This window comes from Miscanthus floridulus, chromosome 4 (genome assembly GCF_019320115.1).
Source record: "Miscanthus floridulus cultivar M001 chromosome 4, ASM1932011v1, whole genome shotgun sequence".
Taxonomy (NCBI): domain Eukaryota; kingdom Viridiplantae; phylum Streptophyta; class Magnoliopsida; order Poales; family Poaceae; genus Miscanthus; species Miscanthus floridulus.
In genome coordinates, this window is record NC_089583.1 from 10,661,886 (window position 1) to 10,733,974 (window position 72,089).

Consider the following 72,089-nt stretch of genomic DNA (forward strand, 5'->3'; position numbering starts at 1 on the left):
ATGGTGCTGTGCCATTTTTTGGGATTGGCGTATCCCAATCTATCTCTAGACTTTTTCTACATTTTTTTCAAAGCCTATGGACATTTTTTGTGGTTTCAAAACCTTACCAAATATTTACCAATTTTTTAACTAAAAAAAGGACAAGCCCACCTTTACAATCACTCCAAATGAGAGTAAGAAAGTAATTTGAATGATTTCGAGAGTTCAGGGGGCAAGATGTTTGATTTAGAAGTTTGAGGAGAAAAAACAAACTACGGCGATAATTTAGCGATAATTTAGGAAGGTATAATAGACTTTTTCCTCACAAATTCGCAGTTTTCCTCACAAATTCGCAGTTGTCTGACGTTGTAATTCAATCTAGACACACTTAAGGAGTTTTTCAAATGGGTTTACGAATATTCCGTGAAAGCAAATGAATTCCTGGTAGCACATTCTCATTGTTGGACTATGTGTGCAATGATCAAATCAAATGTAAAAACGAATGGAGTGCCGCTTCATAGTTGCAAACAAGTCCAGAGCCCTTGCTGTCGCGTCACGTCCCATTGTCCTGCTTTCGCTTTTCTCGGGCCCAATTCAAAATGGACCGTACCCACCACGTTCGTACCAGCATGGACCCACGTAACACGGAGGCCCCGTTCGGCTTGGTGAAATTTGGCTGAAACTGACTGAAAAACACCGTTCTAATTGAATTGTTGTGAAAGAAAAATACTGTTCTGGCTAAAAAAATAAGTTGAATAGTATGGATTATAAGATAAGCCGAACAGGGCCATAGTATACACTCCCACCGTCAAAAAAATATATATGTGCGCATCTCGCTTTTTATAAAGTTAAACTCTTTTGACTTTATCAAGTATATACAAAATTAATATTAATATTTTATCTCCAAATAAATTTATGAAAGTATGTTCCATTATCAATGTAATGAAGCTTGTTACACGTTATAAACATGATTACTTTTTTATATATATACTTAGTCAAATTTTGAAACTTTTATTGACTTCTCCAGAAGTGAGATGTGCATTTATTTTGTGGTAATGCTCTGATCAGGACGTCCAATCGTCCGAACGTTGCGTTTGCGGGCCACGACGCCAGCCCAACAGCCCAACTGGTATATCCCCTTGTGTAGAGTCGAGATAGCGGACTAGAGTGGGGTGAATAGTCCTTTCTAAAATCTAACTGCGCTGGCTAACCGAAACAAACACGGAATTAAAATTATCGGTCTAGCCAAGACTAGACCCCTCTACCAAAGTTCACAAGCACCTTATCAAGATTCTTATTAGACAACAAAGGTGTCGGGCTAGCTGGAGCTCACCTAAATAATTCTAGAGCAATGTCGCACAAACCTATGCACTAGTACTTCAAGAAATGGGGCAGCTCCTACACAATTCTAGTAAGCAAAAACATAAAGCTCCTAAGCTCACTAGCAATGCTCAATAACAAGGCTACACAAGCCAAATTATAGAGCGCAAATTACTTAGCTACACAAACTAAGCAATGTGACTAACAAGGTTACTAAAACCAAATTAGCCACGCAAGAGAGCTACTTCTATGCTACACAAGCAAGAAGGTAACTAGCCAACTACACAAGTCAACTACTTACAAGAGCAACTACACAAGCACAATATATATGAATTTAAATACAAGCTTGTGTAACGAGGATGCAAACCAACGGGAAGACAAGGATGACACGATGATTTTATCACGTGGTTCACGTGCTTGCCAACACGCTAGTTCCAGTTGTGTTGACCGCTCACTTGGTGGTTCGGCGGCTAATTGACATCACCCGCTAAGCCCGCACTCGGGCACCGCAAGAAGCTACTCCAAAAGTGAGGGTAGCTCAATAAAACGCTTTACTAGACTTGCTCTTCGCGATCCCCGTGGGGTGAGCACAATCTCCCCCACAAATCCTCCTCCAGAGCACCGCACAATCTTCTCGCATACTTCAACGGAGTCACAAGCCACCAAGCCGTCTAGGAGGTGGCAACCTCCAAGAGTAACAGACACCACCGGCTTGCAACTCGATCACCTAGTGCCACTCGATGCAACCTCACGATGCCAATCGCACTAGAATCGCTCACTCACTCGATCGGATGATCACTATCAAGCACAAGTGAGTTGGAGGGCTCCCAAGCACTCCCCAATCATAGACACTTAGTCCCAAGGGTGCTCAACCAGCCAAATGCCTGAGCTCCACCTCTATTTATAGCACCCAAGCCAAATAGAGCCGTTGGAGCAAAGCTACACTTTCTGTGAGGGCACTGGACACGACGGTGCGGTCACCAGACATGCGGTGGCGGTGCCCCCCAATGGTCGAATCCAATGGCTGGTTTGACTTGCCGTGGTCGTCGGACAAGTGGCGGTGGCACCGAACAGGGGGTGGCAGTTCCATCCCAGCCAACACCCCAAAAATCCTTCTCTCTAGAAAAATAGGGTGGTGCACCGCCGTAACCATGGCGGTGACCGTGGCGGTGATCAGCCCACTTCCCTCGTTCTTGCCAAAAAGTGGCTGTGCACCGCCCTCACGATGGCGGTGTACACCGTCACTTCCTATGGCCACCTCGACTCCTGTTGTGCTCGGCCAAGTCCAGGTGGGCACCGCCTTTGGGGTGGCAGTGCCACCGGACAACCAGTGGCGGTGCCCTCAGGGCAACACACTGCTCCCGGCCTCTCAGCCGGTCACCGCCACAGAGGTGGCGGTGCACTGGACAGAGGGTGGTAGTGCCACCCAGGCAGCACCCCGAGCCTGGTTTCACCTCCTCTTCTTTACCAACTTCTTCACCTTTCCAAATGTGCAACACCACCAAGTGATCACCACCTTGTGCATGTGTGTTAGCTTTTCACAAATATTTTCCTAAAGGATTAGTCACTCAATTCACCACGCCACTCAATTCTCACACGTATGCAAGGTTAGATCGCTCAAGTGGCACTAGATGACCGATATGCAAATAAGTTTGCTCCTCTTAATAGTACGGCCATCTATCCTAAACCCGGTCATCAACTTCTCTACACACCCATGACCGGTGAAATAAAATGCCCTAGGTTATACCTTTGCCTTGCGCATTCCATTCCATCTCCTCCATCGTTGATTCAACACATGTACCAACAATCACTAAATGATATGATCCACTTCATATCATCATGTGACCTTATTGGTTCATCAATCTTGACCTCACTTGCTCTTCACTGTTGCCTTCGTCCATCAGCACCAAGTCTTGCTCAAGCTTCACCGCCACGCGGTCCATCGCTCCAAAGCCTCCAACTTGCCCTTCACGCCTACAACCAGTCCGTCAAGCCAAGTCTTGTCTTGATCTTCTCCACCTTAGTCACATGACTCAATGTCATGTCTCATATGCAATGAGCTCCTTCATCACATGTGTGAGCCTTGCAACATATCCAAGCCATTTCATCTCCATGGCATAGGTTGCTCACACATGATGTATTTGTGGACTAATTACCTATTTATCTCACTCAAACACATATTAGTCCACCTAAGGTTGTCACTCAATTGCCAAAAGCAAATAAGGACATTTGAATCTCTCTCTTTTTGGTAATTGATGACAACTCTACAAAGATATGGAAATTAAGCACTTTTGAATTCATGTTGCTTGCCCAAGCAATTTTACCATGTGTAAATAATTTTGGACAAGTACCATAAATCCGAATTGGTAGTATTAGCTCCCCTACATATGTGCTAGAGTGTTTGGTTTGAAGCTCGCATATATGCATAGATTGGAAGTGTGGGAGAGTAATTACTACCAATGATGCTAAGGTGTAAAAGAATTAACCTTTGATGTGTGATACCAATCAGAGTTGCACTTTTAACACCATCCTTAGCACCATGAGTAGCTAGACAACAAAAATACTAGAAACCCCGTGAGATCAACATTATAAGCAAGGTTCTAGTACTACGTGTTGAAATACAAGTCTAGCTACCAACCTATGCATGCTAGTTATCAAATCATCAATCAAATTCTACAACTAGCAGACACCACACAAGCATGCATATCATTGCAAGCACATGAATATGCACATATCAAATGCAATCAAACATAAGTTTATGAGCTTGCTCCCCCTACTTATGTGCTTCTCTTTTCCAAGTATTTTGATCCTTCTCAATTCCTCAATGTTGCTTCCTCTTTATCAATGTCCATGTCCAACCTCTACTTCTTTGTCTCAAACTCTCCCAAAGCTTTCGTATCTTTGTATAATCTCTCCCCTTTTATCATCAATTTCCATAAAAAGGTGTGCTTCTTATTGATGCAAAGGCTTGCATTGGGGTAGATGGTTGAGGCTTGAATCTTGCATTTTTTATGGACTCCATTTGTATAGCTCTTTAGACACCATGTGTAGGATCTTATGACCTTGATACCAATTGTAGTGGGGCTCCTCCCCTATGTCCAAGCATGGGTCATTCTCTTGATAATATTGAGCTCTTCTAGATGAGGAAAACATTCTTCATTTGATGATCACTTAAAGTTGAGGATCACTTGTGGAACCACCATCTTGTATGAATGATACCATGTGTAGAGATGTGATACCACGTGTATGATTGATTTGTCAATAAAAACCATTTCTTGAACATTTGCTATCTTCATGAGTACCATTTGTAGGATATCACTTATGAGTTGGTCTAGACACCACTTGTGAATTCTTGATAAAATATTTGAGTCTAGATACCACTTGAAACAAACTAGATATCTATTTGTATTGTTGCCTTGTGCTTGTACTCTTGTCATTATCATTGTCATGAGCCTTTATTATGACTTGAACTAAATTGATTTGCCTAAGCTTCCAAGTCCGGTTTGAACCAATGACAAGCTTCTTCACACCTCTTACAAGGGTTATCTTGCCAATGTTGTACTTGTCACTTGTTAGCAATCCAAATTAAATCAAGTACTTGGGTTCACTAGCTCATGAACAAATTCATATACTAACCACTAGATCAATTAATTATTCAAGCAATAGTGGTAGGCTATGAATTTCAAAGATTTTCATTTATCATGTATGATCCTAATAAGCATGTACTATATGCACTAACCGCATACTAGTAAGGGATGAAATGATCATGCACATTACAATGATACCTTTGCTATGTTGGAGTAAATGATAGTCACATAGATTCTAATTCATTACTCCAATAGCAATGTGAAGTCTAATTTAATAGCTTGGTGAAGACCAATCATCCATATGAAATCCATTCTTCACCCATATGAATTGAGAACCACTTATGATCAAGTGCACTATCTTGAGTTGTGGTTGGCTTGCTTTTTCTTTTGGTCAATGCTTGCATGAGAGAACTATGAGTGTGAATACCACTTGAATTTTCATGAATTGCTTCTTCTTTTAGGTGTTGCTTGCTTTTCTTGATCAACCCTTTTGATTTGCTTTAACTAATCATCTCAAATGTTCCTCAGATCACCACTTCTATATTAGCCTTCCAAGTACCACACTTGGTTTACCTACACATAGGCGGTAAGCCCCTACACTAGGGAGAAGTGACCTCTCTCCAAAGAACCATTTTTGATACTCACTTGAAATGGCTTAATTGATTGATCTAAATAATGGACTTAACTAGATGTGTAACCTTGAATCCTTCTTTAAGTTCTTTTCTTTCTACTTGTTTAAGTCCTTTTCTTTAAGTCCTTTTCTTTCAACCAAATGATTTCAATAATCTCTAGAACTTAAACTTCATCTTCATCTTGAGCTTGGTTTTGATCTTCAATTTTAGTACCAAATATGTGCCAAGTACACTCCACAATCAAATGGCCTTGTACTCTTTGCTTGTTATGCTTCTAGATCAATTCAAACCCAAATTTATGTACCTCAAACACTTGTAAACATATTTCCAACTTGAGGACCTTTCAATCAAAGTGACACTATCAATCCAATGATTGTCACTTTTCTAGCATATTTTGTACCCTTCAAAGAAAAATACATATCTCCCAATGTATAGACCCAAATGCCACAAAATTTGGTGAAGATGTGGTTCACTAAGTCATATAGCAGCTGTAAAGATTTGAGCTTCATTTTACTTCTATATTGCTATCAGATTTTAATTCTTTCACCACTGCTATATGCTAAAAACTGTTGCACTATAGCTGATAAGATTTACTCTAAGACCAAAGCATCTCTTATCCATTTCTCATAAATTTCTACAGCATTTCATATCATAAGTATAGAGCATGCATACCAAATTTCAAGCCAATCCAAATAGATTTGATCACTCAAACATGACTAAGATCACAGCTAGCTCAGATTTTGCAATATAAGATAGATTTCAATTACTTGAGCTATTCTTTATCAAATATGAATCAAACTTGAAACTAACTTGTTTGAATACTTTCACAAGACATATATCTATTCACTCCACTTACTAAAAGTCATCTTATGAATTTATCCAACTCAAATCAATCCAGACTTGATTACTAAGCATTTATCCATTCAATCATCTTATAGCAAACAACATTGCATATTTATCCAATTCAATCAATTCATATGCACCCAAATGAAATGATCAACAAGAGATATACCTTAGTTGGCTCATGGTCATCCAATTAGCAAGTTTCAACTCATATCTTTGCAAGCCATCAAATATATCAATAAATCATCCACAATATGAATGTTGCACTTGTATGTTGATAGCTCTTGGACTTCACTATCTTGTCATGGCAATGGGATAATAACCATCATTTGTCAATACTTGGCTCAATCACATGATCAACACAATGAATATCACTTGAACCAAGCCTCCAATGTGTATGGTACCTATAAGCAATCATCCACTTTTCGATGGTACCCAAACTAGTTTAGGTCCTCTCAAGTTAGGAGCAACATACTTAGGCATAGCCTTAGTATGAATAGCGGGATGTTTTGTAATTCCAACCAATGAGGTACCATTGCCATCCTTTCTAAGCACATCATGATCATCAAATAAAATGGGCTTAGAATTATTACATAGGGGACATGAATGTGCCATGTGTCCTCTTTCCCAGCATGAGTAGCACTTTCTCTTTAATTGAGCATTCTCTTCCTTGCTCAAGTGGTGCTTCCTATTGCCTTACCTCTCATGAGTTTCTTGAGCCTTCTTCTCAAGCTTGGTAGGATACTTCGAGGCAAAGTGTCATGTATCTCCACACTTGAAGCACTTGATGTGAGCATACATCTTCTTCTTATCTTGTGTCTTGCTCATCATCTTGGCATCTTGAATAAGTATTGGATGTCTTGCCTTTCCACCCCTTCTTGTCTTCTTCTTCTTCATCATCAAGTCACCACCATCTTTATGATTGATCTTGATTTGCTCTTGGGGTGTCTTCTCTAGCTCATCTTGTGGCTTTGGTTGAGGCTCTTCTTGTTGCTTCACTAATTGCTTGGTTGGGTACATTGAGGAAAGGTGACCCTAAGTACGGCACTTGAAGCACTTGACATGCTTTAGCCTCTCCTCTTCTTTCTTCAACTTGAGCTTCTCATCATTGGGGCAACCATTTGCAAGATGTCACACTTCATGACACTTGAAGCACATGAAATGAGATAGCCTCTTTTGTTCTTGCTTCTTTATCTTTCTTTCTCTTTTTCTTTCACCCTTTGTCATGTTCTTGTTAAATCCAATGCCACTCATATCACCATAGCTTCTTTTGTTGTTCAACATATGCTCAAAGGTGATTTTGGTGTTGTAGCACCTCTCTACCTTGTTGCTCAAATTCTTCACTTTATTCTTGAGCTCATTGTTCTTCTTCAAAAGGTTAGTCTCACAATACATAGAAGTAGAACAAGCATCTATATGTGAAGACCATGGCATTTCTAATAAATCATCACAAGAGGTGAATACATGCTTCTTCCCTACATCACAAGGGTTAGCAATAATATGTGATTGATCATGTGACCTATGTGATGAGCTCTTACTATTTTTAAGTTTCTTTGTAAATACTTTAATGAGATAATCATGTTGATCTAATAATTCTTCATGAGATGTAAGTAGTGTCTCATGAGTCAATTTTAGCTCACCACATGAAGATTTAAGAATATCAAGTAATTTCTTATGTTCTTCACATGAGTTCTTTAGAAATGAGTTTTCATTTTCTAATTTCATTGTTTTAGCTTTCTCATTTTCTAAAGACATGATCATGCTAGCTAGTCTACTAACAAGCTCATCATATGAATCAACATGATCAACCACATTAGCATTAAATACCTTAGTGTCATCTTGTGACATGAAGCAATGTGATGTAGTTGGAGAGCTTGTAGTAGCAATGTCATCCGGGCAAAATCCATCATCATTACCATCAAGTGTGCATGGAGTAGCATCATCGGTTGCATCACTTGTGGCATCATCATCAACCTTGTCAAGTGATCTTGTGGTATGATCATTATCATCATCACTTGACCATGAGGTGGAGCAATCTTCCACAATCACCGAATTGTGGCAGTGCTCAACATCCTCATGTGCCTTCTCCTTGTGATCATCATCATCATCGAAGACCGCCCCATATTTCTTATTGATATAAATCCAAATCTCATGGATGGACTTCATATCCATGATCTCACCAAATATGTTATCTTTCATAGATTGATAGAAAATATTAGTAGCTTGGCAATCGAGATGTAGGTATTTCTTTTGCGCTTGAGTTGCATCCTTTTTATCAATCGCATGAGAAAATTCCACATCTACGATCCACCACATTTGAGGAGAAATAAACTTAAAATTACAAGTCATCCAATTTCTCCAACGTGCAAAGTATGTGCCATCAAATATGTGTGGACACTCAACATCTAGCCCGTAGTTTGCCATCCTCTCGGGTCGGTGAAGACCACAAATGAGAGACCAAGCTCCGATACCATGTGTAGGGTCGAGATGGTGGACAAGAGGAGGGTGAATAATCCTTTCTAAAATCTAATCGGGCCGACTAAACGAAACAAATGTAGAATTAAAATTATCGGTCTAGTCAAGACTAGACCCCTCTACCTAAGTTCACAAGCACCTTATCAAGATCCTAATTAGGCAACAAAGGTGCCGGGCTAGCTAGACCTCACCTAAACATTTCTAGAGCAAGGTCGCACAAACCTATGCACTAGTACTTCAAACAACGGGGGAGCTCCTACACAATTCTAGTAAGAAAAAACACAAAGCTCCTAAGCTCACTAGCAATACTCAATAACAAGGCTACATAAGCCAAATTATAGAGCGCAAATTACTTAGCTACACAAACTAAGCAATGTGACTAACAAGGTTACTAAAACCAAATTAGCCACGCAAGGGAGCTACTTCTATGCTACACAAACAAGAAGGTAACTAGCCAACTACACAAGTCAACTAATTGCAAGAGCAACTACACAAGCACAATGTATATGAATGTAAATACAAGCTTATGTAATGAGGATGCAAACCAATGGAAAGACAAGGATGATACGATGATTTTATCCCGAGGTTCACGTGCTTGCCAACACGCTAGTCCCCATTATGTCGACCGCTCACTTGGTGGGTCGGTAGCTAATTGGCATCACCCGCGAAGCCCGCACGTCGAGCACCGTAAGAACCTACCCTAAAAGTGAGGGTAACTCAATGACACGCTTTACTAGAGTTGGTCTTCATGATCTTCGTGGGGTGAGCACAATCCCCCTCACAAATCCTCCTATGGAGCACCGCACAATCTTCTCGCATGCTTCAATGGAGTCACAAGCCACCAAGCCGTCTAGGAGGTGGCAACCTTCAAGAGTAATATGCACCACTGGCTTGCAACTCGATCACCTAGTGCCACTCGATGCAACCTCACGATGCAATCGCACTAGAATCGCTCACTCACTCGATTGGATGATCACTATCAAGCATGAGTTGGAGGTCTCCTAAGCACTCCCCAAGCATGGACATTCATTCTTAAGGGTGCTCAACCAGCCAAATGCCCGAGCTCCACCTCTATTTATAGCCCCTAAGCCAAATAGAGCCTTTGGAGCAAAGCTGCACTTTCTACTAGGGCACCGGACATGATGGTGCGATCACTAGACATGGGGTGGTGGTGCCCCCCAATGGTCGAATCCAATGGCTAGTTTGACTAGCAGTGGTCACCGGACAGCCAGCGGTGGCACCAGACAGGGGGTGGCGGTGCCATCCCAGCCAACACCCCGAAAACCCTTCTCTCTTGAAAAATAGGGCGGTTAACCGCCGTCACCATGGCAGTGACCAGCCCACTTCCCTCGCTCTCTGCCTAAAAGCGGTGGTGGCACTAGATAGCACCGGGCGGTGCACCGCCCTCACGATGGTGGTGTACACCATCACTTCCGGTGACCACCACGACTCCTGCTGTGCTTGGCCAAGTCTAGGTGGGCACCGCCTTTGGGGTGGCGGTGCCACCAGACAACCAGCGGTGGTGCCCTCAGGGCAACATGCTGCTCCCAGACTCTCAGCCGGTCACCGCCATAGAGGTGGCGGTGCACCGGACAGAGGGTGGCGGTGCCACCCAAACAGCACCCCGAGCCCGGTTTCGCCTCCTCTTCTTTACCAACTTCTTCATCTTTTCAAATGTGCTAACACCACCAAGTGATCACCACCTTGTGCACATATGTTAGCTTTTCATAAATATTTTCCTAAAGGATTAGTCACTCAATTCACCACGCCACTCGATCATGACACGTATGCAAGGTTAGATCGCTCAAGTGGCACTAGATAACCGATATGCAAATAAGTTTGCTCCTCTTAATAGTACAACCATCTATCCTAAACCTGGTCATCAACTTTTCTACACACCCATGACCGGTGAAATAAAATGCCCTAGGTTATACCTTTGCCTTGCGCATTCCATTCCATCTCCTCCATCGTTGATGCAACACATGCATCAACTAATCACCAAATGATATGATCCACTTTATATCATCATGTGACCTTATTGGTTCATCGATCTTGACCTTACTTGCTCTTCACCATTGCCTTTGTCCATCGGCGCCAAGTCTTGCTCCAGCTTCACCCAAGCGGTTCATCGCTCCAAAGCCTCCAACTTGCCCTTCATGCCTAAACCGGTCCGTCAAGCCAAGTCTTGTCTTAATCTTCTCCACTTTAGTCATATGACTCAATGTCATGTCTCATATGCAATGAGCTCCATCACATGTGTGAGCCTTGCAACATATCCAAGCCATTTCACCTCCATGGCATAGGTTGCTCACACATGATGTATTTATGGACTAATTACCTGTGTATCTCACTCAAACACATATTGATCCACCTAAGGTTGTTAGTCAATTACCAAAACCAAACAAGGACCTTTCACCTTGTCTACTCGCCTCTAATCTTATCCTGTTGCTCCATTCTCTCCACAAGACTCCATCGTAGCGCCGCAAAATCGTACTCCACAAGGACCGCGCTTTGCAGCGCCGCAATCGTGGGTTCGTTTGTTGGACGCTAGCCTCGCCAGCGCTCCCTGGAGTCCATAATCCACGGTGCCCCGTGGCTCGCCGCCGCCCCATCGTACTCCCCTTGCCGGTCCGCGCTAAGGCTGCGATGTCCCCTGGCCAGTCCGTCGATGACGTGAAGCTCCATCGTCGGGCTCGAAGAAACGAAGGGTAGCTTCGCTTCGGCCACCGCCCCATTGCACCCCTTGGTTGGTCCGTAGCTCCCCCCTGCCCGGTCCGCTCCAAGGCTGCAGTGTCCCTTGGCTGGTCCGCCGACAACGCAAAGCGCCATCGCCAGGGTCAAAGAAACAAAGGGCAGCTCCACTCCGGTCGCCGCGCTCAACGGCTATCGCGTCCCCTGGCCGGTCGCTCCGCGCCACCAGCGAGCTCTAGACCGATGAACTTCACACACCGACAAACCTTAATTTCTCTCAAGCAGCAAAGAGATGTTGTGTTGAAAGCGCATGTTTCATATATTTTAGAGGTATGTTGCAAGTGTTTCATCCGGATTTTGCAAAGGTAGATCAGGATATTGCATTTGTTGTAATGGTTTATACATGTATGTTGCAAACGTCTATTCCTAATGTTTCATCTATTTTTCTGATGTATGCTGCAAGTGTGTTTATCTGGATGTTGCATATATTTCGCACATATGTCGCAAGTGTTTTATCTGGATGTTGTGTATGTTCTACTATGGGTTTCAAGTGTTTTTAGATGTTTTTTCATGTGTTTTATCTATCTTCTTTTATATGTTGCAAGTGTTGCATCTGGATGTTTCAAAAGTAGATCTGGTGTTGCACATGTTGCTATGGCTATTGCATGCTTTAAGTGTTTCATCGGTTTCAGACGTATGTTGCAAGTGTTTCATTTAGATGTTTCAAAAGTAGATCTTAGGGAAGCACATGTTGCTGCTGCTAGTGCGCTGCCGTAGGTCATCGTGCCGTTGTGGGTCACCGCACACGCCTAGTGGTGGTGGTGCTGCTGCTGTGTGCATGCGGGCATGTGAAACGAAGCGGGCTCGAGGTGGTTCCGGTGCATGTGTGGGCCCGCTCAGCCTCTGGAGCAGGATGGCTACGTCTGGCGTAGGTTTAGAAGCACCATCCGGTGCTAGCGTCCTGGATTGAACGTTCAGGCGTCACTTTATTTTGGGACAGAGGAGTACTCTCGAGAAGCTGGAGTCCAGCCACCAGCGTCCTCACAGGCCAACGACTTATTCTCCGTGGCATGGAGTCCATCTGGCCCAATTCGCTGCCACTTGACACTAGCCCAAATCCCTCAGGCCCAAACGCTCAGCACTTCCTTCACAGTTCACACATCCAGACGGTTCAACTTCAATCCACCGGTCATCTCACCCCTCACATGAAGATTTTTTATTTTTTATTTTTATATTTTTATATTCATTTTCTGCAAAAATATTTGTTCAAACCAAAAAAAATTGCAAAAATATATTACTGCTGCCGATAGTACCAACGGGAAGTACTTACCGGCAGTTGAATTGGCAGATTTTTTTTCCGCTATCAACTCATTTAAAAAGTCATAACTTTTATATATGGACTCCGAAGATAAAATCTACATAAAATCTATAGAAAAAAAGAGATCTACAATAGTCTATGAATTTTTCATTTTGAAGTCATTTTCATACGTAAAAATTGATAATAATGTTAATATCTATTGTAGATCTGCACATTAAATTGATTATTTGGATATCAAGATGGATTTAACAAAATATTTTAGACTATAAATTTATATCTCTTAGGTATCTACAATACTTGTATAAACGTTTAGGTTAAATGAAACAATTATGATTGTTTCTAAAATATGATGCACTAGTTAGTGGATAAACTGAGGCAATTTATTCACACCCTGAGAGCATCTCCAAGAGTCTTTTTAAACCTTACTCTTTAAATCATCATTTAGAGAGTCATTCGCTTAAAATTGTTTTCTATATCTTTCTAGTCTCCAACAGTTTTTCTATATCTTGTTTGAACTCGCCATTCTCGTTTTCTATTTTTGGCTAGCGAGAAATCTAGAATAGGAAATGGCTATATTTAGATAACCAAATAAAGAAGTTATTGGAGGGTATTTTTACCAAAATCTCTATTCCTAACAATTAGGAAGGATATATAGAGTCTCTTGGATTTGCTCTTGTGTAGCCATCTTGAAAAAGTTATGACATTTTTCATATAATCACATATAAAAATAAAATTTATAAGAATTATATTTAAAATGAAATATGCAATCTTATAGTTCAACGTATTTTTGTTTGACGCCATCTTGATGTCAAAATAATCGATATAATGTTTGAAGCCATCAACACTGTATCAATTTTTTAGATATCAAAATGACCTCAGATTAAAATATCATAGACTACAAACTTATAGATAGTTTTTGCTTTACGATTTTCATATATATTTTCTTCATCCGAGTTCATCTACAAAAGTTATAATTTTTTTAAAGATGAGCTTACAGAGAATAGTGCTACCAATTCAAATGACGGTAAGCACTTCCCTCTGGTTCAATCGGCGGCAGTAGTATAATTTTGTATTTTTTTTATATAGACAAATATTAAAAAAAATGAATTTAAAAAATAAAAGAAATCTCACGGACACGGTGGTCTAGCCCACTAAAGGATATGGCCCAACATCTTCTAACCCTAATATAAGACGTTGAAGGCCCAAAAGCACCCACTGACCCACCACCCACCAGGGCACAGCCGCCCGCTTCCAGCCTTCCAGTTCCACTTCGTCATCACTTCGGCCCTCGACTTCACATCCGTCCCGCCGGCCGCAGTCCCACCCCCTCTTCCCCACCGGCCACCGCCACCATCGCGCCGTCGCCGTCACTGTCGCATCGCCGGCCGCACCTAAGCCGTTGAAGTCGCTGCAGCCTGCAGGTGCGGACACCACGTCACCCCTCACAAGGTTATCCTGTCCTTGGCAATCCGTACTTTATTCGTGTGTTTCCTCTTCTTTTTTTTTGTCCGATTCTATTCAATGATGCTTCTGGGGCCATAGGGTTGGTGCCACTAGGCACTAGATTCTTGGATTCTTCTTGCTAAATCATGGATAAGATCGCACTGTTGTTTGTGTGCCTGGCTAGATCGTCGGTAAAGGGCATCCATCCTAGTTACCATAAATAGGTTCTGCCATTACCTGCGGCGGGAGCGGAGAGCCAAGAAATGCGTTAGGGGTTGCCAAGGGAAGGAGTGCCGATGGCCGATGGCCAGGGCCAGCCGGCGCCGCCACGGCCGGTGGTGGTGGTGGCTATGAAAGGCCACCCGGGGTCCGGCAAGTCCACGGCGGCACGCGCCATCGCGGCCGCGCTTCGCTGCCCGCTCCTGGACAAGGACGATGTCAAGGACTGCACGCTGCCCCTAGAGGGCTTGGCTGCTGCCGGGATGCTCAACGAGCTTTCCTACGCCGTGCTGTGGCGGATGGCTGAGCGCCAGGTACGGCTCGGTCTGTCTGTCGTCATCGACTCCCCGCTGTCGCGCCGCGCTCACCTCGACGCGCTGACACGCCTGGCCGGTGCGCTTGTCATCGTCGTGGAGTGCCGCCCTGGTGATAACGAGGAGTGGCGCCGGAGGCTGGAGAACCGTGGGGCGGCTGTTGCCAATGGTGGCGGCAGTGATGGATGGCATAAGCCGAAGATGTGGGCCGAGCTGGAGAGGCTTCTGGAAGGGTACCAAGGTTGCACAGACTATGAAATTGGGGATGTGCCGAGGATTGTGGTGGATACAACTGATCCGGCGGTTGATGCGCAGGTGATAGCTGAAAAGGTTGTGGTTTTCGTTAGGTCCCATCTTGCTTGTAGCCAGTCATCTTGTGGGAGACAGGATTCACCTGTTTGCTATTAGAAACCAAAATGTACATTAACTTAAGCATTAGGTAGAGTTTCATTGTAAAAGGTCGATCTGTTGTACTGTGATGCTCAAAGTTCTTATTTTGTTTATGGGTGTAATCTAGAGGTTCTGTTATTGTTGGGACTTAAAAGGGATTTTCTTGTTGTTGTTGTGTGATCTAGAGGTTTTGTTCCTCTCCTCTCTCTAGTACATCTGTCACATTCCAATGAAATGGAATATGACTTTTCAGCATCCATGTTTAGGAGGAAAAGGGGTTCAAGCAAGTGTGCTACCAAGATAAGTATGCAATTCTGTTTTTTTCTGTAACGATAGATGCTTTATGCCTCCATTTGGTTCATTTTCACATGATTTCTGTAGCAGATTCTATATGGAAATACTGGGTTTTTTGTTGTCCTTGAGATCTTTGTTCCATTTGCTATACTACCTTCTCCTTTTTCATGATCTTTGTTTGGAAATTGCCATCAAATCCCAGTCAATCTAAACTTTATTTGCTTGCATGGTTTTGTAACTAGTCGTATGTACTACTTAATAGCCATCGCATTTCATTGTCTGCTTTACAAACCATATTGACGGCTAGAAGCTTGCCTATTTGTTCTGCCTGATTTCATTGCAGTTCAGTTGTTATGATTACTGGGTTTCCTATTTTTCAGCTTTTGTTTTCTGTTTCATGTTTGTAGTGTTGTTGTGTTTCATGGTCTGATGAGTTTTGTTCATTTAATTTTCGAACAGCACTCCATGTTGGTGTGAAGATCTATAGAACAGGCATTTGTAGAAGTATAGGCTTGAGATGTTCTGTTAACCTCCTTTATCTAAATAACACTATTGTAATGAGCTGTCAGTGTTACAAGACTACAGAACAAATGCATTGCATTCTATTTTAGCTAAAAGGTTTACTCTTTGAAAAAGAAAATGATGTGCTAATTAGCGTAGTTCTAGGGACTTCAGGAGTTCCAGGCCGGCCTAACTGATTGGAACGACTTGTTACATTACATTCAAAGTCCACATGTCAGCTCCATAATGCTGTGGCATCGTGTTTGGGAAACATTGATTGGGAGAACATTAGAACATGAATAATTGATCTTCATAGTTCAGTTTTGTGCATGTGAACAGGTGGAAAATACAAAGTCTTATAGAGGAACTAATTCTTGGCATGTGGTGCTCACTGTGCAGGGTATCAGGAACTAGAAGGAAGCACAGCATCAGTTTTTGTCTTTTTTCAGTTCTCAGTTCAAGATGGTGTCTGCTGGCCTAAAACCAGGGGTGCCTGTTATTCTGCGGGAGCTGGAGCCATCCTCAGAGATGTTCAAGCAAGGAGCGTCCCTTCGAGTCACAGGAAGGTATGTGAAGCGTCCTTTACTCCTTTTATCTCTACCTGTGAACAACCTATGTTACAGCCATGTTTTTTTAAAAGAGTTTTACTCTGCTTTTAAGAAAGCAAATATTCAAGGGTACAGACAAAACTGGGGATACCAGCTCACAAACAAGTCTAACTGCCTCTAACAACAGCAACAATAACCTAGATTTCTATTACATCAGACAGCATGGTGTCACTCACTCAGTAGTTCTTTAGCTATGCAGTAATTCTCTTCTCCATGTCTTGCACTTTAGCTTCCTTCTCCTTTAGCAGGACACACCACTTCTGCACAAAGGAGATAGCAATGTATATGACATCAGTAGGTCCGTTTGGGAACTGCTTCTCTATTCCCATCTTATTTCTTAGAGGTTCAGATGACCAGATCACCCAAGTTAGCCCTGCAAACATAAACATACCCGGCTGTTTAGAGCACCAAGTTTTGTTCCCGCCAGTTCTCAGCAAAATCAGCCAAAGAAGATGGGAACCCCACCTGTCCAAAGCATCTCTGATAATGCACCATGCAAGATGAGCAACTGGGCAATGAAAGAAAATATGTTCCATGGTTTCTGATTTATCATATAGAGTACGATTACCATTTCCTTTCCACCCTCTTTTTTAAGAACCTGTAGCTGCTCCCATTCCTGGAGTGACCGCCCATGTAGCGATCTTCTCAAGCTTATACACCATTCGCCCTCGTTACAGGTATCAGCCACAGTGTTGCAACTATTATCACAGATGTTGTACAGCTTTGAATATTTAGTGGAACCCTGTACAGCCACACATCCTCTCAGAACACAGTTTTCTTACCATTTTTTACCTTATATATCGCCCCCCATTTTAAACAGATTTTTGATTCTGTGTAAACCCTGCCAAAACTGTGAGGACCCTCTAGTTTTAGAGTTGAAAAAATTTCCCATCTGGCATGTATTTTGCCGCTAAGATTTTATACCAGGTTTCAGTGCTCCCCTGAACTAATTTCCAGACCCACTTGGTCAAAAGACAGTTCATGGTTTTAGTGTTTATAGCACCCAGATCCTCTTGGGCTTTTGGCCTGTTTATCATTTCCCATTTTGCCATGTGATATCTGAATTTCCTGTTGGCCCCATAAGTGAGTCTGTTAATGTAAGTTACCTATATAAACATCTTGAAACATCCCATAGTAATCGTCTTTAATTAAGTCCCAAAAATTCTGAAAGAAAGTGACTCCATACTCATTTGGTCCAGGTGCCAAATCCCCTTTCATTTCCAATACTGCTCCCTGAATCCTCTAGAGAAAAAGGTCTGCTCAGATCCTCCCTGTCTCTTTCAGACACTTGCATCTCTGCTGGCCAAAAAGAGCTAGACAGAGTAAGGCTACATTCCAGATTTGGGCCAAACAACTTCTTGTAAAATTCCACCACATGATCCATAATGCCCTGTTGGCCTTTAATTTCCTTTCCTTCTGACTCTAACCACAAAATAGTAGATTTTCGTCTCCTCCCATTAGCAAACTGATGAAAAAACTGTGTTTGTGAACCCCCTTGATAATCCATTTTTCTCAGTCCTTTGTCTCCAATATATTTCTTCCCTCTGGTAGATGCTTTCCAGTTGATTTTCCAAATTATGTCTTTGTTCCCGATCCAACCCTGAAATCCCCATGCTGTCTGCCGCCCTGTCAAATTCCTCCAGCTGTTGCAAAATTTTCCTTTTGTCTCTCTTTTGCTCTCCTATTTTTTGCCAGCTCCATCCTTTCAAATGTCTCCTGAGATACTGGAGGTATCCATGCCACTTATCCAGTGAATAGCAGTGATCTGAACTCCCCTTACATTTTTCCATTTCTGTTGAACCATCTCCCTGAAATCTGGTTGTAGTAACCACTGGTTTTCAAAATAGAAATATCTCTGTCTTCGAGCTCCTTGCTCCCCAGAGTCCAGAAAAATGGGTGAGTGATCAGATCCGTATCTAGTTTTGTTCCAAGCCAAGCCCAAAGTCATGTTTTTTAGACCAAGTGTAATTCCTACCCGCCATACTAATTTCCCTTAAATGATGGTTACCCTAGCCACCTTGACCATGGCTCCTTTCCTGATTGTTCCTAATCAGGTTAAAGCATCCTCCTAAAACCACCGGTAAAGAGTCTTTCTCACAAATCTCATTCAACTCTTGATTCTTGAATAAATTCTTCAAAGGAATCATGCCATGCTGGCCCATAAACTGAGATTAGGTTCCATCTATGGTCGGTAATCATATTCCTTATTATGGTGAGAATGCAAAAGGTGAACCTCTCATTGTGTTCTACTTCGAACTTATCCACAATCAAGCCTCCAGAATGTCCTCCGCGGGTGTCCAGTACCAAGAAAATTATCCTGTCTCCCTAGGTCTCTTAATTCATTATCCGTGAAATCTTGCTTCATTATTTCCTGTAAAGCCACAATGTCTAGTTTTTCTTGTGTAACATGCTCCTTTACTTGACCTCTTAACTTTCCTCTGATATTTGCTGTCCCCTGTAAGTGCTTCCATTTTCCTTGCACTATTGGATATGACCTCCGAAGGGCGGGCCTGGTGCAAGCTGTAGAGTCTTACCGCCTGTGACCGGAAGGTCCCGGTTTCGAGTCACGGTCTCCTCGCATTGCATAGGGGTAAGGCTTGCCACTAACATCCTTCCCCAGACCCTGCACAGAGCGGGAGCTCTCTGCACTGGGTACGCCCTTTTTTTATTGGATATGACCTCCATGGCCAGCTCTTGGGTTTCCTGCTCAGCTTGAGGAACTGTTTTCTCCTTTTGTTTGTCTAAGTACAACTTTTGCCTCCTCGGCTATTTGTGCTCCGCCTATTTCCTCTGCCCTGAACATCTGAAGCTGACGTATCTACATTTTCTACCTCTTCCTAAATCAGCCACGTTTAACCTCTTGTTTTTCTTCAGTCTTCAGTCATTCGATGTGGACTCTGCAACTGCCGTCATTCAGGACGGCAGCGTGAGTTTGAAGGTTGACACCCAACATCTGAGGGACATCAGTTTCCGCACGAATTCAGCATACCAGTTCATTGGCGAACTTCAGATCCGTGAAGATAATGATGTACATGATCCTCCTTCCTCAAGTATTTTTTTCCAGCCTGTTTGATACTAGCAGAAATAACAATGCTACACCAATTGTTGTTGGTTTGCAGGCGATTCTACTAGCGCGCATTGGAAGGAACGTCGATGGCCTCGACCTGAACCTTTACCAGCAGGCTCTACTCATCCGGCGGCAACACGAAGCAAAGCTATTGAGCTCCAGGACCAGGAGAGCATGAACTGCTGCGCATGGTCTTCGCAGTTCGATTCCTTTGTTTGGCCGCGATGCATTTGCATATGTACATGAGAAGAGAACTGGACCGCCTCTAGGCTTTGGTGATAAGAATTGGTCGGCTCTGCATATGATTTGTGGGACCTCAGTCACATATGTTTTTGTCTGGCTGTTCTCTGATCTGGTGTTCTCTTGCTCCAGGTAAAGGGCTGCCATGGCATGTGTGGATATGTGATTGCGACTATCATATTTGCAGTGTAGACATTTTCTTTCAGTTATTCTGTAGGAGCCAGGTGGAACTTGCAGCAGAATGACAGGGTTTTGTTTATGAGTCTGAAAAGTTGGCCTTTTGGATCATGTTTACAAACGGTTTGTGGACGGATGCACTTGTGTTGAGCTGGATCATGCTTTTATAAAGGTTTAAAAAATGGCTGAGAACATAGTGTCGAGAAACAGAGAAGGAAACAATAATCCACTTGCGAATTTACATTTTCGAATTCCTCAATCAAAAAGATCTAACATAATAAGCAAAAAATGGAACAAAGCAAAAAGGGGGGTGGAGAGAGAGAGAGAATAAGGTCTCTACTTGCTATACAGTTACTCTCCAGTATAAACAACTCCTCATCCACCCATCCTTACTCTTCCCCTTGCACATCCCGCAACCTGTGTCCAGCTATCCCGTCCTCTTCCTCACCACCCATCTCCTGATTGATTGACAGACCAAAATTTCACCCCAAAATTTCACCCGTCCGTTCCATCCCTCCCATGGCTGAGAGATGGCTTTGGTTCATCTCACAGGTCACAGCAGTCGAAGCAGAACGAGATGGCGTGCAGATTACTGATCCACGGATCACTGGCAGCTGGCCACAGTCGCGACCGCCGGACGAAGACGCCCATCAACTGGCAAGCGCCTTCCAACAGCTTCCCTGCATTGCATTGCCGACGAAAACATGGTTAGAAACAGAGACGACGACGACGACGTCGCCGATAGCAAAGAAAGGCAAATGGTATGCAAAGCCGCGGTGAGTCGCTGCGAGCTCGTGGGCCGTGGCCCAAGTTTGCACTTGCAGTCTGAAGCTGGAGTGCTGAACCCTATACCCTAGGACTCGCGCGGCCCAGACTGCCAGTCACGAGGGGCATTTACCCATTCCGCCGCGTCCTGGCATCGTGATCAGGGATAGAAAACGGTACGGCTACCGTATTCGAGATCGAATCAAAATTTGTTTAGAGGTCTTATCTGTCCGTATCTAAGTACTGATATTAAACATCTGATATCGTATCCGTATTGAATTAATACTCAAATCATTTATTTATAATGTCGATATCTAATTATATCATATCCGATATAGTTGACACTGTTCGTATTTAAATCCAAATATAAATACAGATAGAAATATAAAAACAAATATAATATTAAAATATAAAAATAAATATAATATCCTTCCGTATCCGGTGTCAGGGTGTCCCCGGAGCCGGAGCTGCCGGGAGCCGGCCAAACAAGGCCTTAATCCGGGCCAGCTCACTGTCCGCTACGCCAGCAACGTCGCACAAGCCAACACAGTTCATCCCTAGCTGTAGCAACAAGCCGCTCCGGACGCCCATGGCTCCACGCCACGCGGTTTCGATTTCCATCGCCCAAAAACATAAGAGGTGTTTACTTCGCGAAATGAAAATTTTTAGATGTCACGTTGGATCTTTTGGAGATGTCAAAAGATGTTTTCGAATACTAATAAAAAAAACTAATTACATAGCTCGCCTAAAAAATACGAGATGAATTTATTAAGTCTAATTAATTCATCATTAGCGCATGCCAGTTACTGTACCACTTATGGCTAATATAGACTAATTAGTCTTAAAGTATTCATCTCGCGATTTCCAACCAAATTGTATAATTAGTTTTTTTTTGTTTATATTTAATACTCCATATATATGCTGTAAGGTTCGATGTAATAGTTTGGGTAAAAATTTTTGGAACTAAAGCAGGCCTAATTATTACTCTTCCACCGGCACCCGCGCCTGCAGTGTCCAGTACTCCCCACTCCCCACCAGACGGAATGACGTGCCTGCATTACACGTGGGCCCGCTCCTCGTCCAGACCCTCTCCCGTGAATGCTCAACGTGGCACAGCCAGCCCAGATTAACGGTGGGGGGGTCCACCGTAGTTAACAGCGCCGCTGAGTCGGTGGAGAGTCCTTGCTAATGATCTTCATTTTAATTTAACACCCCCAAATGTTGCTGGGGACTTCGATTCTCGGCAATGGCGTAAACAAAGCGATGCAATGCAATGCAATGTCGGCGTACTGACCTCGTTGGAGCTTGGGCTTGGCGGCGGGGCCAGTGACGGCGGGCTCCTTCCTGGCGGGAGCGGCGGCGGTGGGGCTCTTCCGGCCGTCCTCGGCCGGCGGGAACAGCACGGCGTCGATGCCCTGCACGGAGATCCTACCGTCGGTGTAGATATCCGGATCAAAGAGGTACGCGCTGCCCTCTCCAACGCCGAACTTGACGGACCCGTCGGCCTCGCGCGCCGTGACCTTATGCGGCAGCCGGAGCGTGTCGTACCGGACCTTCCCGAACCGCCGGACGGCGTTGTACATGCTCTCCTCCGTCTGGTACTCGGGGATCACGTGGTAGTAGAGGATGTCCTCGGGGGACGACGATCCCGACAGCTGGTCCGTGGTGAGCCGCGCCATGGCCTCGTCGTTGGGCGCCAGCACGGTCAGCACGTAACCCTCGGAGACGAGGAGACCCATCTCGGTGGCCAGCGAGGTGAGGTTCACGAGGATGTCGGCCAGCTCGTTGTACCCGCCGTAGAGGAGCAGCGTCTGGATGAAGTCCTTCACCTGCCCGTGCCCGTCGAAGCGGTGCGTCCCGGAGCCCGGACCCGGCGCGGGCGCCGGCGCGATGGCGGGGCCGGGTGCCATGGCGTCCCACACGGGGAGCGCGGGCGGGGCACCGGCCAGCGGGGTGGGGCCGGGGGGGCGCCGGAGGAGGCGGTGCGTGCGCGGGTCCACCTCGGGGGCGCCCGTCGGGAGCGCGGCGGAGATGGACGCGAGGCTGCGGTGGCGGTTGAAGGCGTCCTGGACGGAGCGCGGGACCAGCAGGCGGTCCACGCCGTGGATGACGCCGTCGGGGCGCGTGAGGGCGCGAGAAACGGCGCCCAGCTCCAGCGGCTCGCCGGCGAGCGTGGGGTGGTGGCGTGGGGAGAGGAGGAGGGAGGCTGGCGGGGAGGACGTGGAAGAGGAGCAGCGACTGGAGGGACCGCAGGTTGCGGGGCTCCAGGGGGAAGCGCCGGAACTCCGGGTCCAGGTCCCGCTCCAGGGCCTCGTTCCGGGGCGCCAGGATGGTGACGTTGGTGCCCCGCCCCACCGCGGCCTCCAGCAGCAGCGCCTTCTCCACTAGCTCGGACAGCTCCGTGTAGCGCGAGTCCAGCAGCACCACCAGGACCGAGCTGGAGCTCACGCCCGAGCTGCCGCCGGTGGCGGGGGCGGTGGATGGGGACGACAATGCGGGCGGGCCCTGCTGCTTCGGCGCCAATGCCGCCGCGGTGGTGGTGGCTGCGAGGGAGAGGAGCAGTGGGAGGGCGCCGCGGCCCATTGCGACGGCGGGGATGCTGTGGATTCGGTGCGCGTGGGGGAAGAGTGAAGACTGAACTGAAGGCGACTGACTGAGGAGGTGGGGTATGTAGGGAAGGGGACGCGTGGGGGTACAGGCTGGCAGGTGGGGCCCGGTAGCGAGGCTGCGTCGGTGTGCGGCGGGGCACAGACAACAGGCCAACAGCACACCACACCACACCCTGTGTCTGTGTGTGTACACACTTAGGATGAAAATGGTACGGATATTTTTCGATCGTATTCGAAATCGAATTCGTTTAGAGGGGTTGAGATCTGTCCCTATCCAAGTCTGGATATCCAACATCCGATATCGTATCCGTATCCGAATACTCAAATCACATATTTATGATGTCAATATCCAATCGTATCATATCCGACATAGTTGACATTATCCGTATTCGAATCCAAATCCGGACAGAAATATGAAAACAAATGTAATATCGGTGATATTCGTCCGTATCCGATCCGTTTTCATCCCTAGTACACACAGTTGCACTGCACTACACATTTTCCTTTTCTTCGTTTAGGGTGTGTTTAGTTGGGGAGGTGAAAATATTTAGGTGTCATATCGGATGTGTCGGAAGAATGTCGGGAGGAGTTTTTGGGTACTAATAAAAAAATAAATTACAAAACCCATCAGGAAACTGCGAGACGAATCTAATAATACTAATTAGTCGGTCATTAGCACATGTGGGTTACTGTAGCACTTACGGCTTTTTATGGACTAATTAGGCTTAAAAGATTCGTCTCGCGATTTTGCCGAGAACTGTGCAATTAATTTTTTTTCGTCTATATTTAGTACACCATGCATATGTCCAAACATGCTCTTTTACTGTAGGAGGCAAAAAAATTTTGAAAACTAGGTTGTGTTTAGTTCCCAAAAAGTGCTACAATAGTCATCACATCGAATCTTGCGATACGTGCATAGAGCATTAAATGTAGACGAAAAAAAACTAATTATTTGGTTGGAAATCGCGAGACGAACGTTTTGAGTCTAATTAGTCTATGATTGAACACTAATTGCTAAATAAAAACAAAAGTACTACTATAGCTAAATTCTCAAATTTCATGAGCTAAACACAATCATAATACAAATAATATATTTTCCCCTGCGTGTGCGTAGCGTGGCACAGGGGGGGCCGCTTTCGTCGCGTCGCGCTCGCGCCTTCCAGCGTCCGCGTGGGCGCCGCCAAGCAGCCAGACGGTGAGATGGAGCTTTCCTGGGCCGACGTCATGCGCTTTTAGCTGGGTGCCTTTTGACCTTGCCTTCATCTTTCTTGGTTTGTTTTCTTTTTTCGTTAGAGCAGTCCCAATAGTATATTGATGATAGTTTCTATCCTCATTAAATAACTTGTCACGTAGGTAAAACATTGACATGACAACGTAATTAATGAAGAAAGAGAGCAAAAATCATAGAAATGGTTTCCTCATGAAGAAAGCAGGTCTTCTCTTGACCCAATGCACCAAGAAACTATAAAATCGTCATTGGGGAGAAACCACCAGTTTCTAACGGGCTCGTACCGCACTTCCATTAGAGGAAGAAGATAAAGTTGGGAGAGAAAAAGAGAAAATAATTATTACTCATAGAAACTATAGGTTAGAAAGCAGCACTTTTTTTTGATACGGTATCCTATATTATAGAAACTACTAGTTTTTTTTTATTAGGACTGTCCAAGTACGGTGATGCTACAATTGACCACGGCAAATCTACGCAAATAATTGTAGGAAAAAAATATACATACACAGATCTACGAGACGCCGAGACGGGGAGGAGGCGTCACAAGGGAAAAGGGCGGTTGTGGAGCCGGCCAAAGCTACTCCGAGATGTGAACGCTGCTCCTCCCTCCCTTTCAAAATTGAAAATTCATATATATTCTACGTTGACTAGAGAAAGATGCATGCTTTCATAATTTTAAAATAAGTATGTCGCTAAACTATGCTAACCTATATGAATACATATTAAGGACGTGCTTAGATCATTGGGCCTAAACTTTAGTCCATGTTTAGAGGCTAATGCGGAGAACTAAACATGAGCTAATTATAAAACTAATTGCATAAGTGATGGCTAATTTACGAGATAAATTTATTAAAGCTCATTAATCCATGGCTAACAAATATTTACTGTAGCATTGCATGGGCAAATCATGAATGGATTCATCTAGTAAATTAGCCTCCACTTATGCAATTAGTTTTATAATTAGTCTATATTTAAAACTCTCGATTGACATCTAAATGACATGGACTAAAGTTTGGTCTAGGTGATCATACACCCCCTAAATAAACCTGACGCGTTGAATAGCAAAGTAAAATGCGGATGAGGGTTGGGGTTCTTCAGGGAGAAAGTTTTCGGCTGACAACCGCTGGCTGTTGGCTATGGCTGTGGCTGCTTCCATCACCTGCGTTTGAAGCCAAGACTCCATCCATTTCCTATCACCATGTTCTTTTAGGCTTGTTTGACTTATAAGCCATACTTTTTCAGCCAACGAATAGTATTATTCTCTCACACCAAATCAGTCAACGGTACTTTCAGCCATAGCTTATCTTCCCTCCTTGTCGTTGTCTCGCCGCGTCCTTTTGCATTGATCTCTGATCTCTTCCCCTCCTCATGTACTTTGCCTCTTTAAGATTTTGTACAGGTTTCGGTGCTCCCCCGAACTAATTTCCAGGTCAAAAGACATTCGTTAGTGATTTCAGAGCTTGTTTAAATCCAGGGTGTAAAGTTTTAGGATGTCACATGGAGGTGTCGTAAGGGGTGTTTGGATACTAATAAAAAAATAAAAAAACAAGTTACAGAATCTATCAGTAATCCACGAGACGAATTTATTAAGCCTAATTAATCCGTCATTAGCACATGTGTTACTGTAACACCACATTGTCAAATCATAGACTAATTAGGCTTAAAAGATTCGTCTCGTAGATTAGTCGTAAACTGTGTAATTAGTTATTTTTTTAGTCTATATTTAATACTCTATGTATGTGTCCAAATATTCAATGAAATAGAGAGTAAACTTTAGAGAGAGGAACTAAACATGGCCTCAGTGTTTATAGCACCCAGGCCCCCACTACTTTCCTCCTACTTCCATGCGTATGTGTAGTTTCTGTGTTTCATCATTTTTTAGCTGTCTTAATGTTAGCAATGATGTTTACTTCAATTTATATATAATTCTCGGTGGACCAGGGACCAACAACAAGGCAAGATCAGGGTAACTTAATAAAAAAAATATTGTATTTGCTTTCATAATTTCACTATTTCTCGCTTCAAGCCAATGCAACAAATTCATGCAACAAAGTATGAGAGCCAATGCAACAAATCCCCACAAAACACAGGGGGTATCACCACCCACAAAACTGAAGAATCCAGCTACTTATGTGAAATTACATGCAGTGATTACGAGAGCGCAAGGCACATGAGGCAAAGCAAGCAACTTTTTTTCGCGAGCGGGATTGTATCCATTTCCATTAAAGACTGTTTGGATCCTTTTATTTAGAGGAATTAAAATCTACTTAATAAATTAGGCTTTTTGACTTAAAATTTGACATTCCACCACTTTTTAAAGTTCATATATAAGCCTATCTCAAATTCATAGGGTGATAGATGAAATTTGATTGTATTAATCATTATTCTACGTTTTTACTTTGCAACTTATAACACGCTCTTCAACTCATTCCCCTACGGTAGAAATACAATACATAAGTATCTCTCTCGTATAGAATATATCTATATTATGATTATTAAAATAAATTCAATTTTAAGAATCCAAACGGGGCCTAAGAGGATAGGAATTTTGAAACATTACAGCTTAGGCGAACGATGCTGGCGAGGAGCCATCATCTTGGCCGGCGACGGGTCTAACTACTGATAGATGCTTAAAAGATTACATTGGGCTGAAATTTGAAACATTACAGCTTAGGCAAACGATGAGGCAAAGCAAGCAACTGCAAGGTATCATCATAAAGGACTCATCCTTTCGGTTTCAACACGACCAATTCCCCAGTAAAACATCTGATGGACATGTAGGTCTATTAATAATTTTCTCAACATTATATGCGTACCGTACTGACAGCAAGGAGGAATATGATACAGCCCTCAAGGAAGCATTTCCGACAATAGCAAAAGGTACTGTCCTAGGTGTTCTGTCCGTACATAATGAGATACATCATCAGTTAAACTACTCAAACTAGATTCTTGTTGTGCAGTGCTTGAACAAGCCGCAGGTCATATTGTAGGTCAGTTTGGCTTCTTGGTTGATAGTTTGGGCGGTCAAGGTGTGGGGCATACTTGTCTGTAACTCGCCGTGAAGCCTGTAGCTGTAGGTCACTTTGGCTTCTTGGTTGATAGTTTGTGCGGTCAAGGTGTGGGGCATACTTGTCCGTAACTGGCCGTGAAGCCCGTGATCCCTCTCCGTAGCCACCAGCAAGCCGGTAACACACTGCTGAATGGACAGCCACGCTGGCAGCCGTGTAGGGTCTATATTGAGGTATTCCCAAGTATTGGGGGGGATTATGCCTCCCGCTGGTTCTGTATTGAGAATCTCTCGGGTACAAATGGGAATGGTCACCGCCAAATTCAGGTGAAGGAAATGATGACTGACATAGACTCAACTGCCTCCTGTCATCACAACCACTTCTTGAGGAATTAACACTGTGCAGCGATTCACATCTTTGTCTATTATAGGCTCCAGGATAACTGTCTCCGTGGTCCATCCTTTCCCTTTCCGGTGAATGTTCCCTTGAACTTGTTCGAGTATTTCTCCCCACAGGCTCTTCTTCTCTTCGATCTGATTGGTTCTTATCTCTGCACTTGTATCTAGATGTGTCTGCTGCTGTATTCCTTTCAGTTCTCCTATCTTCGTAATGAGTCTCTCTTCCATCTTCTCTGAGATTATGCTTCTTGTTCTTATCCAAGTCTGTTTTGTTGCCATCAGATGCATTTTCCACAGGTTGGCTTCTCTTTTTTGACCTGTCACCTGATGTATCCTGGTCTATTGCTACAAGACCATCATTGCACTTAGGCCCCGTTTAGATCCAAAAATTTTTGGATTTCGGCTACTATAGCACTTTCGTTTGTATTTGACAATTAGTGTCTAATTATGGACTAATTAGGTTCAAAAGTTTCGTCTCGCGATTTCTCACTCAACTGTGCAATTAGTTTTTTTTTCGTCTACATTTAGTACTCCATGCATGTGTCGCAAGATTCGATGTGACAGGTACTGCGCAAAATTTTTTGGAATCTAAACAGGCCCTCAGAACGACTCCATTCACCTTGGCACGAATAGCTTCCTTCTGAAGAGTGGTCATCAACATTATCTACTGTCGTCCCACCCTTCCTGTAATCAATTATTTTACTGTCGTTCATGGGGACCATCCCTCTATCTGACCGTGTATTTTCTCTCCTGGAGGAGGCTTCTTTCTCCTGTCCCGAAGCTGATCCGAGTCCATATGCATTTTCCTCCTTGTCTCTCTTGTTTCCTGGTTCTAATGAACTTCCATCAGCTTGTATCTCCACCCAGAGGTTGTCTAGCTCTAGCACATCATTCTGCCCTTGATTTTCACTCGAGTCTTTGCGGTGGCCAGTTTCTTTTCTAGTATAGTCCTCTTGTGTTTTTTCTCTTCCATTGGCATATTTATCATCCGTGATTCTGCAGGCCACATTATCCAACTCGACATCCTTGTCCACAGGGGTGTCCTGCAACAAGATTTCCAATCGGTTGACATAAAACATGTTTTTCTGTACAGATGTACGACCAGATTACAATTTGCAGGTGTTAATAGGGTAGTTGTCTTAGTCTTTAAGCACCTGAACAGAACAATCAGACATGCCCTTGGTTGATGGCCCATCATATGGTGTCCCTGCCAAACATGTTACCCTGAAATGGAAAACCAACAGATCCCTGTCAACTGTTAGCCATACTTTTGTGGCATATTACCACTTGAGCTACACCACAGAAAGAATGAATAGGAACAGTACAGCAACCAAAAAGTGATCTACAAAAGAAAAGATTAGTAGTTGTACATTAGGGCCAGTGAAAATATAAGAACTAAGGCTTCTTGAAGTCACAAATTGAAAATTTTAATTAATCTGTATTTTTTTTAAACGTAATGGCAAATTAATCTGTATATTCTGTAGGCAAAAGTATAAAAAACAGGTGAAAAGGGACATTGAGAGCTACCACTTCTCTGTTTCAGTACTTGGAACACAAGATGAAATGCCAAATTGTTTTTCATGCCCTTTCATAGTTTCTGCACCATTTTGACTAGCAGCAACACCAATAATAGATTGTTCAAGTTGTGGATCACCCTTCAAGAGCTTTGCTGCACAGTGAGGCTCTACAACAATCTGGGGTGATGTGCTTTTTGCACCTACATTGTCAGCTTGCTCACTTTCTGCTCCACACAACCAGTTTGACAATTCTGTAGGTTTTGTTGATTGGTCAGTGTTCTTTCTCCTTTTGCCAGTCATCCTGCCTTCGCTGTTACTAAGCTCTTTTGTTTTGGTGCATTCAGGTGTAGCTGGAAATTTTATATGGTTCCTACTAGCTGCGCCAGTATCCTTGTCTATTTCATGATCTCTGCGAGATATTTAACAGAACTCAAATGCTGTGAGCAGCAATTGCAGAAAAATATTGGGAAACAATTCAGGAATAACTTACAGGCAGTAAATGAAAATTGTTTTGGAAAGCTTCCAAGCACGTGGGTTGCCATCCTTGTCCTTTGCTCCAAAGGATAGTTCCCTAAAATATACATTAGACGGCATAAGAACAGAACAACTATACAAACTAAACACTCTAAGCAACCAATCTGGATGAACAGTACCTTGGAAGACATTCCCTGTGATATGCTCTTGGACAGCGCCTACACACTGCAAGCTGAAGTGCTCTTTGAGTCTTGTTCTCCATGCGTCCACATTTGAAACACCAATGTATGGGGCATGGAAATGACATCCCCGCCATAATCCTTCTTTCCAACTCACAAGCTCCATCAGTGGCATTAGGATCCAGTAATTGTGCAATGCACTTAGGGTGGTAAAAATATCCGCAAGATGCTTGATTGCATTGAAACACCTAACAGAATGTACGCTACTGATTAGGACCAAAATAGAATTAGCAGGTACTCCCTCCGCTGTCATTTTGGCTTTTCTAAATGCATAGTCTCCCTCCATTCCAAATTATAAGACGTTTTGGATTTTGTAGATACATAACATTTGCTATGCACTTAGATATATACTATGTCTAGATACGTAATAAAAGTAATATATCTAGAAAAACCAAAACGTCATATAATTTGGAATTAAGGGAGTAAAATCTATGTATCTAGACATAACATATATCTATGTGTATAGCAAAGACTATGTTCCTAAAAAAGCTAAAACGACCTATAATTTGGGTCGGAGGTAGTAAAATATATATAGGAAGAGAGTGGCTGAGGATAAGGATATTCAGAAGAGAGAAAAATGTTGCTGGGCAGTACATGAGGGCATACGTTGCTTACCCACACCAATACATGGATGCCTCTTAAATAGGCTGCACCCCTAACAACCAAACTAAACAATGTGCAATCCGATAGGCCAGTCACATGTCTCTAAGTCATACAATCCATATATCTATCTCAAGCTCTAAATAGCTAACAATAACTGTAATGTGTACCATGCGGCTACTGCCTTGCCATGCATATGCTGCTGTGCTTGGCCATGTGCCACTGCAAAGGCCCAATGCCATAATATCGGCTTTTGTTTCCACACTAGTTTGGCATTTCATGGCATGGGAGGGCGTACCCAGTGCAGAGAGCTCCCGCTCTGTGTGGGGTCTGGGAAAGGGTGTCAGTGGCAAGCCTTACCCTCACCTGTGCAATGCGAGGAGTCCGAGACTTGAACCCGGGACCTTCCGGTCACAGGCGGTAAGACTCTACTGCTAGCACCAGGCCCGCCCTTCAGGCATTTCATGGCATCGGAGGGAATGCTAAAATTCAAAAAAAAAGGGCGTACCTAGTGCAGAGAGCTCCCGCTCTGTGTGGGGTCTAGGGAAGGGTGTTAGTGGCAAGCCTTACCCTCGCCTGTGCAATGCGAGGAGACCGCGACTCGAACCCGGGACCTTCCGGTCACAGGCGGTAAGACTCTACCGCTTGCACCAGGCCCGCCCTTCACAAACATAATAAAATAAGAAAATAGGAAGACCATAATAGGAAACAAGCAACATTATTCTTTGCCAGCAAGTAAGTGCATTGTCTTAAATCCCCACAGCCGGGAGAGTCTTCCTTTGATGGCTGGTGGTCTAGAATCAACGAAGGGGTGGTCAGACAGGTTTTGGCAAGTCTAAATTCTATTATAATTCTCAAAACTTGGACCATTCAGAATCATCTTAATCGTTGTGTATTTTATGGGACCTCACCAAATTTTGAGAGCATAACTGTTGGCTGTTGAGGAGATGAGATTATGGGGGTTGGCAGGGGCTAAAGGCATTGCTTATCTAGCTGCCTTGTCTCTTGAGGGGACTCAAAGGTGTTTTTTCCTCCTGGTTGTGGTAGTGCTTTGTGTTGTAACAGGAGCGTGTTCGGCTGGCCGGCTGGCTTTTTTTTCCCAGCCGGAGCAGTGTTTTTCTCTCACAAAATTCCAGTATGAATAGTGTTTTCTAGCTGCTACAGTAAAAATTAATACCAGCCGAACACTCTCCTAGTTGTTCGAGAGTGATGGGGTGCTAGTGTATGTTTTGTAAGGGTTTCTCTACTCGGTTATATCTCTTCATATAATGATACACAGCTCTCCTCCATGTTCATGAAAAAAAAGTGCATTCTCTTAAATGAAAAAAATAATTTACTAAGCTTAGTGGCTTCAGTATACCTTAGCATTTGGCCCATGGGATGGCTCAAGCTCTCCACATCTAAAACATTGGTGTTGCCTATTTTTGCAGTTTGCACATAGATAAGTGCCAATTCTCTGTAAACAAAAGTGACATGTCACTGATTCAAGCCAGGAAAATGAAAAAGCTGGCAGCACCATTAAGTAAAAACTTCAAGAAGCTACCTTTACTTCTGCTGAAGTGTAACCAAGAGTTTCACATTTAGATTCTCTGCCATCTTTCTCTGTGGGATGGAAAGACCTCTTGCATGGACCTTCACAGCTGAATTAAATCGTTGTAAGAATCAAAGTGTATAATCGAACTGATTTAATAAGCCAACAAGAGCTTACAGACAGAAACTTTTATATGCTACAACACACCGTGAACCATGGATATAGTGGAAGACATCCCCATCTGTCACTTGCATGCAGAAAGTAATAAGCGTTTTTCCTTGTTATGGTTCATCAAAACTTCCACTCACTGGTCATATAAGTAATTCAGTGTGATTTCCACATTTACCCCAGAAGCAAACCCTTAATGTGAAACTTCATAAAGTAAATTCATCTTGTACAAATTCAAGGAGATAACTCATAGCCTATGAACTGACAGTGTAAATAAGAGGCACAAGGGATCTTGAAAGTTGAAACACCCAAACTTAGATGTGGCATCCCAGTCTGCCTCATTTGCGGTTCACAGCTCTTGGATCCACTCTTCATTGCATCTTTGTCCATAGCTCACCTATACCAATTGTGTTCAAATTGGGAGACAATTTAAGAGAGACTGCTATGATTAGGGAATGAGGCTTAGAAGGATTAAGCAAGGTGGATCTAGCTGCAATTAGGCTGAATTGGTGGCCACTGTCATCTATCTTCCCCTTTCTCTTTTGTCTGCTACCTTTCGCTTCTGTTATCTCTTTAACGTTAACCTTATTTCCCCTTGTGTTAACCTTCTCATACTAACAATGAATTGTGCTTCCAGACCTAAGGCCTTTAAAATAGGCTCATTCAAAGGAAAAGTGAAACATGAGAAACCCTAATAAATATATTTTTGAAATTCTCCCTCTAGTCAAATAAGTGTTGTTTTGGGTTGCGTGCATTCAACCATTTCAACCTCTGATTACAAAATACTTTTTATGTACTTAGTTTGGGTATTTGAAAAATATTATAAGTAGTGTCTCACAAAATAGTTTAATAACACTATACTTTTGCTATCCTTTGTAACAAATGTACTAAAGAAATAGTCAAAGTTCTATTTTGGGGACTAAGTCGGTGTCCAAATAGACACTTATTTGTACTGGACAGAGTAGAATGAACATGGGAACATAGTAACAAGAGAAGTTCACAATATACATTTGATTTGAGCGATAAAGGTCATCTAACTTAATTTGGAACCTCCTAATCAATCTGATTTCATGACTATAAAAAACTCTGACTCTCAAGTCTCAACCATGAACTATGAAAGCTTTCTTGAATAACCCCCAACAATTTTTTCACCATACAAGTTGCTGACGCGTCAGTGAAGTTTCACAGCCCAGCAACTAAGTTAGGAAATAAAATGAAAGTGTCCCACAACATCTCTTCTTCCTATCACTCTTCACAAATATGCCTACATCATGATTCTCACTGTTGTTTGTAAAGCTAACATATTAGATCTTAGCATACCTTTTTAGTTCTCTCAAAGCCATTCTCAATAAGCCTTTGCAGAATCTGCATATATACAAAAGAAGAGAAAAATCAGTGCATGCCACTCATCTAACTAGTCTCATGACTCTGAAAAATCAATAAGGTCCATTATTCAAGGCAATGACGAAATTATATAAAAACTTCCACGCAAACAAACTGAGGGTGGTAATGCTAGTTTATGATGTATAGTTTCAACTTGAAATTAAATTACCATGCTTTCAAAGGCAATACATGGGCCCTCCCCTACTGTATGTATTTCCCTCAAAAAAGAAAGGGAGTGGAGTAACTTGTACCTTTGACTTCATCAATGTTTGATCTTTCTCTACAAACAACTTGATTAGGTTATGGTGCTTCATCAAGTCATCCGCCACAGGTTTAGGATTGTATTTACTTCAAAAGACAAACGAATAAACATTATAAGCATATACTCAGAGGGGGCAAAGACAAAGTAAGCATGTAGTTGGATACCCAAAAACTTCATCAAGGTGATTCAAAGAACTTCTTTGCCACCCTCTCCGAACAAAGTGGAGCATTTGCACCGTAATCAATATTGATCGAACGAACTCTCCATAGCATTTTCGTGGTTTCAACAGCTTTATCCACTTGTGCTGAATAGAAAGCACATAGATGTTGGGCTGCTCACTATCAAGCCTTATCTTCCAAGCTACCACCTCCTTGTACACGCGAAGACTTTTATCCGCAAATCCGTGCAAAAGTGGGTTCCCCCTCACCATCCTCAAAGTAGTATCCATTGACATCCTCAATTTGTGGCTCCACTCCATCGTCATCATCATCATCATCAGACATTATAGGCCACACTTGATTCAAGCAAGGACAAAAACCAAATCTGACAGGAGTAAGTTCACAATTAAGCCTAATTTTATCAAAGTTGTTACAGCAAAGTTGAACACTGATAATTTGCTTTCATGGTAGATACTCTTTTATTTAGCACAGAAGTTCAGAACTAACAATAAGACAAAATGCAATGGACAATAACTAATGAACTATGGAAACATGAGCTTACTAATTGAAATAATATACTGAAATCAGAAATATGACATGTCGTTATCCAGTGATTAACCATGAATATAAGAGCACAGATTGAAGTATTTCTGATATAGCAATCTGCGAGGCAACTAGCTTGATAATGTTACTAACAAAGCAGTAATTACCCAAAAGTTAATACACAGTTCCCCACTAACTTGACATCACATAGCAATACATGAAATATTTAACACTTCAAATGCCCAGCTGCAAATACAGATTTCCAATAAAGAATTTAAGCAATAAGACAAATCGATATGCTAGAAGCTCGAGAGGGGTGAAAATTCCTACACCAACCTCCATCAAAGTACTGGCAAGGAGGGGACAAGAGATTTGGGGGAATTCAGAATCAGCCAACCCTTAGTGGTCTAAGTCTGCAGACACTCCACATGAAATTGCCACTAAAGAAAAATGTTACAAAAGCAGTCACACGAAACAGACATTCTGACTTCTTAATTGTGGGATAAAATCGATTATATTTAACACCACCCCTGAATGCAGGGGCGGACCCAGTAAAGCACATGGGTGTACACATGTACCACCGATGTTTTTTGCAAAGCAATCGAAGTTAGTAGGCATAATACATGACAGTGCGGACTTTCCGCACTTTGGGCACCTCGCGTCCGCGCCTGAGTGCCTGACGCGTGTCCCATCTTTGGACTCCTGGAGCCGTTGAGGCAGCAACCTGCGAGCCGAGAATGCAGCAACTGGAACTGGGAACCGAGCTGGGACACACGTCTTCATTCGAGCGGTGGTGCTCACGGAAACTCTCTCGGCACCTAATTTTTTTCCCAATTCACACTTCTTTCGAAATTTAAGTGTGTGCAGATGAATTCTTTTATTATTCAGATGATTCCTTGCATTTGCCTTTTTCATTAATCTTTTCTATTTTCTGAGGCTATCGGAAATAACTAAAATACCCTTTGCCTAAAAGAACAGACCTGCACGCAGCCATCTCGCCGCCCGCGCCGGCTGGCCCCGTGCCCCTTCGTGTTGCCCCTTCTGGTGTTGCGGCACCGGGCGGAGGCGGAGACTGTAGAGGGGGTGTGCATGCCGACAGTTGATTTTGTCGAACACCGCCTAACCGGTTGAACGCCTGGTTCGATAGTTTTAAACCTGATAAATTAGACCGCCGACAAATACTTTAAACTGGTGCAATATAATGATGTACAAGATAATTAGCAACATAAAGTTGATCACATATACAAATAAGTTGATAATGAAAACTATTATATAATCAGCTTGCAACTAATCTAGCTAGAAATCCACAGAAAAATATTATATAGAGCACTTACGAATTGGTGCAAAAAGACTCAAATAGTAATCCAAATATCCACAGTTACAAAACAATCTCAAATTCTGAAATTGAGTGCACCAACATGAAGTGCTCATCGAGATAGTCAAAACAGATATGTTATTTGACTAATTTAGAATGCTTTGGTGATTTTCTATAATATTTGTATATGTTTTTCTCATTTTTCTAGCTAAATCAAATTTTTTGAAGCTTCGGAAGATATTTGCACAATTTGGATCCTTTTTATCTATCCTTATGATTTTCCTGAGGATATTTAGAAGCTTAAAATCATTTTCTATTTTTAAAAACCTTGTCAACTATTTACCAATTTTTTAAAAATTAGAAAAGAGACAAAATTTGTCCTCATAATCACTTTAAACCGGAGCAAAGAGGTAAAATAATTCAGAGAATTCAACAAAGGATAAAATGTCTAGTTTTGAATTTTAACAATAAAAAATAAATTATGACGATATCTTAAACAGGTAAAATTGAACTTTTCCAACGGAACCAATATGGCAATATCCATCCATAGGTGGAGAGGGGAGTTGTGAGCCTTTGCAACTTGCAAGTCACAATCACAACACTTAATTTGAGAGTTCGTTTAGCATGGCCAAGCTATTTAACTTAAGAGTATCTCTGGCAGACTATTTAAATAGGGTTCAATTCTAATCTATATTTTGGATAGTGGAACAAAATCAATCCTTAGCAAGTTACCTACTTGGTCCCACATATTTGTTAGCTACTTCAATCCTTCCCCTTCCACCAACCTAACTCATTCTCACGGATCAAGTAGGGGTCTCTAAGTTTCCGTTACGCCGTTTTTTTCACCCGCTATGCCTCGGTTACTACCAACCTAGTGCTTATTCCTCACTTGGTGCCACCTCCTCTCTACTGGAACATCCCTACCTACCACCTCACCGCCCACCCATTATCTTCTCCCTCCGGTTCCTTCTCCCCCCTAACCCCTATTTTGCACTCGATTTCTCCCCAGGCGATGTCGCTAATGCTGCCTTCCTCCGCCACCACAATTCATCCCATGTCCCATTCAAATACACTTGGTCCCTCTCGCCAGTAGCCTGCCACCTCCGTGCTCCCTCTGGCCGAGCCGTGGCTAGCCCCAGGAGGACCATGGGTCAAGAGCAACTCGTCGGCTTGCCATTTGCCACTGACGTGGTCGACATAGGTCGAATCGGCAGTTACCCTCTTCGCACTGGTGTTGTGCCTACGCGAAAGAGGATGTGGGGAAAAGAAATAGAAAGGAGACATGATTCTGGGTGAGAAAATACAAGAGAGAGAAAGGTGATTTAGAAATAGTTTGAGGTTCCAATAAAGGCTCCGTTCGCTGGTCTGAATCTTGGCTGAAAAACACTGTTCTGGCTGAATTGTTGTGAGACAAAAATACTGTTCCGGCTGAAAAAACAAGCCGAACAAGTCGAATATGGGGTAAGCCGAACGGGGCCAAAAAAAAGAACATGACACTACTTTTTAAGTAGTACTGTTGAAGATAACAACTTAAAGCAGACCCGTAAACATGAGACTACATAAGCAGAGAATGCTAAATTATGTTACCTTTGTGTCGACACAGAATTTCGTCTCGTGCCGAGGACACACGAGCAAGCCGAAAGGGTCCGCTCAATGGAGCTGGAGATCTGCCTAGCTTCAGCGCAGGGATGGTCGATCCTACGCACTTCTCCCGAGACGTGCCAGTCAATTTGACCCTGTAATTGATAAGGAGAGAAAGTTTATTAGTAATTTAGGGCGGAACATGCCGGTGTTGCCAGACAGTCCCGAATGTGCGGCTCTGAGAGCCGATATGAAAGGAGATCGACTAAATAGTTGATTCTGGCATATTCATAAGAATAAATCGGTTAAAGCTCATGGGGTTGTGTAAGAAGAATCGGTTATCATTCAGGATGAATATCATTCTTTAGATAAATATTGTTCAATGGCAATAAGATATTAACAATAATTAGCTTATACTGAGCCAATGACTGCAAGTAACCGAACCCCTTTATAAAAGAAATAGTTCATCATCATTCAACCATTTAATAAAGATAAATCTAATGAACATATTAGATCTCATCTATCGCTATGACCAGTGGGGCATGAGGCAGAATCATGCAGGCCGTAGAATCAACAATAGACTTGATGACCCTAACTTATGACTAATATCAGTTGGGCATGAGGCAGAATCAAGCAGGTCGTAATACAATAATAAGATCATGGGGCTAATACATCTTTCAACCTATCGCTACTTCAACGGTCTCGTGACGTGAACTGTTCGTGAAAGCGCTCGATATAGGCTAAAACAGCCGATTCAGGCATAGCGCACAGTTAAGATCATGCCATCTCAGAAACAGATCTACCAAATAACGATCCCCACTCCACGGTGCTAATAGTGGGGTGTGAGGCAGAATCACACAGGCCGTAATAACGGGCCATGGAACGGTTTTCGTTAGCCAACAGATCTACTTAAGATCAAACACGTCTTAACCGCACGCTATGCACGATTAAGATTGATATAAAACAGCCGATAAAACATAACTCATCATTTAAAGTGCAGATTAGATCAGTTTAGATTAATAAACGATGGGTTAGAAATGATATAAGGCCGATCTAGATCAATCCCATTCGAGTGAAGTGATATTATTGTAATTAAATAAATAATGGAAGAAATAAGCAATATCGGTAACTTAATAAATCTATCCGAAGGAACGCCACCCTTAGAGCCGATAACTTGACCTTAATCTAGTTCAAGCAGTGGAGGTCGACCGGATCGATGCAGCCGTACAAACAGAGGTATAAGCCATGACGGTACTTATAGACAAGCAGTGGAGGTCGATCGGATCGATGCAGTCGTACTTGCTAAAGAACTCGTTGAGATCTACTCTACTCCTACTCCTAAGGAGTGGTCAGAGCCGAAAAAAGTAAATAACTTGTATTAGATTGATCGTGTGTCTTTTACAATAGCTGTGGTTTGATATTTATACCCGTGACCTACGCATGACTCCTATCTAAGCATGACTCATCACAATCTTCGGCCCTAAGAGAAAATATTCCTAATTTAAGATAACTTGGATTTTAATCTTTCTCTTTTTGTAGAGTCCAACATGTCTTGTCCCGACGTTGATCATAGCTTTTGTCATTATCTGTTGGCGCTGCCTGAAGAAAGTCGATTCTAGTGCTGCATTTGAATCAGCTGGTTCCGATCTTTACGCAATTGATCCCTTGATGATATGATCTTGGAAGCTTTCGAGTCCCTATGACTCTTCTTCCAAATTTTGGTGTAAACACATGCCCCCTAATTTTGGGATAAAAGTAATTTTATTTCAAAATTATCACGTCTGTGCCCCCGATAGGTCTGCAATCACGAGTAAAGAATCTTGATCTAGGGTCTACTATTTGTCACCGTCTATGTTAGCTCATGAGCCCATGCTTCAAAACTTTTATGAGAGCATCATTGCTTCACGGGCACTTGGATTCATCCTTCCAGGCCGGCTATAAAATGTATATCCAACCCTGGCGAGAGCAACTCAATAATTCAGCCATGTTTCTCTTCTATCTACCTCCTCGAGTGCTCCCGACTCCGCTAGACCCTCCATGGTCTATCCTTTTGCTATGAAGATCTTGAGCGGTTAGAAGAATTCTTGTGCATAGGATGATTGTGTCGCTTATTCTAGCGCCTTGTCGAGCAAAAGGATCAGCTATTGCGGTTAGAAGAATTCTTATGATATCACCTGAGTCTTCTCTCCATGCTCGCAAAGTTGTTCTAGTGTTTGTAAGGGCTAAAATGTGTGGACACTTTCCCCTTGTTTGTTCCTCCAAACGCCCACCGGGAAAGCCACATGCTTCTTTACCATAGTTTCTCAGTTCATCGATAAATTGGCTGGGTATCTGTTAGGCGGGCGGCCTTTCCCTTCTCTAGCACACTTTTATCAACGGGTCGATGTGATTCGGTTCATGATGACCTTCGGACTTGTGGGGACCCAGACTCCCTTTAATCCAAAGAAGCCTTGATGGGTTGATCTCCGGTCAATGTAAATTCTTCGTATCCGTCCTATAATATTTTGTAATTTGGGAAAGCAATAAGTTCGAATCTGTTATCTCTTTGTTATCCGTCCCCTGAATTTTTAGAGCGTCGAGCCGCTTCCATTTCTGATTCCAATTTCACACCCCCGGCGAACTCTATCTTCTCGTCTTCCCGGGCTATATATACGGGCCACGGCTGTGGATCGAACAACAACCTGCTTTGTCTCAAACCTTTTGCATCTTTAGTATAGTTCCTGTTTTTTCTGTAGGTTTGAGATCATGGAGAACAATAAGAGGTCTGCTGAGGAGGCCCTCCACGAATCTGCATCATCGTGCCAGCGCCTTCATCGCCAAGAGGGTGCAACTTGGGCTGCTCCCATCGTTCTGGAGCAGAGGGCTGACTCTATTCAGCCTTTGGGGTCACCTTCAGCACCAATTCGCCACCAGCTCCCCCGCTACTCGAGGAGGCAGATTAGCGATCTGCTGGCCTCCATCGATCGGACTGACCAGAATCTGGCCAGCTGCCTCTCCCTCGTAGAATCAGCTTTGGCCATGATTCAAGGCCGATCATCTCTTGAGGCCAGCCCGGTGGGGGAAAGGTTGGCCAGAGCTAAAGCCAGAATCATGGGTGAGACATCTACCATAATTTTCTGTCTTCTTAATTTTTCCTTCAAGATTTTTGATCATTCTTTCCTTAAATCTGTTTAGATCTAACTGCTCAGTTGTAAAGCCTTCGATCAGCTGTGGATCACGCGGTAGGATTTGTCAATGCCAGGGGCACTGTTCCGATGGTTCGCTTGCATGACATCCTGAACCATGTCAGGGAGGTCGCTCTTCATGGCATGGTGCTGCCATGGCGTTGGCTGTTGCATAAGCCCGTTCTGGCCATAATCTTCGTCTTCTTCCCCATGGTTTTCTAGACGCGACGCACCCTGGGGAGCATGAGCATTTGGTTGAGGATTTTTCTAGCGCCGCCAACTCTGTAGCCTTCAACACCCTGGCCGATGACATAGTAAGCAAAGTGTTTTCCGGCCTGTAGCTTGTAATAGATGATATTTAGCAAACAACTTCTTCGTCTTGAGTGATTTTCCTTTGTTTCGTACTTCATACACATCACTTCGTCCGTGTTTGCTTTGCTTCTATAGGCGATACACATCGTACCGGCTTTTACCCCTTTGGGCTTATTTTTGCACTAAAGGCGATACCTTTCTGATATCGGCTATTAAAACTAACGACCGAACAAATTGGTTACTAAGTATTAATCCAAATGCTAGGGTAATATTTCTTTAGATATTTCCCATTGATTGCTCGGCCAAATTCTTCCTCTCTTCTTAGTGTTTCCAAAATATAAGTATTACGAGGCGCACAACGTTTGATCCGATAAGGTCCTTCCTAGTTAGGTGACCATTTGCTGAATTTATTGTCCTTTGACCCGATTGGCAATTTTACTTTTCAGACCAAGTCTCCTTCAGAGAATTGCTTAATCTTGACCTTTTTATTGTAATATTTTACAACCCTCAGTTTATTGGCATCGATATTTTCAAGAGCATGCAACCGAAGCCAACTCAAGTCCTCCAAATTGTCTATCATAAGATTCTTGTAGACTTTGGCTGACAAATCATTCTATAGTATAACACGCCTCGATCTAGTACAAACTTCCCAAGGAAGAACTGCATTATGGCCATACACAAGTTCATAAGGCGATGTTTTAATTGATCCATGACAGGCCATTCTATATGCCCACAGTGCCTCATTTAGCGTTGAATGCCACTTCCTTGGCTGTTCCTCGATCTTTTTCTTGATCAGCTTAATCATAATCTAGTTGGACGCCTCTGCCTGGCCATTAGCCTGAGCATAGTAAGGAGAGAAATTCAATAGCTTGATTCTCATACTGGCAGCAAAATCTCCGAACTCTTCTGATGTGAACATGGTCCCTTGATTGGTAGTTATAGTTTGAGAAATCCCAAAACGATACACAATGTGTTCCCTAACAAAATTAATCATGTTCTTTGAGGTTACCATCTTCAAAGGAATTGTCTCACCCATTTAGTGAAGTAATCTGTTGCTACCATATGAACTTATGTCATTTGCTTGAAGACAGAAAAATTTGGCCAATTAAATCAATTCTCCAACCTCGAAACGGCCATGGCTTGATTATTGGATTCATGGCCAACGCATGCGATCTCTAGATATTACTAAAACATTGATAGTTATGGCACCCCTTGTAATATTCAAAACAATATTCCAATATCGTTGGCTAGAAATATCTAGTTCTGCGAATAATCCATTTCATCTTATAAGCCAATTGATGAGCTCCACATATCCCTTCATGCATCTCACCCATCAATACCTTAGCTTCTTCTTGGTTTAAGCATTTGAGCAACACCCCATTGACTGTTTTATAATATAATTGATCATCTAACAAAACATACTTAGCCGATTTATACCTTAGCTTTCTGCTAACTTTCTAAAATGGATCTCTAAGGTAATAAGCTATTTTGACTCTCCAATCGTCACTTGAGGCTTCACTACTCAAGACTTCTTGAAACACTCGATATCCTGATGCACTTGGAGCTAGACGATTAGCCTCTTGGTTTTGTGCTCTTGGAATATATTGGAAAGAGATACGAAGAAACTTATTGAGCAACTTTTGACACTCATCATAGTATCCTTTCAAAGTCTCTTCTTTGCACTCATATAGGCCGATCAACTAATTAATAATTAACTGTGAATCTCCAAATACTTCAATTGCTTCAGCCTTTACTTTGTGAAGAAGTTGAAGTCCCTTAAGAACAACTTCATACTCCGCTTGATTGTTAGTAATCATTGGTTCAGTTGGAAGAGCAAACTCAAAACTTACCCCCCGAAGTGAAATAATAACAATACCAACACCACCACCTTGCTTGCATGATGATCCATCAAAGAATAACGTCTAAGGCATCGGCTCTATATAACCAATGCTTGGCTTATGATGCTGGGTGATAAAATCGGCCATTATTTGTCCTTTGACTGCTTTAGCCAATTCGTACTTCAAGTCAAATTCTGATAATACAAGAATCCACTTTCCCACTCTTCCATTCAGTATTGGCATTGTTAACATGTGCTTAACCACATCGGCCTTGAAAACAATTGTACACTCGACCGATAAAAAGTAGTGTCGCAACTTAGTGCAAGAGAAATATAAGCACAAGCATAACTTTTTGGTGGGAGAATATCTTGTTTCTGGATCTAGTAGTCTTCTACTCAGATAGAAAACAACTCTCTCTTTCCTTCAAATTCTTACATCAAGGCTGATCCAATTGTCTTGTCATCAGCCGATATGTACAACTTAAAAGGCTTACCTTACTGAGGAGGGACCAACACAGGTGGACACTTCATGTATTCTTTTATCTCTTCAAATGTCTTTTGTTGTATGTCAACCCACTTGAATTCTTGATCATTTTTCAACTTCAACAAGGAAGAAAATGACAGGATCCTTTTCGACAAATTTGAAATGAATCTTCTGATGAAATTAATCTTACCAAGCAGAGATTGCAACTCTCTTTTAGTAGTCGGGGGAACTGCCTCATCAATTACTTTTATGCTTTTCTGACCAACTTCGATTCCTCTCACGCGGACCATGAATTCCAAGAATTGTCCAGTTGATACTCCAAAAGCACACTTATTAGGATTTATCTTTAGATCATGTTTTCTTGTGTCTTCTAGAGTCTCTCGCAAGTCAGCTAGGTGCTATTTATACCCTTTGGATTTTATCATCACATCATCGATATAGATTTCAATAATCCTGCCGATCAACTTATGGAAAATGTAATTCATCGCCCTTTGATAAGTTACACCAGCATTCTTTAGACCAAAGGTCATCACAACCCACTCGAATAGACTGATTGTGCCGAGGTACCTGAAGGCGGTCTTTGCTATGTCTTCCTCAGCCATGAAAATTTGGTTGTATCCTACATTGTCGTCCATGAAGCTAATAACCTTGTGCCCGGCTGCTGCATCCACTAACATATCAGCTATCGGCATCGGATAACCATCCATGGGTGTGGCTTTGTTTAGATCTCTAAAATTGATGCAAACTCTTAATATTCCATTCTTCTTATATACAGGGACAACATTCGTTATCCACTCTGCATATCGACACGGTCGGATAAATTTTGCTTCTAGTAACCTTTCAGTCTCCTTTTTGATATCATCGAGCACGTTCGGGTTGAATCTCCTTGGAGCTTGTTTAAACGGCCAATATTCAGGTTTAATTGGCAACTGATGTTCAATAATTGATTGGTCTAAATCAGGCATCTCATAGTATTCCTAAGCAAAGCAGTCTTTAAATTCCTTTAATAAATCAATTAATTCTCACTTATACTCTGGATCCAACTTAGCACTTACGTACGTCAGCCTAGGCCTATCTCTAGAACCAATATCTATTTCTTCTAATTCATCGGCCGATGTGAAGCCATGTCCTAGTTTGCCATCTATACCATCTATTGGATTATTCATTAAGATAAATTTTAAAAGCCGACTGCTTGGATCGGCTATTGGCTTTCACCATTGACTCTGAATTCTGATGGCAATAGAAAAGCCATTTGGATATTAGCCGATGGTTGCTTTCTATCGGCTGTTTGCTTAGCACGCCACACTGGAGGCTTGCTAGATGCCTGAGCTTGTTCCAACACTTTATCTCTTAGGCGTTGCACCCTTCTCTTCTGGCTTATTGTCAAACTTTCTCGACACCATTGGCCTTCCTGCCAAACATATTTCCTCTTTTTGCCTTCTTCTCCATAATCAGCACAGTCTTGGTCAACAACTCTTTTTCCTAACCGATTATGAATACTTCCATTTTTTAAGCGTTGATCCATGTTGTTATGATAATATGCATTTTGAGCATGGATAGACCGGCGGTTGGTTTGAGATTGCCTAAACTCCCAATATTGATTGCTGCATTCTGGACAGTCATGTCTGGTAGGCAACTTTAAACCTTTATTCCAACAATGTCTGAAGAAAGGACAATTCCAATGTGATTAAGCTTGTTTCCTTTCATACATCTCTTTTTTTAGTTGACGCTGACATTCTTGATCCTTTAACCAACGCTGATAATCATTTTCCTTCTGCCGCTGCCACTTATTCAACAGGATCCAAGATGTAACTCACGGCCTTGTCGCCCCTGCTTTTGATGTTCCTCCTTGCTCATATTAGTTCTTTTGCTTGTCACAACATCTTCTAATTTCTCTGTACTCGTCAGCCGATATTTGCACCTTGGGATCGACCGTTTCAGCTTCTCTTAATTTGGCTGATGTTAGAACCTTAGTCTTTCCTTTGAGTAGCCCAGCATCAACCATATTTTGATCTCCTGGGAAAGGGTTATCATCAACTTTTATTTTCTGAGGCGTATCAAATTTGAATCTTCCTTACTGAATAGCCCTCTGTATATGCTGCCGAAAGATTCTGCATTCATTAGTGGAATGAGAAGTGGCGTTATGGAACTTGCAGAACTTCTTATTCTTTAACTAATCTAGGGGCAACATAACATGACCATCGGGCAACTTGATCTGCCCCTTCTTGAGCAAGAAATTGAAGAGCTTGTCTGATTTGGTGACTCAAAGTCATAGCTCTCCTCGACTCCTCTTCCCCAAGGATTTGGCACCATTACTATTTTCTTACCCCAATTCCATTCAGCCATAGCAACCTCTTCCTCTTCATCTTCATAGCCGTCATTGACTGAGTATGGATTGTAAGCTTCGGTTACTATGGTGCTCTTTGGGTATCCCTACGCATACTCTGGAATTAACTATTAAGTGTTGTCACTCGTTGAGCCAATTGACCCAAGTTGTCAAATTCTTGTCCCAGTAGCTTTTCTTTCCACATTGGCAGCATTCCTTGAATGGCTAAAGTAGCTAGTTGATCATCAGCCAAATTTAATGAGAAGCACAAGTTCCTAGTCTCTCAGAACCTCTGAAGAAATTTAGTGCTCGATTCATTAGTCTTCTGCCTTATAGTTGTCAAATCAGTTATCTTCTTTTCCCTAGTCCCAGTGTAAAAATATGTATGAAACTTCTTCTTTAGGTTAGTCCAATTGATAATGGAATTGACTGGTAGTGATGAAAACCAAGTGAAGGCTGGCCCTGATAGGGACAAGGAGAAGAAACGAACTCTATGGGCATCCTCAACTAATGCTTCGCCCAATTATGTAAGATACCGACTGATATGTTCTATCGTGCTTGTACTATCTTGACCAGTGAATTTAGCGAACTCTAGGAGCGAGTAATTTGTGGGAAGAGCGACCAAATCATATCATTCTAGATATGGACGTTTGTATGAGAAGGTCAGCCCTTTTGGCTTCAAACCGAACTGATTCTTCATCATCTCGGTCACCCTCAGTAGCAACTCATCAGCATTTGAATTTGGATTTCTCTGCACCTACTGACCTATCTGTGGATTGAAATCCCGTGTGCCTTGGTACCCTAGATTCGGAATCATGTGAAGGGTGTTATAATCTGTACTATAGTGATAACCCTGTGGGATCTCTATCTGCTAGGTCCTTTGTTGGCTTGCTGCTTGAAGTCTCTGATTATAGACATAAGGATATATATCTCTATGGATCTTTTGAATTGAGGGTGCTATTTTTTGAGTCGACGATGGTATGTGGCCTGATGTGCCAAAATTGATCACCTGGTTCTGACCTTGTCTTGCCGGCTGTTGCACATGCTATACTGACGGTCTAGGATTATACTGTATCTAATTCGTAGTAGTACCTTAAGCTTGTTCAGATGAACTCTGAACTGCCTGGACATCACCATTACCAGCTGGTGCTGCTTCTTGATGGCTGGTACCGACTTGATTAGTCCCTTGGGTCGATGGATCTAGAATGTTGTAATAAGCCGGCCCAACTTGACCAACTGGGAACCCATGAATCGCTTTTTTCATGGCGTTGTGGAATGTGTCTAAGAAAGCTTTATTATGGCTTGATATGGCATCACAAACAAATTTGTCTACAACTTCCATAAAAAACGTCTGTCTTCAACTTCAGATGTCTCTGTCTGCCTGTGTAATATCACTATTGGTAGTGAAAATTTCTAAACAAATGTGTTGTCATGTGTTTTGGTATAGGACAACAAACACTTGTTTTGAAATTCTTCTATAGCTTTGTTGATGACATCTTTATCTCCATCAGGTAGATCTTCATAATGTATCATAAGGATGTCGTTGTTGTTGTGAACCGCTATGACGATTGTAGGGTCCCACTGGGTATGCCAGAAATGTGTGTCGACATAGAATTTTATCCCATGCCGAGGACACACGAGCAAGCCGGAAGTGTCTGCTCGATGGAGCTGGAGATTCACCTAGCTTCAGCGCATGGATGGTCGATCCTACGCACTTCTCCCGAGACGTGCCAGTCAATTTGACCCTATAATTGACAAGGAGAGAAAATTTATTAGTAATTTAGGGCGGAACATATCGGTGTTGCCAGACAGTTCCGAATGTATGGCTCTGAGAGCAGATATAAAAGGAGATCGACTAAATAGTCGATTCCAGCATATTCATAAGAATAAATCGGTTAAAGCTCATGGGGTTATGTAAAAAGAATTAGTTATTGTTTAGGATGAATATCATTCTTTAGATAAATATTGGTCAATGGCAATAAGATATTAACAATAATTAGCTTATACTGAGCCAATGACTGCAAGTAACCGAACCCCTTTATAAAAGAAACAGTTCATCATCATTCAACTATTTAATAGAGATAAATCTAATGAACATATTAGATCTCATCTATCGCTATGACTAGTGGGGCATGAGGCAGAATCATGCAGGCCGTTGAAACAACAATAGACTCGACGACCCTAACTTATTACTAATATTAGTGGGGCATGAGGCAGAATCATGCAAGCCGTAATACAATAATAAGATCATGGGGCTAATACATCTTTCAACCTATCACTACTTCAATGGTCTTGTGACATGAACTATTTGTGAAAGCGCTTGATATAGGCTAAAACAACCGATTCAGGCATAGCGCACAGTTAAGATCATGCCCTCTTAGAAACAGATCTACCAAATAATGATCCCCACTCCACGGTGCTAACAATGGGGTGTGAGGCAGAATCACATAGGCCATGATAATGGGCCATGGAATGGTTTTCGTTAGCGAATAGATCTACTTAAGATCAAACATGTCTTAACCGCATGCTATGCACGATTAAGATCGATATAAAGCAACCGATAAAACATAACTCATCGTTTAAAGTGCAGATTATATCAGTTTAGATTAACAAACGATGGGTTAGAAAAGATATAAGGTCGATGTAGATCAATCTCAATTGGGCAAAGTGATATTGCTGTAATTAAAAAAATAATGGAAGCAATAAGCAATATCGGTAACTTAATGAATCTATCCGAAGAAACACCACCCTTAGATAGAGCCGATAACTTGACCTTAATCTAGTTCGAGCAGTGGAGGTCGACCGGATCGATGCAGCCATACTTGAACTAGACAAGAGTCGATAACTAACTCATACTAGAGTTGCAGTGGAGGTCGACCGGATTGATGCAGCCGTACGAATATGGTATAAGCCATGACGGTACTTATAGACAAGCAGTGGAGGTCGACCGAATCGATGCAACCGTACTTGCTAAAGAACTCATTGAGATCTACTCTACTCCTTGTAGGGTCGAGATGGCGACTATAGGGGGGGTGAATAGTCGTTTTTAAAACTTAATCGCGTCAGCTAACTGAAATAAGTGCGGAATTAAAACTATCGGTCTAGCCAAGACTACACCCCTCTATCTATATTCTCTAGCACCTTGCAAAGATCCTAATTAAGCTACAAAGGTGCCGGGCTAACTAGAGCTCACCTAACCAATTCTAGGAGCAAGGTCACACAAACCTATGCCATTAGTATTTCAAGCAATGAGGGAGCTCCTACACATGCTAGTAAGCAAAAGCACAAAGCCATCTAAGCTCACTAGCATTGCTCAATAACAAGGCAACCAATGTCAAATTAGAGAGCGTAAATACTTAGCCACACAAACTAAGCAAAGTGACTAACAAGATTACATAAACCAAATTAGCCACGCAAGGGAGCTACTTCTATGCTACACAAGCAAGAAGGTAACTAGTGAGCTACACAAGCTAACTAATTACAAGAGCAACTACATAAGCACAATGTATATAAAAGTAATCACAAGCTTGTGTAAGAGGATTGCAAACCAACGGGAAGAACAAGGTTGACACGGTGATTTTCTTCTGAGGTTCACGTGCTTGCCAACACGCTACATCCCCGTTGTGTCGACCGCTCACTTGGTGGTTCGGCGGCTAATTGGCATCACCCGATAAGCCCGCACATCGGGCACCGCAAGAACCTACCCCAAAAGTGAGGGTAGCTCAATGACACGCTCAACTAGAGTTGCTCTTTGCGGCTCCCGCAGGGCGAGCATAATGCCCCTCACAAAGCTCTTCTCCGGAGCACCGCACAAGCTTCTTGCGGACTTCGACAGAGACCACCACCAAGCCGTCTAGGAGGTGGCAACCTCCAAGAGTAACAAGCACCACCGGCTTGCAACTCGATCACCTAGTGCCACTCGATGCAACCTCACGATGCAATCGCACTAAAATCGCTCTCTCACATAATCGAATGATCACTATCAAGCATATGTGAGATGGAGGGCTCCCAAGCACTCTCAAGCATGGACACAAAGTCCCCCGAGGTGCTCAGCACTAGCCATGAACGAGACCACCTTCTATTTATAGCTCCATAGACTAAACTAGCCGTTACCCCTTCACTGGGCGTTTTTCGGGCTGACCGGACGCGCCGGTCATATCGACCGGACGTAGGACCTCAGCGTCCGGTCAACGGATGCTCACCACATGTCGCTTTCGTTCAACCTCAGTCACTTGATTTCAACGGTCAAGTGATGACCGGACGAAGCTGCTCCAAGTGACCGGACGCACCAACACCAGCATCCGGTCATTTGCAGTAAGCATCCAGTCGCGACCGGATGTGTCCGGTCGGTCATGATCGGACGCAGCATCAGCGTCTGGTCCTTCTCCAACTTCTCTATGTCGCCTACGTCATCGTACGTCAGCCTGACCGGATGCACCCTACCAGCATCCGGTCACTTTCAGCGCTAGCGTCCGGTCAAAGACCGATGCCTGTGCGCACTCTGCTGTCACTGACCGAACGTAGGACCTCAGCGTCTAGTCAACACGTGACCAACGTCTGGTGCACTCTGTGAGACCCTGTCTTTTCTGTATAGGGCGTCGGTGGAGTTTCGAACCCTTGCCTTCGTTCTTTCACCAAGTTGAACCACATCAACTCCAACTTCTTCTCCTTTGCAAATATGTCAACACCACCAAGTGTACACCACCATGTATATGTGTGTTAGCATTTTCACAATCATTTTTCAAAGGATTAGCCACTCAACTTGCCACACCACCTAATCCTAGCGACGATGCAAAGTTAGATCACTCGATTGGCACTAGATGACCGATATGCAAACAAGTTTGCCCCTCTTGATAGTATGGCCATCTATCCTAAACCCGGTCATAAACTTCTCTACACATCTATGACCAGTGAAATGAAATACCCTAGGTTATACCTTTGCCTTGCACATTCCATTCCATCTCCTCCAATGTCGATGCAACACATGCACCAACATGATCAACAATGATATGATCCACCTCATATCATCACGTGATTATATTGGTTCATCAATCTTGACTTTACTTGCTTTTCACCGTTGCCTTCGTCCATCGACGCCAAGTCTTGCTTAAGCTTCACCGCCACGTGGTCCATCGTTCCAAAGCCTCCAACTTGCCCTTCACACTTGCAACCGGTCCATCAAGCCAAGTCATGTCTTAGATCTTCTCTACCTTGATCACATGACTCAATGTCATGTCTCATTTGCAATGAGCTCCTTCATCATCATATGTGTGAGCTTTGCAACATCTCCGCGCCATTTTCACCTTCATGGCATATGTTGCTCACACACATGTACATGTGGACTAATCACCATCTTACATAAACACAATTAGTCCACCTAGGTTGTCACTCAATTACCAAAACCACACAAGAACCTTTCACTCCTACTCTTGAGGGGTGGCCGGAGCCGAAAAAAGTAAATAACTTGTATTGAATTGATTGTGTGTCTTTTACAACAGCCGGTGTTTGATATTTATATCTGGGACCTACGCATGACTCCTATCTAAGCACGACTCATCACAATCTTTGGCCCTAAGAGAAAATATTTCTAATTTAAGATAATTTAGACTCTAATCTTTTTCTTTTTGTAGAGTCCAATATGTCTTGTCCCGGCGTCGATCGTAGCTTTTGTCGTTATCTGCTAGCGCTGCCTGAAGAAAGCCGATTCCAGTGCTGCATTTGAATCAGCTGGTTCCAATCTGCACGTAATTGTTCCCTTGATGACATGATCTTGGGAGCTTTCGAGTTCCTACGACTCTTCTTCCGAATATTGATGTAAACACTTTGCCAGATCTTTGTTAAAAGTATTATTTGATTAAAAAATAAAAAATGTAATCACGCCAAGCCCAGGTTGAAATGCCACAGCATGTAATGAAAATGAAAAGACCTCTGCTAAAAGACTGAGGTGAAAGTAGCAGCATTCGGAGACAGACGAATGCAGCCCTTCCGGAAATATGTAACTCCATATAGGCTCCTAGAATCGGCGCAGTCTCAGCGCCCCTGTTTACTGTTCACGTTCGTCCGACGCGCCGTATGCGTTTGATTGCGCTGGCCCACCCCAGCCTCCCGCATTCGCGTATTGCCACGTGCTCTGTTCCGAGAGCTCGTGCGTGTCAAGACCTCTTTTGGTGTCCTGTGGCGCATCGCCTCCTCCACGATATTTTCCTCGCTCCATCCGTCACCTACTCGCCTCTTCCTCGCTCCCTCCGTCGCATTCCCAACACCTCTCCCCGTTCGCCTCTTCTTCGCTCCCAGCGGCCGCGCTTACTCTTCCCTGGCCACGGCGCGCCGATGCCGCGCGCAGCCCTGCCGGTAGCTGCGGCCGTGGACACGGCGGCCGGCACTGCTGGCACCTGCCTGCGCCAGAACAAAGAGGCGGCGACGACCACGCCTCTCCCAGACCTACCATAGGTCCGCATCAACAGTGCCGGGCTGCTGCCAGCGCGATTCCTACACCTCCGTCCGTATTCTTCTCCTGCAGGTCTGCAACGCCGCCACTCTTCCTAGCCGGATTCCTCCGCTGCATCGTCGACTCCTTGATCTCTGCAGCCCCAGCATCGTACGTGTCTGGCGGTCATCCGGTGGGTCACTAAAAAATTCTTTTTCTCAGATCCTTCCTCCCACTTTTTTTTTCTGCAGATCTGTTAGATACTATTCCATGCTTGTGCTATTTGGCTATGGGCCTATTGTTCCATGCTTATGGTACTTACTGATGCCACTGAAATTGTTTCCTTAAAGCAAATCTTCTTCTTTGTTAGCAGAGATGAGCTATGTCACTATGTGTACTTTCATGAGGTTCACGGGCTTCAAACAGTTATGCTGACAGGTAATTAGCATTGCTTTTTTCCCTATTGCTGGCATCCTTATCGAATATTCTACGACATAATCTATTTGCCATGTTCCAAATTTCAAATACCTGAAGGTTTCTTTATGATTCTGACCAATCAGGGTTAGCACTGTAATAGTGCCATACATGTAAGGAAAGCTTTTGCCCAATGATTTCAGATATTTTTAGGATATATATATCTGACATACGAACTGAATTAAAATCTCTTTCGTGTTTGTTTTTAGCCATTTTTGTTGTTACAACAGGCCATTTAGTCATCTGATATTTTATATTTAACCTTCATGCATGAACTGAGTTAAAAATATTTTTATGTTTCAATATGAAGATCTAGACTTTCAGGAATTAATCTTTGTGCTTATTTTGTGGTCCATGACTTTTGTACTATTTAGTGCTCTTTTGGGTGATGGCACTTCACAAGCATAAAAAATGTCAGAAATGTAAGCAAATACGTTGTTTTATCTTCTATCTTGCTTTGTCAGAGCCTACATATTCTTTGATGTTGAGCCAAGGTTTTTACCATCCTAATACTTCACAATTTTATAGTCATGTCTGTCGGCCTTCGAACATTTATTTCAGCAGGGTGCAGCACTAGACATGTATAACTAATTTGAATAGCAGAACATTACCTTATCTAAGAACACATTGTACACCTCTTATCAAGGAGGTCAAGTTTGGTTGTTTTCCCTTTTGTTCAGTAAGGTAGCCAAGGGACACCTGGACCTAGCTAGCCTATATGTTTCATCTCCTGTTAAGATAATAGATCTGAGTGTTTCGTAACAAACTAATATTTCTCATGATGTAGTCATCAATGCAGATTAAATAATGAAAATATGTTCACTATTATTTACAGCCTCAGTTTTCCCCCCTTTTTAGATCACAAAAAATGTTTATACAGTGCTACAGTATTGTTCATTCCTTCCATACGTTGTTTTTTCACAGTCCATTGGTTTTACCATTCCTAATGGCGTATCCCATATAGGACTGAGTTATGCCCAGATAAATCTGGCAACTACAACATGCTCAAATGTGTAGTCGTGCCTGTTCTTTCTTTGATCTCAGATCTTTTTGCCCAGGTTTGGTTCCACCTACGCACATCTGTTGTTTCTTTCAGCTTTGCTTCTTGATGCTCTCTGCCCTCAGCGGTACAGGTGGTTGTTCATTCCCTTTATTCAATTTTCTGGTTAACTACACTACACCTTTCTCAGCGAAACCATGTATAATTTCACTGGATAAATAAACTATTATGTTTTTGGAGAACATATGATGTTCGGCTGTTCGCTGGATGAATATAGCAGCTTATGCTTTGCCTTTTGGCTTCTACTGATGAAATGTAGCTAAGCCACACTGTCGATTAGGTGAATTAAATTTTTGGGTTCATCCAGGGGATTGCCGTTTACTTTCGTGGTTATTTCTCTCTAATCCTGACCATACAGACAGTTGATTGATTGATTTTTTTAATATGCATGTTAAAAATGACAGTCGATAACCCTGCTCTGATTAAATGGTATTTGTTTGATATTTGTTGGCAGAGACTTAGAGTTTTGGCTTAGAGTTAAGAAACACAAAGCATGATAAATACACATGTATACATGTATACTCCCTTCCTTTCTGTTTACACACACCTGTGCATGCCTGTGATTGTTTTCCTTGCACAGCCTAACTGCTACTCTTTTGCTTTCATGCCTATAGTAATATCCTACAGGCTCAAAGCACTTGGTGTTCATTTTGCAGTTGAGTTCTGAACGACTAAGTTATGCCCCTGGAATTAATCTGCAGGTGGTTCAGCTGGCATAGTGACCTGTAGTATTCCGACGCCTCCTATTATCTAAAGCGAGCAGAAGAATGAAGTCAAAACTTTCGGGCATTTCAAAAGGAGACATGCTATATCTTCTTAGATGAAAATAAAAGTGAAGTGTGCCGTTACTGTTTGCTTATGACAAAACATAACCTTAGGTGTGCACCATGTTGAGGTGTCAAAACACCAACCTTTTGTGTATGTATACTTATTTCAGTATAATATTTAGTGAGTCTTCTGCTGTAATTCTAATCTCAAGCCGTATAAAATCTTCTAAGCAGTGTCTAATTTTGTCTAAATTTTTGGTGTTTTAGATGTAGGATTCACATATATTTTGGAATTGTTAGTTTCAGACCCAGTCACCGAACACAGACAAAACAAGAAAAGAGGTTTTCAGCGTGTCATTACTCATAACCCGCGCTCAGCCTATGCGGGCGCGGCGGAGCGCGCCGAACGTCCTAGTAAATTACATGGGCGATGGGCGATGGGCGCACCGCGCACCGAACTGGCCATGCGCCCCTAGCCTGAATCTTTGACACGTGGCTTGGAAACAACATCAAAGGCTCACGGAGGGATGGCTATATCAGGCGCACGCGGATGCCTGGCCACGTACAAAGGTTGCGGCTCGTGCTTGTCCGCGGCTCCTACTTCTCCGCTCTTGATTTTTTTTTTCCCTTGCCACGCGGCGTTCATCGGGCTGGGGGGCGCATGGCCAGTTCGGTGCGCCCGTCGCTCATGCAATTTATTTCCAGCTCTTCCAGCCCCATTTTTATATCTGTACACATACATTCCACCAACACCAAATGATCACTGCTTCATTTCCCCTTTTTACTGGGCAGCAAACCATATACAATTTTACACTACCTGAGAAATTTTACTGGGCAGCAACCAATCACTGAAACTGAAAAGCATACAATCTGCAACAGCAAACTATAGGATCCAAATATCCAATCCGATATAACCATCTCAATTTCATCCACAAAACATCGCTTCGCGAGCATCAAAACGAACTGAATTATGCATCCGTGCAACCATCCTCAAAATTCAGGCAGCATACATGAGTATGACATCAACATATCCTCAAAATAGGAACTCTGCTTTTCAGATGCAAATCCTTCATCTGGTTCTGACAACTGCCTCATCTCCTCTCCGGACCCTTCGCTACCCCTGCTGAAGCCTGCCGTTGCCTGCAGGAAATAGAGAAGGCCGTGATTAAATATAAGCAGTAGTTAACCACGCTACGATTCGGGTTGAGAAATGAAATGCAAGAACTTATTCTTAACAACTTTCCTCATCTGCTAGGTACATGTTCTGTTAGCTTGTCACTCCAGAATTTATACTAATCCAGGAGGTCAGGTTAATTCCAATGCAAATGCAGTAGAGCTAGGATCCCAATTATGCTTTTACTGCTCCTATCATCATCAGGATCGCCGTTTCATGAAGCCACCATATGACACTAACATGAATGAGAAATTCACACTGTAACTCAAAGGTCACTCTGATGATAAAATCGCACTGAATCTCTTAATTCAGTCTGCAGTGTTTCTTGGGGTTTGATGACCAAGAAGGAGATCTCATGTAAATAATATGAAACAACCAAACACTTCCAGCAAGATTAAATTCTCTCTCATTTTCATTCAACTTGTGAGTTCAGTCAACACACCACATGAATGAACAAAGTCAATACTATATGATCTAGAATATGCACTCTCAAACAAGTTGCACTTCCACTCACAAAATTTCATCAGGTCAAAGAACGCATTAGTGATATAGCTAAAGAGTTAACATCAAAAAGCAGTTAACATGTCTTTTACTTTCTTTTAAGAACCGGATTGGCAGTAAGCATCGTTTTGAGTACAGAGAACAAGAACGTTGCAAGACAGCAAGACAATTACCACGGAGCCAAATCAAGAACTGTAAAGTGTGGGTAAGAAAGAAGAAACAAAAATACCTGGACAAGGATTCATAGTGCAAGTATGCCGCCAAATCTGAGTTCAGGCCCTGGCCACCGCCATCCGTTCTTTGCGGGTGCGACGCTTGGGCATGCAGCTGGCCCAACGACGGCGGCAGCGGCGCCAGAGATGAATCCATTTGGTGCCCATTTGGCTGTGGTTGCTGGTCGACGAGGAATGACCCGTCCTTGGCAGACCCCGGCGACAGGAACGCCATTGTGGTGCCGGCGCCGCCCCTGTGCTCACCGTTCGCGTAGGCCGCGTCCTGCTGCACTAAAGTCGTGTTGTGCTGGTGCCTGCCGAATCCAACCGCGTCGGCCAGCTGCTGCTCCTGCAACATCTGCTGCACCGTCGGCAGCTGCTTCTCCTGCAACATCTGTTGCACCGTCGGTTGGTGCCAGTACGGGTGACCGTGGCCTTGCCCCAGCGAGATGTCGAGCTCTGTCCCGGAGTACTGCGCCACGGGGTGCTGCTGCTGCTGCTGCGCTGCGGCGGCCTGCTGCGTGATCAGTTCCTGCTCTCTAGCGCGCCCCGCCGCGGTGACCTGCCTCATGAGCATTTCCAGCTTTTGCTCTCTAGCGTGCCCCGCCGCGACGACCTGCCTCATGAGCATTTCCCGCTTTCTTTCCATCTCTGCCATGGCGGACAACTCCTGCGCCTGCAGGATCCCCTGGGTTGACCCGTCCGGGTGGCCGTTCCCAAGGGTGATGCCGAGCTCTTTCTGGGCGTGCCGAGCCTCGGCTTGCCGCGACATGATCTCCAGCCTCTTATCAAGGTCTGGCGTAGACGCTTTCTCAATCTGCTCCAGCATCTCCTGGAGCCACGCAGCGTCCGGGTCCTGCTGCGTCATCATCGTCCTCACGTCCTGCTCCCACTGCTTCCTGATCATTGCCCGCTCGTCCGCGAGCTCTACTATGGCGGCCAACTCCTGCAGCATCGCCTGAGTTTCGCCGTCCGGGTGGCCGTTTCCAAGGGCGATGTCGAGCCCATTCTGAGCGTGCTGCTGCTGCTGCGCGCCCGCGGCCAGCTGCATCATCTCCCTCTCCGCGTGCACCGCCGCGGCAGCGTGCCGCGCTTTCATGTCCTGCACTCCGGCAACCTGCCCCGCGGCGACCACCTGGTGGTGCATGTCCGGGTGGCCGTTGTTATAAACCTTGAATCATCTAGCAGTCGGTCTAGAGGGTAGACATCAAGTGCAGTAGACAACGGTAACGATGTAGACCTAGAGAGCTATCTAGAGGAAGGAGAAGGTGTCGAACCTGAGATCCCAGAGGGAGTGGATCCAGAGGCCTCCATCAGCTTCGTCGGTGAAGTTTGCTCACAGACAGCGATGGTTGGAGTAGAGGTTGCACGGACGTCGATACAGAGCAGACGGGGCGTAGCAGTGACGACAGCGAGGGTCAGCGGAGCTTCCCGTCGCTGGCTGCGCGCCCTCTTAGATCGGTCTAGGGTTTGTCGGTGGGGTTTGCGGCTCACGGCGAACCTCGTGCTTTGAGCCGCCGGCCCCCACCTCTTTATATAGCGCAGTGCGACGGGGGCCCACCAACCATGTAGGGTTGGGCGCCCCCGATCAGGGCGCGTGACCAAAGCCCAATAAGCCGTTGGGCTTATTGGTTAGGAGATCAATCTAACATTTTCCCCCTTGATCTCACTATTACTTTTATCTTTAAACTTTAAACTTCAATCCTTTTATCCTTACTCATTTTTTCACAGATAATGCATAGAGCATGTCTCATCGTCACGGTCAATCGCCGATAGATTTAACAGCTACAATGCACGTCTCTGATCTGAAATAGTTACTTTAACTTTTGGGCCCTTTATAGTCCAGGAATCATAGGCTTTCCCTTAAACCCATGCTGGCTACATATTCTCTGAACACGTTGGGTGGTAAGCCTTTTGTAAGCGGATTCGCGAGCATCTTTTCGGTACTTATATGCTCAAGACTTATCATTTGATCCCGGACTTTATCCTTCACAACATAATACTTTATGTCAATGAGTTTGGCAGCACCACTTGACCTATTGTTGTGAGCATACTATACTACTGGATTATTATCGCAGTATAACTTCAGTGGTCTATTGATGTCGTCAACCACATTCAAACCGGGTATGAACTTCTTTAGCCAGTTCACCTGCCCCGTTGCCTCATAACACGCTACAAACTCGGCATACATTGTGGACGATGTAGTGACGGTTTGCTTTGAGCTTTTTCATGAAATAGCTCCCCCTGCGAGAGTAAACACATATTCAGACGTGGATTTTCTATTATCTCCCGCATAATCAGAATCTGAATATCCCACTATATAGAGTGAATCAGATCTTCTATACGTCATCATGAGGCCTTTCGTTTCTTACAAATAACGCAAGACTTTCTTTACCAATTTCCAGTGTTCTATTCCAGGATTGCTCTAGAATCTGCCAAGTAACCCGATAACAAATGCCAAGTCAGGGCGTGTACACACTTGAGCATATTGCAAGCTTCCGACAGCTGAAGCATATGGAACCACTTTCATTTGATCGATCTCATATTGGTTCCTAGGGCATTGAAAATCCCCATATCTGTCGCCCTTGACTATAGAAGCAGGTGAGGGACTACATTTGTGCATACTGAATTTCTTTAAGACTTTTTCTATGTATGCCTTTTGTGACAGTCCTAATACCCCTTTACTTCTATCTCGGTGAATCTCGATCCCTAGAACGAACGAAGCTTCACCAAGATCTTTCATATCAAACTTTGAGGAAAAAAACTTCTTTATTTCCAGTAGTAGACTGGCATCACTACTAGCAAGTAAGATATCATCCACATACAGGACAAGAAAGATAAACTTCCCATTCTTAAACTTTACGTAGACATAATTGTTCTCAACATTATCTTTAAACCCAAAATTCTTTATTGTCTGATCAAACTTCAAGTACCACTGTCTTGAAGCTTGTTTTAATCCATAAATAGATTTCTTTAGGCAGCATCCCAAACGTTCTTTTCCTTCCATGACAAAACCTTTCGGTTGTGCCATGTAAACATTTTCCTCTAAGTCTCCGTTGAGAAATGCCGTCTTTACATCCATCTGATGTAATTCCAAATCGTAATGTGCCACTAATGCCATTATGATTCTGAAGGAATCCTTACATGAGACTGGAGAAAAGGTCTCATTGTAATTAATCCCTTCTCTTTGTGTAAAGCCTTTTGCCACAAGTCGGGCTTTATATCTCTCTATATTCCCTTGAGAGTCAAGTTTTGTTTTGTAGACCCATTTACAGCCTACTGTTTTGGCTCCTTTAGGAATTATCTCCAAATCCCAAACTTTATTTGCATTCATTGATCTCATCTCATCTTCCATGGCCTCAAGCCACTTTGATGAATGATCACTTTTCATGGCTTCTTCAAATGAGGTGGGATCATCCTCCATTTGAAATTCTTCAGTGTTGTACACTTCATAATCAGCAGGAATAGCTGATTTTCTAACTCTTTGAGACCTTCTAGGGGCCTCCTCAATTGGCACATTTTCTGTTTGAGGCTGTTGTTACTCCCCCTCATATGTGGCAATAGGTTCTATAGGATCCTGAGGCACAGGTTCCTCATCATCATTTATTGTTGCCACAGGCGGGATAACAATAGGTGCTGGCACCACAGTGTCTTGTACTATTGGTGCAGCAATAGCAGGTAGTGAGAAAAATGGCTCATGAATGATCGGAGTGGGTGCATACACCCGCTTCTCTTCAAGGTCAATTTCTCGAGCTACCATGCTCCCCCTAATCATTTCATCCTCTAGGAAGACAGCGTGTCTCGTTTCCACAAACTTTGTATGTCTGTTAGGACAGAAGAAACGAAAACCTTTTTGACTTTTCTGGATAGCCAATGAAATGGCAACTCATTGTTTTGGGATCTAGCTTCCCAATGTTTGGGTTAAAAACCTTAGCCTCAGCAGGGCTCCCCCACACACGCAAGTGGTTAAGTGAGGGTACTTTTCCTGTCCACAACTCATACGGTGTTTTGGGCACCGACTTACTTGGTACTCTATTGAGAATATGAATGACGGTTTTTAACGCCTCCATCCACAGACTCATAGGTAAAGTGGAGTAACTTATCATACTACGCACCATATCCATCAGGGTACGGTTACGCCTTTCAGCTACTCCATTCTGCTGAGGTTCGCCCGGTGTTGAATACTGGGCGACTATACCATTCTCCTGTAAGAACCTTGCAAAAGGTCCAGGAACTTGTCCATATGGGGTATGCCGACCGTAGTACTCTCCTCCACGGTTAGACCTGACTATCTTAATCTTTAAATCATGCTGATTTTCAACTTCTGCTTTAAATATTTTAAATTTATCCAACGCTTCTGTTCTTTCTTTAATTGGATAAATGTAGCCAAACCGAGAGTAATCATCTGTGAATGTTATGAATGAATCATAACCATCCACACTTTTCACAGGAAAAGGACCACATATGTCTGTGTGAATAATCTGTAGGATTCCTGTGCTTCGTTTGGCATCTTTCTTAATTTTCTTTACATACTTTCCTTTTATGCAATCTCTACATTGTTCTAACTCTGAGAGCTCTAATGGAGGAAGAATATTATTCTTAACTAGTCTTTCTATTCTCTCCCTCGAAATATGGCCTAAACGACAGTGCCATAATTTTGACAACGCATCGTGAGCTCTCTTACGTTTTCTATTTTCATTGTTCGATGAGGATACATTTTCATTCACATCATATACGGAATTCACATTTTCACGAAGTGATAACAAATAAAGCTTGTCTTGTCGGAAGGCAAGACCAACACATTTATTATTAAACAATATCTGACATTTGCCAGATTGCTCATTCTCAGTATGTGCTCTCTAATGCCACTGCCGCCACCAGAGTACCTTTCTGTAACCAGCTGCTTGATCAGCTGGGTTGCATATGTCTTTGAAGAGCCAGTGAACTGACTCTTTATTCTATCTAGATACTCTGTGACCGTGTCACAGTCTGGAATTGAGCCCACAATAGCAGACTCAATGGTGTTCTTATCACTGCTAAACACTTCTTGTTGGCAGTGACCCATTTCCTATGCTCAAGGTCATAGGACATCTTTACGGGAGCAAAATCCCGCTCTCTATTCTGCCATGCAGCATCATCTCATCAGTCTCCCTCACCGGTGCCACAGGTTCTCTGGGACACGGTGTGGTAACAACCCAGTCCACCTCAGCGAGGATGAAAGCCATGTCTATCTTTTTCTTCCACTCATTATAGTTATCACCTTTTAGAGTGGGGATCTCTTTGATACAACTCATCAAGTTGTATCCTCCTGAAAACACAATTCAAATAGTATGAGAACAGAAATAACAACAATAATTGCATGTCTTAGTTTAACGTTGGTCAAAATTAAAACATACAATTATTTTCTACACTAATTCTACATCACCGTTGGGCAGAAATAGAATTAATGTATGACAAAAACATTATAATATTGCCATTAATCAACGTTGGTCAGAATAACAACAATATTATAATCAATTTAAAACATATCCATTTTCAAAATTAAATTCTCCCGTTGGTTCGAATTTAATAATGAAAATTACATCTTTAAATACGCAGCGGAAACTTTAACATTTAATAATCATTTTCCTATTTTCTAGAAGCAACTTTACTATTTACTGAACAAAAAATATCGTTGGATAAATTTTGTACAGAAAATTATCATAAAAATTCAATTCAAATTGATCAAACTGTTTTCTGGAAAATAAGAAAAACAAAAACTGTGACTGTACTATTTTATTTGGCCATTTCGGCCCGACCAGCACACGCGCGGCCCAGCAAAATGCGGCCCATGGCCTGTTCTCGCGCGCGCGCGCCAGCGCACCCGGCCCAGCACCCCGTGGCCCAGCCGCTCGCGCCTGCTGTCCCGGCCCAGCTTCCCTCGGCCCAGCCGCGCGCGCCAGCGCACCCCCGCGCCCAGGCCGCAGCGCCCAGGCTGCAACCTAGGCCTGGGCCAGGAATTCAGCCTCGAGCCCTTTCCCGCCTGGGCTGCGGCGCTGCCCCACTCGCTCGTGGTCGTCCGTCTCCATCCGATGGCTGCCCGCGCGCATCGCAGGATCAAAACCCCGGCGACCGCCGCGGCGCCCTTGACCTAGTGTCATTCGGCTTCGCTCTCTCTCTCTCTCTCTTCGCCCCTCACTGCTCTCTCCTCTCCACTCAGTCCCGCCGTAGCAGACACCGAGCGAGGAGCTTCGACGGCGAGAGAGATCAGCAAGCCCCGGCGCCGTCTCCGGCCCCCTCGCCGGCGTGCGCGCTCCCCAGCGGGTGAGCGTGCCGCCGTCGAGCGGCCTGGCCGCGGCGCCCTAGTGGCCGTTCCGGCGAGTAGATCACCCCCGGTCGGCCCTTTCTTTTCCCCCCGCGCGGCGGCGTGCACGACGGTGAGGTGAGCTGAGCCACCCTCTTCCCCTTCTTTCCCCTTTCGGTTTCTTTGATTCGGATTTAGCCCGATTTTCCGATTAGGGTTAGGGTTTGCTTTTCCGATTTGAAATCGGTTCTTTTCCCTTCTCAGTCAATCATCGAGCGGGTTAGGGTTTGGGTTGGGGACGACACTATTTTCCCTGAGCCACGGCCGAGCCGGGCCTCTGTTCGCGCGCCAACCATGGCGGCGGTGATAGCTTTTCCGCGCGACGGCGGTGTCGGGAGGACCGGGTAGGTTCCCCTCTTCATACTTTTCCTTCCCTAAAACCCGATCTAGGGTTAGGGTTTCATCAGATCTGATCCGAGATCGTGATCTCATTCTTTCTCTACCCCTATCTAGATCTACGTGCTAGTAGGCTCTGGTACCATTGTTATAAACCTTGAATCATCTAGCAGTCGGTCTAGAGGGTAGACATCAAGTGCAGTAGACAACGGTAACGATGTAGACCTAGAGAGCTATCTAGAGGAAGAAGAAGGTGTCGAACCTGAGATCCTAGAGGGAGTGGATCCAGAGGCCTCCATCAGCTTCGTCGGTGAAGTCTGCTCACGGGCAGCGATGGTTGGAGTAGAGGTTGCACAGACGTCGATGCAGAGCAGACGGGGCGTAGCAGTGACGACGGCGAGGGTCAGCAGAGCTTCCTGTCGCTGGCTACGCGCCCTCTTAGATCGGTCTAGGGTTTGTCGGTGGGGTTTGCGGCTCACGGCGAACCTCGTGCTTTGAGCCGCTGGCCCCCACCTCTTTATATAGCGCAGTGCGACGGGGGCCCACCAACCATGTAGGGTTGGGCGCCCCCGATCAGGGCGCGTGACCAAGGCCCAATAAGCCGTTGAGCTTATTGGTTAGGAGATCAATCTAACAGCCGTACCCCAGCGTGAGCTCCGTGTCGTCGTATTGCGCGGCGAGGTTGTTGAACTGACGAGCGCCGCCGGCGGACAGCAACTCCGCCGCCGCGACCTGGTGCTGCTGGAGCAACAGCAGCATGTCCTGCTCGCTCGCCACCTGCGACGCGGACGCGGCAGCCGGCTGGTGCGCCCCAGCCATCTGATGGTGCCACGGCGACGTGTGGTGCACCGCCGCGGGGTCGTGGTACTGCTGCGCCCAGGCGAATTGCTGCAACATGTTGCCCGTCGTCTTGGCAAGCTCCGCCGTGGAGGCTTCCTCCATCTGCTGCGCCATCTCCTGGGGCCCGTCACGAAACCCGGCATAGTGCGGGGCGGGGTCTTGGTGCTGCCACGCAGCATTCGGGATCTGCTGCGTCATCGTCAGCACGTCCTGCTCCCTCGCGACCCCCACCGCCGCGTCCCACTGCCCCATCTCCGTCATCACGTCATTCTTCATTATCTTCTGGTTTCTGGCGTGCTCTGCCATGTCCAACAACTCCTGCAGCTGCAGCATCTCCTGGGATATGTCAACCGGGTGGCCGTGCCCGATGGCGTGCTCGTTCTCGGCGTGTTGCGGCACAAGGTGCTGCTGCTGCTGCTGCTCGCCCGTGGCGCCGGCGAGCTGCATCATAGCTTCCAGCAGAACCGAGGTGCTGCCCTGTCCCGGCGTTCTGCCCGCAGCAGCATCTCCTGCATGGCGCGGTTGCCCTGTCCCAGCGTGCTGTCCCTCAGAATCGACGTGCTGCGGCGGCGCGGTTGCCGGGGCCTGCACCGACCTCATCGCCTCCTCCCGCGATGCCTCTGCCACGGCAGTCAGCTGCTGCGCCTCCGACATCTGCTGGTGCAGCTGCCCGTGCCCGTACCCCTCCGGGACGCGCGGCGGCTCTGTCTCCCTGTGCTGCGCGGCGAGGAGGTGGCCGTGCTGCTTTGTGGGCGCGGCCTGCCGCATCAATAGCTCCTTCTCCCTCTCGGCCTCCGCCACCGCCATCTGCTGGCGCTCGCGCTCATCAGGGAAGCCCGGCGGCCTGGAGCTGCGCTGCTTTGCGGCCCGCAGCATGAGCATTGTCTGCTCGCTCAAGGTGGGCTCGCGGTGGCGCTTGATGACGTCGATCCCCTTCCCGTTCCCGGCGTTCCTCCCCGTCCCCGTGCCCGGCTCGTGCAGCTCCCTCCACCTGGCCTCGTTGGCCTTCCGGACGCCCGAGCAGCCTGGCGTCCTGCTCCCTGGCGTGCTTGAGCGCGGCCTCGACCTGCGCCCGCGCCTCCACCCTGACCGCGGCGCCCGCGGCCGCGACGTCGACCGGCTCGGCCGCGGCCAGGGCGCCGAACTCCCTGGCGATCTCCTCCCGCGCCTCGTCCACCTGCTCCCTGGCCTTGTCGTTCACCTCCTGGAGGATGCGGATGTAGGAGACGCGGCCGAAGGTGGGGTCCCGCTGCCGCGCCTTGGCCTCCTCGACGAGCGTCGCCGCGGCGCACCCGCCGCTGCTCGGGGAGCTCGATGCGCTCCAGCATCTTGGACACGTTGCTGGCGCCGAAGACTGCCGTGCACGGCCTGCGAAGTCATCCTGCCGTGAAGTAGGGCGCGAAGACGCAGCCCGGCACGCACCTGCGCCGGCAGCGTCCTGCACGCCCCGCACGGCGCCCCCGCCCCCGCCACCGCCTGCTCCTCGTCGTCCGGCATCTCCTCCTCCGCACAGCGCAGCGCAGGGCGACGACTCCGATCGGCTTCGCTCCTTCGCAAGGCAGGGAGGGAGGGAGGAGAGAAGCGTAGGCGATCAGCGTCACCGACCTCCCAGGCGGTGCGATGATCTGGCGGAAGCGTTCGTCCTCGTTGGGAAGGGAGAAAGAAAGAAAGTAGTTGGGATCCTCCTGGTCGTGGGTAAAGTTAAAGCCGCTTTGGTATGACTCATCAAAAATGGCTTCATCGGTGAAGCTAAAGTCGGTGAAGCCAGAAAAAACTGACTTTTTTCGACTTCTAGTTTATTTTAATCCTGACTTACAAAACGGCTTTACACTTCAGTGCCTCGATTTACGTAAAATAGATGAAGCCGAAGCCGACATAAGCTATGCCAAAGAGGCCCTAAACGTGCACTAGAGAGCATATGCTCTGTTTGTGGGCCCCACGGCCAAGAGGGAGAACTGAGATTACACGAGTGTCCGGGCCCAAGTTAGTTAGGGGTGCAGTATGATGTGGATATTCCATTCGTAAGGATAATTCAAATTACGATGAGTACAACTGTACAAGTAAACGTACGTAATCGTCACATTTTTTTTTGGACAAATATTGGTAATCAATCCGTTGAAATTTAACGATTTACAGTATGTAGGGAGCAATCCGCTTAAATGGCCAATTTGTATGTTTACGCACAACAAAAGAGTCTCCACATTAATTCTCAAAATGCTTATCAATTACCACGTTAATTTAAGAAATTAAATTAAAGGGCTGATAGATATGATAAATTGCATACCACTGCATCATAAGAAAACCCAAATACACTGTTACTTGGTCATGCCATTTTCTTAATAAGAAAGACATGAAGCCAATAAGAACGAAGAAAAAACATGAAGCCAACCACATATGTAAGTCATACGTAATGTATTTATATTTAACATTTAACGTTCAAATTCAAGTGATATAATATATAATAAAATACGTACAAACATACTTCAATACAAGAATTTAAAAAACAAAAAAAACATAATAATCATATTAAAAGAGATACAATCCAATACAAGAAGGATAATGCTATATCTATACTATCAGCCTGTTCGCTGGTTGGTTTCTGGGCTGATAAGCCTGTCTGGTGCTGGTTTGCTGTGAGAGAAAAATACTGTATCATGACGGATAAGTCCTGGCTAAAACCAACAAACAAACAGTGTAAGAAGAAAATATGACAAGCCTTCATTTTCTTAATTAATCTACCCAGCTAAAGCTACACTATCCCCTTGGAACAGACGAATGGGGTGGCTCATGGTGAGATAAAAATGTGTTATACTTATGATGCTATAGAGCATAGTGGTGTCAAAAGTGGTAGCAGCAGCTATCAGATTTTCTATCCTACCGGTCGATTAGATGAATGCGCGCAACAAAATGAAGACATATCTATTTACTCAAATTATGACCGACATCGACGAGATCACAACCGGATATAAGGAGATATGTGGTTCGTTTCCATACTAGACTTGAGCGCATACCTCGAGGCCACACCATTATTCAGGCAAATAAAAAAGAATCCACAGCTAATGGCCTCTAACAATGACAAGAAATACAAATAAATCCATCATGAGCTTGACATAGTAGGATGCGACTCCATATGTTGAGTTGGTGACGTATGCAAAATTTTAGATCAATGCAATAGCTTGGATATCGTTGCTGGTGTAACACCCACTTCGATAAAAAAAAACATTAACAAAATCATAGATTTGATAGTACGGCACTTGAGTAAAACAGCCATAAAGATTCTATATTAAATAGCATTACTAGGTTGAATAATAATCCCTTCGTCATAAAATAAGTGTTTATCTCACATTTCAAAAAGTCAATTAGTCTTAAGTTTGACACAATATATAAAAAGACTTAATAGTGTTACATTTATAGTATCAAATATGTTATATGGATTAGCTAGGACATATATTTTTAGAGTAAACCCATTTAGAGATATAAATGTCAATGCTGTTTTCTATAAATCTAGTTAAATTTTAAAACACTTCTCCTATATTTCAAGTGTCTGAATTTTAAGATGATTTCAGACAACACTCTTGTACCATCAACTAGTAAAGTAAATTGTTATTTTTGTGATTTTTTTATTTGTCTTTGTGTCATAACATATTAAATTTTGGTCCTTGTCTTCCTATAGAAATTATTGTAAATTGTTAATTGTCTTGTGTCAACACAAATCAGATTTTGTCGAGTTTGTAGTTTTTGTCTAACGGGTATTTATTCTCGGTATCGAAATTTGCAGATTGCGCCTACAGAAATTGCAATGAACAAAATCTGCAATTTTAGTATAAAATATATGCAATAACCGTGGTCTGAAAGAAAACTAAAATTCAAGCACCTGAATTTTAGAGAGTCCCATTTTAAAATAGTTAACTTCTAAAACGTGACATATGAGCACTTGTTATGGGACAGAGAATACGTATGATAGCGCAACACAATTCTCGTGAACCACTCCGCTAGTTCACTCGTACTTATTTATATTGTCCGCTGCCCTATCCATTTGTATCGCTCTATATCAGCTGACCCTGCCTTGCAAATCAGTGGCGGATCTAGAAAAAATATTTACGAGGGGACTGAAGCCAAAAAGAGATAGACCAATTTCACTCAATTATATCCCATACAAAGCTAAGATATAGCAGTTTTAAACCTTTTACATGATAACTATGATAAACAATCGAAAGTGCATCATAAAACGCATAAGAAGAAGTAAAAGATACAATTTTTAGAACTAACCAAGCAAAAGATCGATAGATGATGATGCATTCACGCTGTTGTATTCTTCATGAATCATTAGAAGCAATCTATACAAGAAAAAATAAATTAGTGACACAAATTTTCAAGTATTTAACTTCAAAGTTTTGAAGATAGAAAAAAATAAATTAGTGACACAAGTTCATGAATCATACCACTAAATTGTTTCCGAGGCACTAACATACGCCGGGTTTTCATGTCTTCAAATCGTTATGATTTTGTCATTCTAGATGCTTCTAAATATCTTCTTCTCAGTGTAACATATCATTAAGTCATTGAGCCATTCATCACCCATTTTGTTACGCAAATCTATCTTTACAATAGACATAGCAGAAAATATCCTCTCAACTGAAGTTGTTGCCGCCAGAAGAATTAATGTTAATTCAATGAGCCGATACACCAATCCATAAGATGTTTTCATTCTAGTCTTGACCATAATTTCAAGCAACCTTTCCAAGCTCTGTACATCCAAGAAAGTCTTGAGTTCTTCTAGCACGACTGACAAATCCTCTCAGGTTGACCAGGCAAAAGGAGAAGGTCACCGACGTCAAAATCCGCAGCATAAATTTCAGCAAGTCTCACAAGCTTATCCACATCAAAATTAGAGAAGGAGTTCCTTGGATTAAGACAAGCCATGCATACTAATAATTCTGAACTAACTTCACCAAATCGATAATTATCTAAGACAAAATGGCATCTATGGCAACAAGGAAAAACCTCAACATGGTAGAAGTGCATGTTTGTTACCTTTTGCTTTCTACTGTGTAGATGTCCCTCTAGCATTTATTTTCTTGTCCATATCTGGCACTTCAATCTCATTCTTATCCATAAATGTTTTCACTATTTTGAATAAGGGATCCCATCCATTGTCCCTCATATCCTACAACTGCTCTTTGACATCTATGATCAATTGCATTTCCTCAACAATGTCTTGATCCTTCCTTTGCAAAGCACGTGATAGACTGTCTGTGATGCTCAACAATTCTATCATTAAATGCATTATGAAAACAAAATCAAACATCTCCATTTTACCAATTAAACCAAATGCTTCCACCATTATTTCCTGGTTTAACAGAGTCTTTCTTTACTATCTCAAGAATGTACTATGACAGCTTCCCACATCACCAAAATATGAAGTAAAGTTTTAAGATGTGAACCCCATCTAGTATCTCCAGGCCTTGCTAGGCTACATTCCTGGTTCAAACCTTTTCCAGGGATAATCTCCCCACTCTCCAACTTTTCTAACAACACATCATGATGCTTTGCAAGCAAGGCATCCTTTCTCATACATGATGCGCCGACAGTGTTGACTATTAGAGGAACATAGTTAAAGAAATCTGCAATGGCTGGAGTAGAAGTTGCAACAGTAACAACCACTAATTGCAATTGATGAGCAAAACAATGCACATAGAATGCATAAGGATTTTCATCTCGAATCAATTTTTACACACCATTAAATTCACCTCTCATATTGGAAGCTCCATCATAACCTTGCCCACGAAGCCTAGAGATTGGTAGCTTATGACTGTTAAGCATTTTGACCAAAGCTTCTTTCAATGCAAGCAGTTGTACAACTCTCAACATGTTGAAGTCCAAGGAGCCTCTCCACCACCTTCCCTTCATCATTCACAAACCTGCAAACCATATTTTATTTCATGTTAGTACAAGTGTACAAGTAAAAGTCGAGGTAAAAAATAGAGTTGTCATCTACTAACCTCAAAATTACAGCCATCTGTTCTTTTATTGATACATCTTGGGACTCATCAATCAATACAGAGAATTTTTTTATCTCCAATCTCATCCATAATCACTGGCATGACTTCTTGTGCACAAGCTTTTGTAAGGTCCTTCTGTATCTGATGAAATATCATTGTGCAACTTTTTGTACCTTTATCGTATGCATCCTTAATAATATCAACTTTATCTTTGTACTAATCAACCATCTCTCTATATGTACCCTTGTTGTTGGAAGTAGAGGACTCATCGTGTCCACGAAAAGCATCACCTTGCATTATGAGAAATCTTGCTACTTCTAAAGAAGAGTTCAAGCGAATCTCATATCTTTTCTTTCCTCCTTGCTAATTACATCAATTCTTCTAGCCATATTTGTTCTTTGGTTCATAAAGTCATCACACTTTAGCCTAGCATTATTGTGAGTCTTGCAAGTACCGTGCTGATTAAGATTGTCCTTAGCTTTTTTCCAGTTAGTATAACCATCCTTTGCAAAGACAGAACTACCAAATTTTTCAGGCTTCCTCGGATAAAAAAAAGATAACAATATAAGCAATAAGCTGCATCCTTTGACTCACTATACTCTAGCCAATCAAACTCGTCAAACCAAGTTTGTTGAAAGGATCTCCATTGACCATTTTGCCATTTACGAGCAAAGGTAAGATTACGAGGTTGGGTCGGACATCTCAAAGCATATGCCCTTCTAACTTGGTCTCTAATTTCTGGTGGATATTCTTCAATTGGTATGCGATTTCCTGGATCACCAACTACATCGGATTGACTAAACTCCACTCTACGCTGAATTGGTTGATTTATGCTGTCATTAGTGCCCGGAGTTGATGTACTACTTGTACCAGAAAAATATGTGTGCAATGTTCTTTTGGACATTTTGAATAACCTGCAATTTATTAAATCCTAATCAAATTTTGAACCATTACAAAGTTCAAAAGGCAAATCTAAAGAAAAAGAGTATACTACCTGCTGGCTGCTGCCCTGCTGGTGCTGCGGTGCTGCTGCCTACTCGGTCGCCACGTCGCCCCTCGTCGGAGTCACCGCCGCATCGGCGTCGCCCTAGCCGACTGCCCTGCGCTGTGCCCCTACTGGCTGCTGCGAGCCTGTATTGCGCGGCTGCTGCTGCCTCCGCCCACCGGGATCCCAGCGCATCCGTCGGCCGTTGGGTTGGAGCCAACCCTAGCTCGAGTGCGACTCCTCTTCTCCCGTGATCGACAGAATGAGAAACGAAGGAAAAAGGTCGGTCTTCTTGATGGGCTGTGAACAAGCTTCATTAGTGGGCCACTGAAAGTGAAACATACACATTCTGGCCTAGGAAGCAGACCAACTCCACCACTCATCTTCAACCTCCGCCACCAGCGACGGGAACGTCTCCAGCCCCTCCTTCCTAGTGGTTAATGGCTGAAATTTTTATGGAGGGGCTCGAATGGCGCGGCTCAAGCCCCCCCCCCCCTCCCCCGCCCCCCCCCCCCCCCCCCCCCCCCCCCCGGAGATCCGCCCCTGCCAGGCGCTCAAAATCAACGGTTTAGAAATCTACCTGTGTGCTAAACCAAACAGGCCTTAAAACAGAGTTGGACATTAGCAAAGGGAAGAAATTTAGCACCTGTTTGGCGGCCGCTCCACCGGTTTCCCCACTGCCTTCGGCGTCGGAGCGGGCAAAGCCACACCAAATGCCCTCACACCAAGAAGCGCTTCTGGCCGCAAAATTACGAAGTCGGGGCTCTTTTCTCTTATGGATGCAACGCCACGAAAAGTGGCTTCACCCGAAGGGCTCCGGCAGCAGAGAGGGTGCGGAGAAGCCCTCCCAAACGTGCCCTCAGTTGACCTGACAGATCCCGAACAATAACACCACTATGAAAGAAGTATTCAGGTTATGTAGATGCCTAGAATATTCTAAAACTGAACTATCAATCAAAATAATCTCC

The 72,089-nt window shown here is 43.8% G+C and overlaps 3 protein-coding genes and 3 pseudogenes across 5 annotated transcripts; 2 read left to right on the forward strand and 4 right to left on the reverse strand.

Moving 5' to 3' along the window:
- Positions 1–14,110: 14,110 nt before the first annotated feature.
- LOC136549405 (CST complex subunit TEN1) lies at positions 14,111–20,192 on the forward strand. 3 transcript variants are annotated; one of them, XM_066540650.1, is made up of 4 exons: positions 14,111–14,266; positions 16,406–16,572; positions 19,489–19,642; positions 19,734–20,192. In XM_066540650.1, the coding sequence occupies exons 2-4, from the start codon at positions 16,469–16,471 to the stop codon at positions 19,857–19,859; spliced, it is 384 nt and encodes a 127-aa protein (XP_066396747.1). In that variant the 5' UTR covers positions 14,111–14,266; positions 16,406–16,468; the 3' UTR covers positions 19,860–20,192. The 3 variants fall into 3 exon arrangements, with proteins under 3 accessions (XP_066396747.1, XP_066396746.1, XP_066396745.1); XM_066540649.1 differs by having other exon boundaries at positions 14,135–14,294; XM_066540648.1 differs by lacking the exon at positions 14,111–14,266 and adding an exon at positions 15,014–15,151.
- LOC136549404 (uncharacterized) lies at positions 14,374–15,463 on the forward strand. Its single transcript, XM_066540647.1, has one exon. It carries the CDS (start codon positions 14,585–14,587, stop codon positions 15,227–15,229), a length of 645 nt encoding a protein of 214 aa, XP_066396744.1. The 5' UTR covers positions 14,374–14,584; the 3' UTR covers positions 15,230–15,463.
- A 90-nt stretch (positions 20,193–20,282) lies between the features above and the next one.
- LOC136549403 (fasciclin-like arabinogalactan protein 15) lies at positions 20,283–23,484 on the reverse strand (annotated as a pseudogene).
- Positions 23,485–29,629: 6,145 nt separating this feature from the next.
- Positions 29,630–34,758, reverse strand: LOC136548046 (protein ENHANCED DOWNY MILDEW 2-like). The gene is made up of 9 exons (XM_066539701.1): positions 34,445–34,758; positions 34,270–34,366; positions 33,956–34,000; positions 33,220–33,281; positions 32,480–32,576; positions 32,297–32,392; positions 30,277–30,524; positions 30,114–30,194; positions 29,630–30,032 (listed from the first exon to the last, which is right to left on the reverse strand). The coding sequence occupies exons 1-9, from the start codon at positions 34,756–34,758 to the stop codon at positions 29,630–29,632; spliced, it is 1,443 nt and encodes a 480-aa protein (XP_066395798.1).
- Positions 34,759–55,767: 21,009 nt separating this feature from the next.
- On the reverse strand, positions 55,768–65,631 carry LOC136548048 (uncharacterized; annotated as a pseudogene).
- A 2,819-nt stretch (positions 65,632–68,450) lies between these two features.
- Positions 68,451–70,153, reverse strand: LOC136548049 (uncharacterized; annotated as a pseudogene).
- Positions 70,154–72,089: the final 1,936 nt, after the last annotated feature.

Bases quoted from the DNA above. Each gene is read 5' to 3' on its own strand.
- LOC136549405 (XM_066540650.1), top strand. From the start codon at position 16,469: ATGGTGTCTGCTGGCCTAAAACCAGGGGTGCCTGTTATTCTGCGGGAG. The intron at 16,573-19,488 runs GTATGTGAAGCG...GTTTTTCTTCAG, and splicing joins TCCCTTCGAGTCACAGGAAG to TCTTCAGTCATTCGATGTGG. The intron at 19,643-19,733 runs GTACATGATCCT...GTTGGTTTGCAG, and splicing joins AGATCCGTGAAGATAATGAT to GCGATTCTACTAGCGCGCAT.
- LOC136549404 (XM_066540647.1), top strand. From the start codon at position 14,585: ATGGCCGATGGCCAGGGCCAGCCGGCGCCGCCACGGCCGGTGGTGGTG.
- LOC136548046 (XM_066539701.1), bottom strand. From the start codon at position 34,758: ATGGAGTGGAGCCACAAATTGAGGATGTCAATGGATACTACTTTGAGG. The intron at 32,577-33,219 runs GTTAACGTTAAA...GATTTAATTCAG, and splicing joins TTAACACAAGGGGAAATAAG to CTGTGAAGGTCCATGCAAGA. The intron at 30,195-30,276 runs GTACTGTTCATC...TGTATATTTTAG, and splicing joins CACAGGGAATGTCTTCCAAG to GGAACTATCCTTTGGAGCAA.